The 50493-nt window shown below is 41.2% G+C and overlaps 3 protein-coding genes across 3 annotated transcripts; 2 read left to right on the top strand and 1 right to left on the bottom strand.

Annotated features, from left to right (window-relative positions):
* The first annotated feature begins 856 nt into the window (after nt 1–856).
* Nucleotides 857–5170, top strand: rex1bd (required for excision 1-B domain containing). Its single transcript, XM_075484328.1, has 5 exons — nt 857–1001; nt 1455–1537; nt 2625–2829; nt 4415–4503; nt 4660–5170. Exons 1-5 carry the CDS (start codon nt 999–1001, stop codon nt 4730–4732), a joined length of 453 nt encoding a protein of 150 aa, XP_075340443.1. The 5' UTR covers nt 857–998; the 3' UTR covers nt 4733–5170.
* Nucleotides 5171–6614: 1444 nt separating this feature from the next.
* crlf1b (cytokine receptor-like factor 1b) lies at nt 6615–15871 on the bottom strand. Its single transcript, XM_075484537.1, has 7 exons — nt 15814–15871; nt 14312–14590; nt 12780–12909; nt 12458–12630; nt 9910–10067; nt 9048–9216; nt 6615–6826 (listed from the first exon to the last, which is right to left on the bottom strand). Exons 1-7 carry the CDS (start codon nt 15869–15871, stop codon nt 6615–6617), a joined length of 1179 nt encoding a protein of 392 aa, XP_075340652.1.
* Nucleotides 15872–18623: 2752 nt separating this feature from the next.
* Nucleotides 18624–31793, top strand: tmem59l (transmembrane protein 59-like). Its single transcript, XM_075485180.1, has 8 exons — nt 18624–18923; nt 20167–20272; nt 20936–21030; nt 21262–21414; nt 28328–28433; nt 28589–28703; nt 29156–29273; nt 30088–31793. Exons 1-8 carry the CDS (start codon nt 18759–18761, stop codon nt 30244–30246), a joined length of 1017 nt encoding a protein of 338 aa, XP_075341295.1. The 5' UTR covers nt 18624–18758; the 3' UTR covers nt 30247–31793.
* Nucleotides 31794–50493: the final 18700 nt, after the last annotated feature.

Raw genomic sequence — 50493 nt, 5'->3', positions numbered from 1 at the left:
CTCATATAGTTTTTTTTTAAAGTCATTGATATTTTTTCCATATTGGAGAGCATATATTTGTCCTTATGTAATTAAGGTTTGCTTGCTTACTTACGAAACTAGCCTACTTGATTCTGCTTTAAAGTACCTAGTCGAGAGGGTCAGCTCAGTCCTGGACTGCCCTCTGGACTCCAAAGTGGGTGAGAGGAGGTTGTTGGCAAGGCTAAAATCCCACGTGGACATCGCCTCTCACCACTTCCTCAGCAGCTCTCTCTGCTTCACCCAATGCAAGACAGTGCGCTTCAACAGGTCCTTCATCCAAGCTGCTGTCAGACCATCATCCTTTACAGCCATTAGAGGCACATTGAGGTGTATCCATAGACTGCCTGGATGTATTTGTTTTGTTACGCCTGACTGTATATGGTCAAAATATGTATCATCCTCAAATAGCATCACCCTATATCTCTGTATAAATATTTATCTGTAGGCTACATTTACCCTGTGCAATGCACATTTTTTCATCTATATATTATTTTGTGCAGTAACCTGCTGTGTATCCGGATATCTCTGCACCCGAATACAATTTTCTTTTAAACCAGACATCTTACTTAATTCGTTGCTTGGTTTCTTCCACCAATGCTCTCTTCACATCGGACTACTTAAACTTAATTAGCTTTTTTTTTTTTTTTTTTTTTTTACCTCGCGGAAACCTACCGATGACTACTGCTGTTAAAAAGTCAATATCCCGGACGCGGGATCAATAAAGTCTTAAGTCTTACTTTATCTTATCGACTGTTTCTTTCACTGCGATTTGCTAGTTTGCTAGTCTCGTACTGGTACTTTTAAATTGAAGGCCACTTTTTACGCAGTGCTGTGTCGTCATTTCTGGTTTGGGGAGCAGCTGCTGATTCACAGACGGAAAGTGAGGAACGTGCTGTGTTTAACAGATTTAAACATGCTGGTATAAACTCATATTACTCCATGACAAATTAAAAAACAGGGGTTTCTAGCTGGCTACCATGGTGAGTATGTGAAATATTATACCACAGTTTTACGTGGCAGAGTCTCTTATCTAATACTTTGAAGTGTGCTAAGCTAATTCAAGCTAACGACAACTATGCTATGAGGCTGAGGTTTTTAATTTAGTAAAAGCAGGAGTCTTACCAAAGCGTTTATTGCATCATTTGTTCGGCACCAGTTATAATCAGAGTCTACCATTAGTCAAAGTGGTGCTAGTCATTTTGTTATCACTTTCAGCCTCATAAATTAATAATTTACACTGTTCTGTGTTTAATAAAGTGACATCTTATGATAAAACGAAATGATTGGAATCTGCAAAAGTATGTACATTTTAACAACAGTTTACTCCTATTTTTAAAATAGTTATCTAAGTTGGATAACAGGCTGATTATCACCGTGATAAAACACCACTGTGTTTTGTGTTGACTTTGTTCTCCTTTGCTTCCCTCGTCCAGGTCCCTTCAGACTTTAAGTCTCTGATCCAGAGGTTTTATCACCTTCAGTCCGAGCGGATTGAGACGTATCGGCTCTTCGAAGAGTAAGTTTGGATCTCAAACTAATAGTTGCCACGCTGCTGTTAACTTCGTGCTAGAGTGCACACACTCAAATTAAATAGAATACAAGGCTCTATGAGTCATGTCATTTTTTTTTTATTTTCCAAGAACATTTAAAACCTCTGAAATTGAGTGCTGCACAAAGTAAAGCTGTACAATAATGACAGTAATATGTAATGATTGCAATGGATTCAAACAATTGAAACGAGACTTATTATTGCAGAATGCATGAAAACGGCAGGTTTTGAGTGAGTTTGTGGGTGGAGAAACACAACCAGTGCAGATACACTGGTAGAAGTCAGCAGCTTCCGTTCAGTTTTTCTTTATGTGGAAAAAATGCAGAGCAGGCTCAGCTGATTCCGATTTTGAGAGGGTGGCACAAGGAAATGATTAATGGTCTTGTTCAGATTGCCAGCCCAAATCCTTTGAAAAGTCGTATTTGAATTTTCGCAAACGGATCCAAACCACGCAGCGCCACAGGTGCGTGACAGCGCTGGTGTTCCAGTGTCTGAAATTGGTATTTCAAAGTGTGTTTTGTATCACTTAGAATTGTAACCCTCAACAATGACATTAAATCCGGAGCATCAAACTGAATCCATACTTCTGCCAGTATAGCCCCGGAGGACGACCAGGATTACAGTCTGTAGACAGAAATTTGGCAGCAGTCTTCTGAAAAGACGGAGCAGAAGGTAATCCGCTGTTGGACATGGCTGCATGGCACCACGTCTTCCATGGAGCCATGGGAGGGGACTTTAAGTTTCTGACAGACCCTTAATGCCATTGTCATGCTGGTGCATAATCTAGAGCTAGTTGCCTGCTTTTGCTCTGAATCAAGACGAGCGCCAAAAAAGCTTGACTGGGCTACTACCAACTTCAGAAATGAGATGCAATGATTAATACAGTATGAGCAGGATCAGGGAGATGCTTCTCTGCATTTCACATAACAATGGGCCTGTAAAACTGTTGAAAAGCTTGCTTGTTCTCAAAACAGTACAGAGTTTTCTCTCTTCTTTTTTTTTTTTTTTTTTTCTCCTTTTAATTCTTATTGTTTGGCTCCTGAATGCCTTCCAGGGGACACGAGGCCTACTTGAGGACAGGGCCCCATTATGACTTTGACCACTACAAGCAGCTGGTCCATGAGATAACGCAGGCCTTCAGCGGCATTTCCAAGGAGGTGCTGGAGATCAAGGGGAGGCTGCACAACGAGTTTGACCGACCAGACCTTTCTGAGCACATTGAAAAGCTACAGAGCAAAGAGAAGCAGAAACTTGAACTGGTAAGTAAACACTTTGTTTTGTTTCTCTTGTGTCCAGAATACAGCGGTGCACGAGACAATGAAAGTGTGCACAGTGCTTTGCAAAAGTCTGTTGCCCCAGCTTGATTTCTTCATATATTGAAAGGAAAACGGGGTAGTGATTTATTGAAACATTTGCAAACAAAAATGGAAATCCACCTTATGATGCAAAAACAGAGTTTGTACAGTTCTAACAGAGTATTTGGTATGAGCACCTTTATTCTTTTGGGGAGGATTAATTACTCTATAAGACCTGTTGCTTCTGATTTCCAGACAGTTCTTGTGTCATTTTGGCATACCTCAGCCTTTTCTCCCTGTTTCCCTTTGTTAAAAATGGCTTCTTAACAGCCACCCTTCCATGGAGACCTTTCCAGGTCCAGATGCATCTCTCAGGTCCTGTGAGGTCCTCTGTCTTAAGGGTTTCATTTTCAAAAACTGTCCACCTGCTGTAGGAATTTTTTTTATTTTATTTTTTTTAAGACCTGCCACTTCTTCTTTTGTCCCCCACACGTCACGTTTCCTCGAGTTTTTAAAGGACACTCTGCACACCATGCTGAGAATGATCTTTTGGTGCATAAATATAGTTTTATTCCGGTTAGACTAACACGTTTACAGGCATCAACATAAGGTTTGAGTTAGACAAACACAACAATTTTTTTTTTTTTCTCCAGTGTCATGTTAATGTACTTACTGGTTATTATATGTATTATATATTATTATATAATCCTATATATATCAAAATGTGTTTTTAAGCTTTGACACAATGTTTTTCAGGTTGTAAGATGACGGATTTGGTGCTCGGACCTGCTCAGACACATTTATTTCCCTCAACAACTTTTACTATTTATACCGATTGTCCTGTTTGTAGGTGTAAATCATTTAATACACGTTCATCAGAGACTTGGTGCAGAAAAACTAAAGAGATGGTTGCGTGGCACACAACTTATATTTTGATTTGATGCTGGAGGAAAAAATCGTAAAATTGCAACAAAGAAAAAAGGAAGCGCGTCACATTCAGCTCTAATTATGCTCCAAGGATACACTGCACCTGCCATAACTAAATGAAGATGCCTCAGTCTTCTGTCTTTTGGAAGATGCGCTCTGCGCCTTGTGTGAAGTTCACTCTTTTTAACATTTGTTACAGCTTCACTGTTTTACCACAGGGCGGCAGAGTTCTTATGAAAGGATATTTTTCATTATTGTTCACCAGCTGAAAACAAAGTCCACCGAATTAAAGCTATAAATGTGTAAAATGCAAATCACTAGTGGAGGGAATTTGTGCGCAGTACCTCTCGTGGGAGCTGTTTGGAGCTTTGGGTCCAGATGGAACAGCAAATACTGCTGTTAGTGTACGACTGGTACATTGTTACTTATACAGTTCTCTTTTATTTCAGTCGCTGCCCCTGTACTTCTCACATTTTGTACATCTGTTCCACAGAAGTGATGCTTCGAGTTTTACTTTCCCGTGTTCTATACACTTTCTTCCGTTGATGCTATAAATCTCATATTATCCACCTTTTGTAATGGGAAGTTTGCATAAATCCTATCTGATGTGCCTTCTGAACAGACAGCCAAGCTGCAGTTAGCCAGGCAGCAGGCTCAGGATCACCCAGAGGAGGAAGGCTGTGAAGAAAAGATCCAGGATATCAAGCACGAGTAAGAGCACTTACTACCACCCCACTTGTATAATATCAACCTGCTTCTCTGAACTGATGAATGAGACAATTTTTTTTTCCCCGTCAAAAGAAAGCCGCGGCACAATTCAGCACTTTAGTTGCCAATTGTATGTGTTTGTGTCCTCTCTTTGTTCAGGATCATCAAGAGCAATGAGGCTCTGAGTGAGATCATGCAGGACTTTAAGTATGATTCAGAGGAATGTGATTGACGGCCGATTCCCAGAACATCTGTACCAGTCCTCTCACATCATGAGACCGCGTGGAGGTGACGGGTCAACTCCGCCGTGCTGCAACTTCCATCTTGGACTCCTCAGCTGCTCTTATTGATCCGCCTCGGGCTCCACCCTGTTCACTGCTGCAGTCTTATTCTACCCACGGGGCCTCTCACAATCTGGCTCTGTGTGTTTCAGTGTCACGTGTTTGTTTTACTGCACTGGTTAGCAAAAAAAAAAAAAAAAAGGGAGAAAATCTTCTTGTGCTGTGATTAAAATATGTAAATACAATAAGAAAATTGAATGGGCTTATCCAGCTGCCTTTGTTTATTTGATGAATTCTATTTTTTAAATAAAAAAAAAGACTCTTTACAAGATGAGTTTTGCTTTTAACTACAAACCAATTTACACAGTAAAGGAAAATAAATGATGATGCTCAACATTCTCAGTCGCTGTTACAGAAATATCAGCAGTGTCACTGTTTTGAGCAAAATGTCTGTTCGGTTATGACGACGAGGCATTCTTTCGTGTTTTTGATTTGCAGATACAACCAGCACTTCGCCAGTATGTCTTCCGGGACATTTTGATGCATTGTGATAATTGATGATGCCGCAGATTCATTTACGAGTAACAAAACTTTTCGGCAATAAACTGTGAAAAGACTTGCTTGAGAGCAAGTGGTTGTTAGATAAGTTTAAAAGTTTGAGCCCTTAAAATATATATATTTCAGAATATTTTGCAGTAACTGTGGGCCTAAATATTTTTTTTTGCCATTGCAAACAGATCCAACGGGCAGGTTTTGAATGTGGAAGCAGCAGAGAAAGGCTGCATTGTCTGGAGTTATCTCCCACTCAGGCCCTTTAAAACTCAAGTGAAGCCTTTATGACCGAACGCTGCAGAGTCCTCTGGGCGGGGACTTGAACCTCTCACACAGCTGGGACCCTGTGGACTAGTTGTCTGTCAGTGTCTCTTGATGTTGCTCATGAATTAAACACCACAGTGGTGCCAAGCCCCTGTGCTATAAATTATTGTCTTGTCGAATCTGAAAAGACAAAAGCAGATGGTTCTTAGCTGGGATGATTCAACGTTAAAAACACTAATCACCACAACCGGTCTGTCTGGCTGCCACTTTTTTCTCTCATTCTGTCTCTGCATCATCTCTTTCTTATTCTCCGTGTAGCTCTTCCAGCCCCCATGCTACCTTGCTCTCAAGATAATCAATGGGAACCTGTCACGCTTTGTGAACAAAGACATTACTCAGGCGACAGCTTTTGCCCTGAAAAGCGGTAAAAATCTGAAGTGTGCTGAGCTAATTGAGTCAGGTAGACTGAAGGTTTCGGAGGGTTCAAGGACTGAGCAGCAGAGGATGTGGCTGAGGGGCATGAACTCTTCCCAAAGTTGCATAAGGAAACACATGATCCTGAGGCTTTTTGCGTGCCATTTGGCCTGAGTTATTTTTGTGAAAGGGGATCTTCATGCCAAGGAAAAACAAAAGGAGCACATTACAGCGGGCTGTTAATGACATTTACATGTTTATGTCTCTTTGTTGTGGCCATCAACTGAAGATCAGAAGTCCACTCATTAAAATATGTAATAAAATCAGACTGCTTGACGGAGAGCATATCCGCTTTTATGCTCCCACTTCTGGGCCTGTAAAGTTTAAACCGCACATTTTACCTGATCATAAAGCGCCGACTGAAACTCCACAGAGCTCAGTTCAAGAGAAATTGTCCCCCTTTGTTTTGACCAAAAAAAAAAAAAAAAAATGCTGACCATATGGCAAAACAAAGACAAGGTCAGAAATTCAGCTCAGGATACTGATGGAGCAGCGGTCTGTGTGTGTGTGTGTGTGTGTGTGTGAGGGCAGCTCAGCAGAGACTCAGATAAAAGAGAGATTCTGCTTACCGACCTTGGTGCGCTTTTTGTGCGATTTCTGCAGCCACACCCTCCACTGATCGTATAGTTTGATTGACATGCCACTGCAGCCGTATGCATGTTTGCGGACCCAGCCGAAGAACTGCTTGAGTTCCCCCCGCAGGGTGGAGTTGGGCTCACCGGGCGTAGGATCACAAGAGGCTCTTTGAGGCCGCTCTGTGAGGAGGAAGAGGAAAGAGATGATGACAGTGGTTAGAGATGAGAGGAGGGGAGGCAGGATCGGAGATAAGCATCAAGGTTATAGATAGGACACGAGTGTGTGCAGATTCTACACAGACTGATGATGAACTGAAATGTCAGGATGTAACCGACATGTTTGCATTGTTTGACATTTTTCAAGTGAATTTTTGCTGTTATGGAAATATTTCTATTCTAACTCTTAATTCACAGTAACTTTTCACCCATTAGTTTCTTTTTGCCAAGAGAGACATAAACGAGTGACAAAACGGTTTTCATTTTGCTATGATGAAAAACTCAAATAAATGTAACAAATGTAACATTTTGGCAATAACTTCTTGGTCTTACTGGAAGCCATCCTTGCCAACACTTTCCTCTTAACTTCCCCTCGCAGATTCTCAGTAGGACGGGCCTGGATGCTGGCTGGGCTGCTCCATGTCTGGGTTGTCGCCTTCTATTTCTTTTGCTTTGTTTGGTTTTAGCCATTAAGCTCAATGGCTCTCGTCAATTACTTTCTGAAAGATTCTAACTGCCAATACAGGCGTCATCAGCATCACATGATCTTTCCTATGTCACTTTACTCCAAACTCACCTTCACAGAGATCTTCAGACAGGTCAGACACAGTTACAGGGAGTTATGGGAGAGGGTTGGGTTAAAAATGCCACAGAACACTGCTTGAATAGAAAGAATAATAAACAGGTACAAAGGTACCAGAGCGAGCCACTCACCTAAACTAATGAACCCGGCAAAGAGGGTATTAATCTGAGATTCAATAAATGCATGAAAGATTTGCAACGCAGAAAACACCCAACATTTAGATAAATAGATAAAGAAAGAAAACCTGTCACAGATTCTCCAAACATGAGACAGAAGGTTCTCTGTTCAGATTACACAATCATTTTATGCACAGGCCATCGCTGAAAAATGCTTTGTGATGCAAACATTTCCAACACACCCATGAGATTTCAGCTGTAACTGCAAATAAAGCGGCTCACCACCTATCTTCCCAGGGTAGGCTGCGTTATGACATGTAAATTAACCTGCAAACCTCGACGAGGCCCTGTACAGGTTTAATATCAGCATTAGCATTTTCATTTGTTAGCGTATGGAGTGATGGTAACATTTGGGCTGTTGGATTTTTATTTGTCCAATGAATATTTTCCGCATGAAATATCCAAAACATCAAATCTTTTACGATAGAACGGACATCACGTTTTTTTTTTTTCTCTCAATATCAGTCTCTATCAAAACTTGCTTTCAAACGATATCATAAAGCTCTGTTGAAACATTAAAAGTAATCCGATATCTTAAATTGAGGAAGCCACTAAAGTTTCTCGGCAACACCACGGTGGGTCCTGCATTTATGATGATTTATGCTGCAGAAATGATGTAAACTGTAAAGTGGGCAACGGTTTCTTTGGAACAGACTTGCTTCTCGGTGTAATGTCTTTAACTGTGGAGGTGACATGCCATATTTGGCTTCCTCTGGAGATTGTTGTCCTCTGCCACAATCAATTCTTCATGGCAAACGACAGAGCCCGATAACGACTTCCTGCCTCTGGAGAGTAAATACCGCAAAACCTGTGTAACTCATTATCTGCTCCTCCTGCTCCCAAACCTGCTTCCACTCAAGCTTTACAGGCCTTGTGTGTGCCACAGACTGACAACCAGCTTTTTTAACTTGATCAATCTTTGAAGCAGACGACAAAAATCTATCAAATGTCCCCCTTGGTCTCTGCAGTTCCCTCTAATCCTCTGCTTGAAGATCTCTATCAAGGTATCAGGCCTATTGATGTTTAGTTTCCTCCGGCTCACATGCGGTTTGGATCTCTCTGTGCAGGATGTTGAATCGTGGATAAGGGACATTGTTTTCTGGCTTTAATTGGCAATGAAAGGTTGATTATTAGAAAGGAATGACTGGTCAAGCTTTGTGGGCATCACATATGTTTGGGTAGCGTTTAAAGGCAATTCAAGTCATGTAACAGCCCCAGAAAAGAAAGACTGGGTATTCCTTTGAATAGTTGTCAGCTTTATTTGGCCTATCCAAAGAACACAAAAACAATTCAGTTTGTATTTGTCTTTCTTTAAAATCCTTGCAGCTATTCTCTAAATCTCAGTGAGCGCAAATCCAAACGCATGGGTCTTACTTTGAGAGGTGTTACAAGGATGTTATGGTCCTGTGATTTGTAAAGTACATACTACCGCTTGGCGTGGAGGCAGCAGTCGGGTGGCTCCAGTCACTCCAGATGCCGGGTTTCCTGGAGCCAAAGATCCCCACTGGGCTGCACCTCACCTGGACAAAATAGACAGTCCCAGGTTTGAGGCCTGCCAGCCGACACGACGTCAGATTTCCAACATCATCCACGAGCTGAGAGAAGGAGCAAAACGACACGTAACAGAGAAGTCACGAATCATAAAGCACAGCGACTTCAGATGAACAGACATTTGCTGGAAATGTTTAAAAATGAATTTCAACACACAAGGTTTAGATATTTCCATAAAACATTAACATCAAATTCATTTTGTGGAAAGAGGTTCCAAAAATTTTTTGCACAGTTCCATATAAATGATTCTGTGTGTAGCACAGATTAAATGCATATTACTTGATATAAATACTTTTGCTGACTTTGTTCCACCATCATCTTGGACGTTATTCGCTAAATCCTCCTATTCAAATAAATAATCCAGTCCACAATCCACCGACATGCTCCTTGTATGTACACTGTTAAGAAATAATAAGATGCTTTGGGTCAAAAATATCAAAGAGGCCATTTGAAAGACTAGCAGTTTCAGAAAGCTAAAAGCTCTTAGGGATCAAAGCCAGGTACCTAAATGTACCAGCCATAAATCCTAAGGGTCAAGGCTTTTATGCAAGAGAAAGATTTGATTGGAATGAAGGCAAAAGCAGGAAAGAGGTTTTTGTTTATTGTTTGACAGATTTGCCAAAACTGCAGCTTAAACCGCCGCCACAGAGGTTTTACAGCTACAGAGGTAGCGTGTGTGTGTGTGTGTGTGTGTGTGTGTGTGTGTCGGCAACCTTGCGTGCTGGTGTTTGGACCACCTTCCAGTCAGCTCTGTCTTCTAGTCTGTAGCGTATCTGATATTTGGCCAGAAACAGAATGTCCTTGAGCTCGGGGGGGCTGGCCCAGCGGACTGTCAGCTGGTCCTCGAAGTCGCCAACACGACTCACCTGCACGTTGGCAGGAGGGTCGGTCGTCACTGCATGGACAAGGACAAGCATTAAAAAGCTGCTTAATATTTGACCTACAGTATATAGAAGTCTGCGGGACAACTGAGGAGAGATTAATCCCACAGGGAATATGACACAGGGGGCAGGCAAATACAATATCATATAATTTTCCTTAAATGCTTCGAACATACAAGTTTGCCTTCCTGATAAACCAACTTCTGCTTTCTGAAAACACTGAAAAAAATAAAGAGGTCATGCAAAAGACAGGGATTTATACAGTCATCTGAATCTTCCAGCAATGATAGAAAGTGTATAAATCCCTTGTCATATTGTGTTTTTTGAGGATCATCTTCCACTGTTCAGGTGGCTGATAGACTTGGGTTCAGGTCAGTCTGTACTTCCTGTGAGAGCATGCTGTACCTCAGTCGTCATTAAATGAAACATCCACCTACTGCTATAAAGCGGCTCAAGCGCTCTGAATGAGAGAAACACGGAGGGGAAGATTAAAGGGATAGTTGAATGATAGACAAAGGAAGGACCTTATTAAATGTCTCGTAAAAGTGCATCCTGTTAACCTCCGGCTTGACACATCCGTCGCTGCCTTCACTGCTGACATGCAACACTGCTTATCAGGTGACGCACCTTCCGTGTTTCAGTCAGGAAAGAGGGACATTAATACAGAAAAATGACTCTCCGAGCTACAGTTTCTGCTTGTGTTGCAGTGTGATGCATCATATATAAGTCATGGTACAGCCTTATAACACTCACAGCCTCCAAACGATCTGTTATTTAACAGGGATTTATCAAAGAGAGAGGACGTTCAGTTACGGGTTAACAATGCTTTCACTAAGTGGCGTTCACCAGAGGCCATGAGGCTTCACTGACACATGTGGGCGGGACAAATTGCAATGTATAGCTGGCTTTTTTCAAACGTCAACGACTAAAATTTGAGAAACCCGAGAAGCCATTAATGGAGAAGCATCTACTGTGCGGGTACATTTTTACAACAAAACAAATGTTAGAGAGCAGCGCCCTAAAACCAAGAAGGGAGGAGGAAATAGCAGAGGAAAAATGAAGAATAAGAAAACGTTTGGCTCTTTACAATTAAAAAAAAAAAGTATCCCACAATGTTTCAATTGGACCTTTTTTTTTTGTATTCAAAAGAAGAAAAAAAAAAGCTAAATGTTGTGGGATGCCATGAGGGATATATCCATGAAACTACTGAAGGTTGTTCTCATTTACAATTGTAATCTAAATTACTGAGCAGCTTTAAATGTTCAAAACGACTATAAATGCATGTTGCAAATTTATCACTATACTGGGACTTCGGTTTGGAACGTTTCACCAAGATTTCTGTCAGATACTGACACCCAATATATACCCAATATACCCAATAATACAGGTCAAAATACACAATTTTGCTCATTAAAGAATTCTACCACAAAAATAAAGACATTCAGGAAACATTTCCTCTGCACTAATACCTACAAACTATCAAGTATCATAATATGTGCAGAAATAATGCAGAAATGTTCACATTTCTAAAATAGATCAATGAAATTCTTGCTTCATAAAGGCTAAATAGATGCATTTCAACAATCATCTTCAAATATGGATGGAAAAATAAGAAAATGTACCCGGTAAATATCACAGTGAAACTTTTCTTCTCCAGTCAATTTTGAGAAAATTGTCATTTACAAAAAACATAAAATTCCATGTATGTGCTGATTCGCTCAGATGTGAAGAGAAGACATTTTTGAATAAAATCCAAAACGTTTATTTCACACTTTGATCTTTCCTCAGCTTCACTGGAAGACTTCAATATGGTTTTTGGCTGTAGTACCTCACCATATCATATACAAACCCCTATTTCACCATAACTGCAAAAGATATTCCAAATTGAAGCTGACTTCTTTTCCCCCAAACATGCTCACTAAATTTGATTTAATTCAAATTCTATCTTTGCTTTTCCATATGTAAGTATGAGGTCGTGTCTGTTTTGGGGCAGATTCTGTGACAGTTTATGTCTCTAAACTTTGTCTATTCGATATTTACGACGTGAGCAAATATTCATTAGAGAATTACTCATTTATATGTTCAAACATGAAATTTCAAAACACCTGAAATACAGGATAATTATTGTTAGAAATCAACTCTAAATGAGCAGCTCGTTTTCACCATTAAATTACATAAAGATGTTCAATTTTACATGTCTTCAATCTATCCTTCAGAAATACACCAAACTGTGCTCTTTACAATACGTTTCTAAGTATAAATTTTGAACGTGCTCAATAATTCAGACGTAGAAATTCAGACCATTTGTCAAAGTGGCCGTAAGCTAACGATTTCTCCATCATGTCGATTTACCTTTCACCAGAAAAAAGAAGTTCATTGGTAAATCTGAGATGTTCTTACGTACCCACATCGAGGATGTCCAGGGAGGTGACGTCTGAGGTAGCAGAGCCCAGCTGATTGGTGGCCTCCACCCAGATCTCATATGGGGTAAAGAGGGCAATGTTGCTGGGGATGTAGCAGGAGTAATCCTGCTTCACTGTGCTGTAATTTTCACACTCCTTTTCACTCCCGTGCCACCTGAACACAAAAGCAGACAGACGAGTTTTAAAAGCTTTCACTCAAACACCCAAAAAAATAGCCTCCGAATGCAGAATGTGTCGCAGGAGATAAACTGTATGCATCGCAGACATTTTCATGCTACATGTCGTCTGGGAGGTGGCGCTCACCTCAGTTTATACTTGAGGGTGTATTTGGTTTGGATGTGGGTCTCACCCTTCCCACCCAGGCTCCACTTGCAGCTCAAATCCTTGGTGTTGTGGGACCAACATGTTAAATTGACTGGTTTTTCTGGAGGCACTGGAGAAAAGATTACTTAAAACATGGGAGGACTTATCCAAACTAATGCGAAACCAATAAGCAAAATGTAATTTTCAACTGAGACACGTTCATTTTGGACATTTAAAAGAGGAGAAATGGCACAGTTTAAAGTCTGTCCGTCAGAAAATTAAACGTGAAGATATTAACTGCGTCAAAAAAAATCTACCACCTAATTTTAGGGCTGTGTATTCAGTCAGTTTTTCTCTGCTGAAAAGACTGCCTTCATTAAATCTTACATTTGGATTTAGATTTTAAATTTTTTTTCTTTCTAATTTACCGATTTCCAGATTTGGACTTATCCTGTACGGTGGCCTCTGTGAAAAGGTGAGTAGTGGAATACTTTCAATCCAAAAGGACTAAAGTTCACAACTAAATATTTTTTTAACACGTCTTAAGCAAGATTAGTAAGTAAAACTTTGTTCAATTTAAGAGTGACCAACAAAAAATAGAAAAAATTCAGCCACATTAAGAGGTTTGGATGACTTGTCAGAGGTTTATTTTCGGCACCACTCGAGCTGCTTTTGCCTAAGATTAAGAGCTTTGGCTTTGGTTTGGATAAATTCCTCATTAGGATAAACTCCAGTTCCATAGACCACACAGTGCATCATCCAGCTGAGTCTTTAAGATAAATTGTAAATAAGTTTGTCAAAAGCATTTATCAAAACTTTAATAACCAATGATCCATTCATGCTCTTTCTTTAACATAGTAAATATACTTTACGTATATATCTTTTCAATAGCTTTTTAGCCACTATGAGTCAAGGTGTTTTTGATTTTAAAAAGAAAATCTTAAAAGAACATAATGAAAATAAAATGTCCCCAACTGATACCAGTAAAGTCTGGAAGTATCCGTCACACTATCTGTGAAAAAAAGTGAAAGATGGCAAGAGGACAGCTTCTACACGATGACGATGATCCTAAAAAATACACCTCAAAATCCACAATAGACCACCCCAAGAGACGTAAGTTAAAAGTTAAAAGTTATCCACAGTCCCCCTATCTGAACATGACTGAAAATCTGTGGGTAGACTTCGAGAGAGCAACAAGTGCAAGACAACTGAATAATCTCACAGGAGAAGAAGACTTTTACAGGAAGAATGGATGAAAAATCCTCAAACAAGAACTGAGAGACTGTTTAACTCAACAGAAAAAGTACTAGAAGCTGAGATACTTTCCAAAGATAACTTTTCATTGGCAGATGCAGAAAGTAATGACTGTTGATTCTGCTAAATTAATATTTAGCACATGCTGTTGATGTTAAAAGCTCATCCTGCACGTACACTGATCGGTGCATCATACGTCCTCTTTTCTACTTTTTTTCATCAAACGATATACACATTAACACCTCAAAACAGGATAAAAATGATGAGGCTCCACATACTTCCCACGTAGAGACAAGAACCAGCCAGGATGCTTCCATCTGCTCCGTGACACACCAGGTTGTCTCCAGACTGCTGCCAGGATCCATTGAGGCTGTGAAGGGTGACGCTCAGAACGCTGGAGGACACCATGCTGTAGGTACTGCTAGACAGACGCAGCCCGTTCAGGGTCCAGTACAATGTGCTGGCGTGGAGGCTGAGCTCAGAGCTGAGTGTGCACGTGGCTGTCAGACTGGAGCCAATGCGCAGAACGGGATCCTGGGGGGCTATCACGGCGATATCTGGGTGATTGACACACAGAAGACAGCTTTTTAAGAAGAGCTGGTTTAAAAATGGTACATTCTCCTCAAAGCATGCTTTACTTACCTTTTTTTTTTTTAATTATTGTTGATAGCTTGCAAAAATGTTCATGTTTTCATAGGATTTTATTGTTAATACTTCTGTCTTTCAAATGCATCTCAAATTTAACATATCTTTTCCTGCTGTTCTTGAAAAACTTCACATTCTCGAGAGCTGGAAAATCCAGGAAGTTTGCAGGGACTTCCAGCTCCCTGTAAAAGCTGTGAACCGCACAGCGCCTGAGGTGGAACTGCATCTTTTTTAAGAACAAGTCATTAGAGCCAAAATTTCAGGCTAACCATATGAAAATTGTTTGTGTGTGTATCAGTGTTTTTGTCTCAGGGAGCGCAGCAGCAGCACGGCACCACAACAAAGCAGCAGCTAAGCACATATTTATGACCCCATAATGAAGTGGATTTATGAAGCCTCAGTAGGAGAACTCAGAAAGGTCACCCCGGTTTGTCAATAAAATCCTTGAATGTTTTTCCATGCTGCGACCCCTCTGAGGCAAAAAGTTTGCCCTAATGATTGATGCCCATGAAAATCCCTTCGCTGTGTCTTCAGACTTGTACACATTACAGTATTTGGGGTTTTATTGGCCACGCTACAGGTGGGTGGCAGGTCAACTCTCCAACATGTCTCATCGTACTTTTTCCAACCTCCGCAGATTTAGCAGCATTTAATGTGAAAAAGTATTGTGTATTGGTGAGTAATTTGGATCGTAAGTATGAAAAATACAGAGGTCATTTCTTGGTCCTATGATAATAAATCTGCATTCTGACAACTTCAGACGTTTTCCATGCAACAGTGCTCATGAACGCTATTCAAATTGATCTCACCAGATACTTCACAACCACCTCTAACAGGCCTTGTTCTTTATGTAGTTCACCATGAGGTACAAAGTCACTCCTAAAGATTACATATAGATTTATTTGAGTCTGAAATTACACAGTTAGGCTATAATTCATTGTGTTTTAAAGGATAAAAGTTGACTACAGTGTGAAATACCCTATTTTTCCTCTCAATATTGTCAGCGAGGCCTCTTTAAGAATTTGACATCATATTAAGAACAACTGTGCGCATCACATCCTCTGCTGTCCACAGCAACAGAAACAGGGTGAAGTACAGAAGGTTGTCCATCAGTCTGTTAAAGTTATGTACTTACGTGTCAAGGAGAACAGCACAGGTGGGACAAGGAGGAGCAAAAACATGAAGACAAACATAGTTTTTGATCTTGTTTTCCTTCTTTTTCCTATTGCTGTCCTTTTATAGTTTCCAAATTGGACAGCAGACACAGAGACGTAAAGCTGAAGGACCTCCGAAGCTTCACAGATTCTAACAAATGTTGAAGCTTCCGTGAAAGAGCGAGCTGGCTGCAGGCGGTCTGAGGAAACACGAGTTTCACCTCGTTGTGATTCCAGTGAGTCTCTGCAGCAGCTACAACTCTCAGGTTCATACTGTTTTGCTCCTCCCTTGTTTTCCCACACAGTCACAAGTCATTAGTGTTCCCCAGCTGGTCCCCTCCCAAATACACACACACACACACACACAGAACACACCCACGCCCACAAAGCAAGACACACTTCGGGCACAACATTTTATTCTCTGTGCTTTCGGGATTCTTAACCGAAGGTAAGCTGCTTTAAATGTAGTGATGACACATTTGATAAAACCTGCAGGATCAATGCAATTACAGGCCCACTGTTTACAAAAAGTGTATTTTCTACCCAAATAGATGCTCCATGCATAGTCTGAATTGAATCAAGTTGTGCTCTGTTAGTGCTTCACAACTTGTGAACCATTTAAAGTTTTCCATATTTGTAATCAATCTGAATGAGCACATCATTAGATTACAGTACCAGTCGATAAAGAGAGGCCATTTATGAAAATGAGACAAAATGTCATTGATTTATTAAGGAAAATGAGTCTATTTGTAAAAAGCAAACGTGTTGAAACATTAGTTCTGAGTTAATTTTGTCAGCTTCAAATAAACATTTAAGGTAACGGTTGATCATCCTGCACATCAGCTTTAGGGAGTTTAAGTTAATTCCTTCGTACAGTACAGCTCTCACTCTGAGATGTTGGTGGATTTTCCCCACATGAACCTCTTGGTCCAGGTCCTTCCAAGTCATTTCTATTGGATTCAGTGCAGGATTTTGACTCTATCATTCCAAAGCATGAACTTTGTGTTGCTTTAATCATTCTCTGGCGAACAGCTGGAGTTTTTAGGGTCGTTGTCTAGCTGCATGACCCATTTTTGGTTGAGATTTAGTTCCTAGGCAGATGCCTTGAGAAATCCCTTTAGAATTTACTGTTAAGATTCAGAAATTGTTGTTCCAACAATTGTAATATGCTGTCCTGACCACAGATTCAGCCGAACAGGCCCCAACCATGATACTACCACCACTGTGTGTGAAGGTCCTACCCTCGTATGGAGGGATTTCCTTTCTCCATTTTCTCATGGTGAGACACGACAGGCAAAATGTGTTTAAATCACCATGGAACTTTCCCACGATATAATTTACATTTATACGTATAAACAGATAAATCATCTAATTAAGTATTTTCTAATTTAGGCTGAAAGAAGACTGTTGCTTGAAAAATATGTTGTTATGTACCACAAGACACTTTAAACCAACATATTTTACTGTCTCATTGATGCACTTTGTACTTTTCTAACCCTCTGGCTTGTCCACATGACGATGGCAGCAAGGCAGCACTGTTCTTTTAGGTGAGAATCTTCTCTTGTTATGGACACCAATGTTTGGGGTATTTCTGATGACACGTGAAAAATCAATTGCATTCAGTGTTAGAGGGGCCATTAGTTACACAGAGGTTACACTGTGCTCCTGTGGGACACTTTGTGCTTGGTTGGCCGTTCCTGGGGAGCATAACAATGGCCTTGAATATCCACTTTTTGAAAACAGTTTGTCAGACCGTGAACTGGTGGAGACTCTCTGTAGAGAGGGATTCTGTCATCTTTTCCAGTCTGATCGGCATCAGAAACCTTTTCGAATATCATTAAAAAACCTCCGCATGAGGATAACAAACGTGTTGTGAGGATCACACCTCTGCAAATCCTTGTTCCTCAAATGTAATGCAATGCCCACACACTCACACCTAGCTGTCATTTTACTGATTGAAAACACATGATTTCACCTTCAAATCAACCCTAGTCCTTCAGACTTTCATTTTGCCACTCATATGTAGATTTTCCTCACCAGAGAAATTACTGCTTGAAATATTGTTGTTACATTTATATAATTGGGTTAGATGTTCTCTGAGGACTGTAAAAATCTGTTTTGGGTCAAGTTTAGTCGGAAACGTTGAGATTTCTTAGAAACTTGAAAGCACCAAGATGGTTTCATTTGACTTGAGTATTTTCATTGGGCTAGCACAACAATACTTTTTCTTTATAGGTTACTACCTTCTTCTCTTTTCTTGAATTTTTGTTTAGTTTGTTTACAGTAGTAAAACCGTGAATCCTGTAGTTTTACAGAAGTAAAAAAATCTGACCATTCTAAGAAAGACTAAATTATCCCACGAGATGGTTTCAATATAATGTGCACATTATACCATCATGTTAAATAATCACTTTTTAAACATTTGCTGACCTTTTAAGCACAGAATACACTCCGAGCTCACTCTAAATGAAGTTTTCACAAGGTTATTTTCCCTCTGGATCATTTTTTCTCCTCTGCTGAAGCCCACACTTGTTTCAGCAGGATCTTTACACCATCTGATAATTGTAACTTTAATAATTCATGGGCTGTCAGTGCTGCAACAAACGGCCCATCTGCCCGCGCCGCGCAGCACATCTGCCACCCGCAGTTTGGCCTTTTTCAACTGTCTCCCAACATTTTTATGAAAGACATCAGTGCCAAAGTCTGCTCTGCAGTGAAGGCTCCTCTGCAGGTTGAGTTCGAAGAGGAGAAGGCGCGTGCGTGATGATGATGATGCGCGTGACGCACGCCTTGAGAAGAGGCAGATCAGCCGAGCGGCAGACAGGACCTGAGTTGAGGCAGCAGCATCCGCACCAGCAGCGCCACCACAAAGGGAGCGCAGTGCAGGTTGAAGCTCGACTCTCCGCTCCTCTCTTCAGGGTTTCAGATGCTCCGGTTCGGCGGCAGGATGTGCGGCTTCTCGGCCTTGCTCTCGGTGCTCCTTGCCGGGCTCGTAGCGGCGTCCTCGGATCTCTTTGACAACCAACTGGGCGACATCAATTACTGCAAAAAGCAGTGCCAGCTTACCATCAAAAACAAAAGCCCCGCTAAAGTAAGTTATTCCTTTTTGCTGGAAGGTAGGCTGGTTTTTTTTTTGTTGTTGTTGCAGAAAACGCATTATTGGACGTCGTCATGCTGCTGTAGCTTATCACCAACTAAATAAAAATGTTCGCAGTCGTTTGTTTTTTGGCATGAATAAGAGTCGGTTTTGAGGTAAACGTTTTAAAAATAAACATGTTAGGATTCGTGCGTAACGACGCGCTGGTTTCGATTTTTCGCTGCATCTCCTTGGACGCTACGGCGCACAATTAGGCCGAAAAGATGCAGCTCATTTTGGTCTGCACCTCAAGGGCTAGCCCGAGATGTGAGCTGCGTTCCAGCTTGTCCAGGGGTGTACCTGCTGAACACTGCGCCAGTGATTGGCATTTTCTCAGTTTGCAGGCGTAATGGAGGATCAAGAGGAGCAGTGAGACTCTTTCTGAAACGTTTAATGACGGTTTACGCGACATCCTCCCGCTCAGACAAGGCCAGACTGGAGCAGAACTGGAGATAATGGTTGAACATGTCTGTGACTTTCTGTGGTTTAGAGCGTTGCCTAGTTTTGCAGTCTCGGGTTTCTTTTATTGCCAGCACCTCCTCCTGCCCCCCCTCCTCCCCCTCCTCTGCTGCCTTCAGGTGTGGTTCAGACATCCCGCAAGGCAGCAGGAGCAGAACTGCAAAGCGGATCTCAGTCCCCTGCTTGACTGTGATAGAAAACAAGGAGCTTCTGTATATATGTCGAGTTTTTGGGCTGAACGTGGTAAACGAAACACACCCGAAATGTAATGGCAATCACCTCGTGGTTTTGGGTTGAACGTCCCATTCTTAGCTTTGCTGCTTGTGTACCATCAACGAAACGCAGAGGAGATGATGAAAAGACCGCAATAAAGCGTCCGTGGTGGCGGTCAGGCAGCCTCTTTGTCTCTCCGGCTCTCATCAGAGGGCGCTGTTTTCCTGTTTTGCAAAGAAATTGAGACATGATGTAAGGAAGCAAAGTCATGTGCGTCCTCCTTTTCCCACCACCACAGTTCAAAACAACTTGCTCATTATCGTCGGTTTTATTTGACAGGGGCAAAAAGCCTCTTTGTAACCGTTTGTGACAGGCCGTAATATGACAGCTGCACCGTGTTATTAAGATATGCCATGACCCATCTATGTCATATTTACAAACAAGGTTATGGGGAGTTTATCCAAGACTTCTGAAGACATCTCTAATTTTGTACCCCCCTTCTCCCCTCTCTCTGGCTGGCTGGTAGGACTCCATAATGAATGCCTGTCACCGCGGCTGTCGCCTCTACTCCATCTGTCAGTTTGTCAATGGAAACGCGGGCTTTAATACCAGCAGGGAGGAGTGCCAGGGAGGTGAGTCAGTCTGTCTGTTGGACTGTTTGTTTCAATGAGTTTTGCGGAATTACACTTCAAAGCGGAAGCTGCTGAGGCATTGGGACACTATTAAATTGTTGTGGTAAAATAAAATGAAAGGGATTTTATTTTTGTGGATGAAAGGTTTTCTTGACAAAAGCAATTTGCAGCTCCATCAGATTATATTCGCAGGGGCTTCCAGGACCAAAGGAGACTGACATCAAAGTGCTGAACACCTCAGCTCCGGTAAAGATTGCAGTGTTTCCTGAAAGCAGGCAGGCTCAGTGGGTATTTTCTGGGCGTTAGACGCTATTTGCCCTGTTTGAACTGCTATATTGGAAATCAATGATGTGATTTGCCTTCCAGACAGCAGGTGCCCATTTGGCCCTCCGTTTCAATAACGACAATGTGGATTGAATTGGCTCTGCAGGGGACAGCAGATGCAGCATCTCCCTAGCAACTTCATCTTTTGCCCATATCCGTTTTTCTTTTTTCCATTCTGTCTTTAACCAAGCTAGCTGTAGAGCCCCACGCTTTACTCTCTTTCATGCTCATTCTTTCTCTTTTTATTCCTTCAACTGAACTGCCTCTTCTCCACCTTTTTTCTCCTCACTTTTTTTTTTATGTAAAGCTTCACAACTGTCCCCCTCTCTGTCTCTGTAGCCTGCCAAGAGGCATACATGAAGCTGCTGGAGCAGGAGGCCTGCTGCACCGGCTGTGCCAGCCAACCTTCTGAACCTGAGATCAAGAGGAGGAAGGTGAGGAAAGCCACTCTGCGCTCCATGAATTCACACACAAGCATAAACACACACACGCACACACTTCTGCAAACATCCAAAAGGTGAATGATGCTATAAGGCAAATTATGACACAAAGATGGTTTAAATATTGATTTTTTAGTAACACCAGCGTGTGCACATGCAGGAGCGCGTCCAAACACAAGTCAGTGCTTTCACGTGCAATAGCATGAGCGGCTCTCTATTTTGCAGCTGAGGGCCATGACTCTGCGCCCAAAACCCCCGTCTGTGATGGAGGCTGTATCCAGCTGGTGCAATGACATTGTCAGCTCTGCGCAGAGCTTCATCTCCTCCACCTGGACCTTCTACCTGCAGGCTGACGATGGCAAGGTCGTGGTTTTCCAGGTAAGACCCAACCAAGGCTGGATCCACATTTCTATGGTTTCATTTTGAAACAGAATTTTAAAACTATTATGTCTGATTTGAAACAATTTTACCGAAACAGTCGTTTCTAACTCGGTGAATATGATGTGCTTTTAACATAAGCAGAAGATGATTAACATAAAAAAATAAAAAAAACACAGACATCAAAGGGAGGAAAACGGCACATATCATGGTAAAGTATTTGGCCAGCATGGCTACTGGAACAGCTTCAATGCACCTTTACATTTGATTCTTCAAATATTTGGATCTCTGTTGGAGGAAGGGGTATTTTGTCTTTTCATGATGGAGTGGAGAGCACTTACTAACATGTCGGTCTAAAGATATCACATGTAACAAAAAAAAAAAAAAAGGTGACTGTGAAGCCATCAACATATCATTCACACGCATCAAATTATTCATTGACTCATCTTGTCCTGTGGGGTGCAATCATGAGATAGATCCCCTCAGAGGATCTTTGTGTTGATTTTCTTTAAGGGGACAAGGGAACCTAAACTATGCTGGAACGTCTTTGTCAACTACAAACAACAAATAATGAAATGTTAAACTTGTCAGACACTGTTCTGAAAGGCTTTCACGAAAAGGAAAGTTTTAAGAGGGGATTTGAAAGTAGCTGGAGACTTGGTGCCCGAGTTCAGTGGGCAGAGAGTTCCATTATGCGGGAGCTCTAATAGCTCAAGCCTGAGATGTGGGAATAATCAGCAGGGTTCTCTTTGTGGGATCTCACTGTTCTGGAGTGCACATACCTGGTCAATAAGTCTGAAATGTATTTAGAGGCCAGGTCGTTAAAGGCTTTCAAAGTGAACAGCATGGTTTTAAAATCTATACAAAATTTTACCAGGGAGCACAGGAGGAGATGTGTCCAGGCCTCTTTGTTCCAGTAACATTTGTGGCTGTAATGGTTTGCACCAACTGGATACGATAGAGGAAACTCTGTCTGAAACCATAGTGTGGTGCTGACTGGGCAATGGTAGATAAAACCACACAGAACCGTTTAGCAATTTACCAGTTTAAAGTAAAATATTCCTCCTAGAATCCCAACTGTACTTATGATAGAATTTGACAGACTTTAAAGGTTAGCACCAATAGATCTGATGGCATTAAGGAGACTAAACAGAATGAGCTCCAATTTATTAACACTGAATAAGGTTCGGCTATGACATCAGAAAAATAAGTTGTGAGAGTTACTCTAGCAGTGCAAACAACTCCACCGTCCCATAAGGATGCTCTCTGAGAACTGCGTTGCAGACAGCAGCAGCATTTCAGAGAGAGAGAGAGAGAGAGAAAGGTCCACTCATTGGTCCATTAAGAATCATATGCTCTGCAAGATTGTCTGCATTTAAGGCTTTTATTGTATTTTGTTAGCTCATGTCATCTCATCAATCTGAGTATTGCTCTTTGGATACAAGTTCCCTATTGAAAAATGTCCCTCATAGGTGATTTTATCTAGCATAATCCTAACCAATAAAACCTACCGTGATTTTTACACATCATTTGTTTTTAATTGGGGGTTAAAAGCAAGCCAGCAGACCCCGATAGATTGTTTGATGGGGTAACGTCTGCTTCCTGTGTAAAATTGTGAAATATCATCTTGACTATATGGTGCTCTGGAGCTTGGGCCCGTGCCAAAGGATATCAATGCCCATTTCAGAGTCGGTGCATCTGTGCAGGTTGAGTGAGCAAGGGCACACAGCGGGTGGGGAAGATGTGGCTGAATGCTGGGAACGACAAATTCTTTTTATTTTTCCTTTTTTTTTTCTACACCACTTTAATTGTTTAAAGATGTCCTCTTAAATTATGTCACATTCCTCACTGCCGTGAATTTTTGATAACCATGGAAGGGCCAACTGTGGTGAACCACCCTGCAAGATTCAAGAGAATAGATTGCTAAAAATAAATGTTTGGATGTGACAAACAGACATTTAGAAGTCAATTCTGGAAGTTGAGAAGATGGACTTGAAGAGGGTGACACATAACGGTGGTATACAGCTATAAAGTTTAGCTGAAAGGCTGTTGGAGTGGGAAATGGCTGATCATTTTAGCACAGATCCAGAACTTGTTCCCATTGGCAGCTTTTTGTGATCTTTCATGAGCTACGTCGCCTATTTCACAGAAAAATGTACACATTTATCCTGTTATGTAAACTCTTCACATTTTTTAGTGTTGAAAAGTAAATAGACTGTAGGTTAATGTAGATTTTCCAGAAAGTGAGGCTTTTTGGATGTTTTTAGGAATATTTAGCAAAAGTCAACACCAAAAACCACCTATACATTAAAGTTATAAAAAGATTTGATCACTTTAGCCATCAGGCTACCCACTCATATCCTCCAAAGTCAAAACCTGACCCAAAACCTTTATCTACGTCAAGGGTTTTTCTGTTTGGATAAGTGACTTTGATGGCAATTTTAGCAACATAATTAAAGGGTTCAGTAGGAAATGATAGTATTTATGCACCCAAACCTATACACAACCACTTCTGTATGAAAGAAAAGTCTCTTATATGAGGAAATTCACTGTTGGGTATAAAAATCTGTGTGAAACTGTGCTGTAATGTTCCACATCATACAGTGCAATGCATCAAGCTAAAAACATGAAATTAGAAACATTTCTTCTGGACGTGGTGATGGATGTTTGCTCTTTTGTGGTAGTGACATGCAGACTGTGGCAGCGAGGGGGAGCCAGCCTCAGCGGGGCTGTGAGGAGAGTGTCAGGCCTGTGTTTAGTGGGAAGCTGGCAAGCCGCCACCAACTTGACAGATTGACTCACTGAGTGTTAAAACAACAGAAAAAGTCCAACTAACTTGAGGGACAGCAGCGGGGGGGGGGACTTGCCAGCACTGGCTGAAATACAAATTGCACGGATATCCAAAAAGAGCTGACAGTCCACATGCATCCATCTCTTTGGGTGATGTAATGTTTTGAAAATAAATGTGCTTCTTCAAGCATCTTTAAAACAAGTTGGAGGGTACCAGTGATCAGTCGGTGGCAGTAGTTTATGGGGATGGTGTGAGTCACTTACTTTTAGGTCACAATTGAGAACCTTATTGAGGGTAAAACCTGTAATTTTAAAGGAAAACCTTCTCATCTTGGTCCATTACATGACTCCATGACGGTGTCTGCAGCAAAAGTGAATAGATTAAAGATTTCTAACAGCTCCTGCACAGCAAATTGACCTTTGTGCACAGCCTAATGTAAGAGATATCTATGTATATATACCTATGACCTATATGTATATCTTATTTAAAGGAATTGATGGAAGGGCACCACCAGGAGTGGAGCCTGTGGCTTAATTTGACTCAACACGGGAAAACTCGCCCGGACACGGAAAGGATTGACAGATTGATTGTTGGTGATTACATCAGGGATTCTCCAATAAATTAATTAAAAAGGAGACATATTCTTCCCCTTTTTCACAAGTTGACTCGATTATACTGAGGCCTTAATAAAACGTCTGTGACATGCTTTGGTCAAAATAACGATACAGTACAGCAACTCCTTTCTCATCCATTAATTTTACATTTCTGTTCCATTTGGCCATTTTAGGGCATGGAGTGATCCACTCTGCCACTCTCTTCCTCAAGATCGGCCTCTTTTGAGATCTGTAGTACTTAATAACCCCAGGAGCACGTTATTATGGTGTGAGAGTGCAGACCGCTCACCCAACTGATAGAAAAATACTTAACTGCCAATTTTTTTTTCTCAAATACTTACCACTAGCCTTGCCTGCAGTTCATCCATGGACAGCTGGTAGGAAACTGGTACCACTTTTAGATACTTCTCATCACAATTCATGTGTTGAACTGGCCCAAGTTGTTAAAACATGCCCCGCTGAATTCAACATCTCTCCATTTCTGTGTTTTGTTTACATTTTTTGCAGCTAACTTTAAGAACTGTGTTCGTTTGGTTGCTACTGAAGCTGTAATGGTGGTGCAATCAGTGAAAAATGGGGAAATTGGGGAATTGGGGAACCGTTCGTACGCACAGATTTGTTCTCAAATCGTCCGTACGAGTGATTTAAGAGAATTTGCGCATTCACCAATCTTTTCGTATTTTATGTTTTCTTTGAGGTACGAACAGAATTTACGAGTGATCCAGACCTGTCGTAGGAGTTTCGTAAAATAGTTCGCTGTTATTCAAATCAAGTTTGCTTGACTAATGGATTATATATTTAATTACTTTGAAGAAAACATAAATAAATATACATTATACCCCATAATTATGCTGACATTATTTTGTTTGACTTAAATTGTACACTAATTGAAGGTTCATTTGAATCTGTAACGGGAAGCGCAGCGGCTGTCTTGCTACTTTTGGATGCCTTAGTGCGTCAGGCTCTTGGAAGAGACCGTGTGGAGACAGACGAATGGCTGATATCGCGATTAAGATTTCCAAGGACTGTGCTGCTACAAATATGCAGCTTGCTAGAGCCACGACTCCAGAGAAAAACACGCCAATCAAACCCAATTCCACCACACGTCCTCACCACCCTTGGATTTTTGGCCACTGGAACCTTTCAGAGGGAGATTGGGGACTGATCGGGTGTGTCCCAGTCCTCTGTGAGTCGTGCGCTCTTCTTGGTCATCAAAACTCTCATCAGTTTATCACCCATGGTACATCAAATTCCCATACACCGCTGTCCAACAAGTACAAATTAAGAGGGACTTTCATCCCGTGGCTGGACTGCCAAACATAATTGGAGCACGAGACACATACGCATCAAAGCACCCGTGCTGTCGTGGAGCGCACTGAGCTGAAGCCCAGGTGGGTGTGTCTCGATACCTCGTTCATGGCGCAATATTGCCATGAACGAGGGTCTCCACCTGAACCAGCCCAGGCACACCAGAAGGTGTGGTGCCAGAAGACACCCCTCATGGACCACCCCATCAAAGTGCCATCATGAGGCAACAACTGATTGCACGGCTTTAGTTGCAGTCATCGAGCGCCTGCCCAGGGCGAGACGTTTTTTTTAAGCCATTTTGATATCAAACCATTTATTTCTTTATTTCGGTGACACGGTATTAACAGCACTCGTAATTGCTTCCCATTTCTTGGCTTTAGCAGGTCCCGTAATTCCACTGCTGACACTGGTAAAAATGACAGATTTTCCTTTCTGGATCTCTGGAAGCAGAACTTCAGTCTCAGAGCCCCTAAAGTTGTTCTTTTTGCGCCTTGATGTCATTCTCATGACTCAACACTTCCTGGCACAGGAGAGAGGAAGCACAGCCTTATGTGGTATCATTTTGGGCGTGGAGTATGCAAATCTACTATCCTCGTGCACGTGAACTTAGATACGCACGAGTGTGATTCATCATTTATGCAGGTCGTTTACACACTTTTTCTGAAGTTAAGAGCGTTTGTTGAATCTGACGTGCCGTGTTCGTACGAGACCTTCTTACGAAAAAAGTGAGAGAAATTTAGAATAAAAATACGAAAATGTTCTTGCATGAGGCCCATTGGCTTTAAAAAAAAATTAAGACAAAAAATAGCTATTCTATGTCAGCTCTCCTTGATAGGGAAATATAAGTTCAAAAGTTTTAACCAAGGCACTGATATTATTGGCAATTTTTATTTTTTTTTAAGTGAACTACAGTATAAAACTAATGGTGAGGTTTGGTGTTAACAACAAAACGAGAAGCTGTTAAAGCTGGCCAGAGATGACAAGAAAATGGACGGAAGACCCTGTAAAGTGACACAAGTTTCCCTGCAAATCTGAACGACTCACCAAATTAAACATTTTTTTAAATATAAGGGGTCCAAAACAAAATGTCAGGGTTGTGCTTTTTTTGTTAGTTCATAGTGACTTCCCACAACCAAATATAGCCTATAATGTTGCCTGGTTAGCTTTGGTTTAGTTTGGCTAAAAAGATGGTTCAAATGTCAAATCTGATGGAGACACGAGAGGTTATTAAAGATGCAAACGTAATGAAGCTCACAAACGGTTTAACAGGGACATTGTGTGAGATCAGTTCATTGAAGAGCTGGTGTGCTGTAATCAGATTCGATAACAACCCATTTTATTTATTTACTTTTTATTTGTTCAGTCTGAAAGTTGGATCATTTCAGTCTGCAGCACATGAGAATTCAACACCCTCACATCTACTCTCTCTACATTTTACACTGATGCTACATCTGGTTTCAATGCATTCAGTCAGTTCTCACTCTGGGTAATAAGCTCAGCTGTGTCATAACTTTTTCATTTAGTGGATTTAAGGTGTTTTGGGAAGCAAACTAACCAACCATAGCTCTCATAAAGTACAAAATGAAACCGAGAGGAACCCACATTCCAGCATCATATTGAATGACATTGCAAGAAATTTCAAAGCCACGTAAGTACCAGAATCAATGAATACTTGGGAGGATGACGCTACTGCAATGGGATATGCTTCACTCTTCGAAAATAGGTGCGAGTGTGTGTTGTTTTTGCTGACTGCAGCTGCTGTTGTTGTGGAAGGAGGGTCAGCAGTGGGGGGGGGGGGGGGGAAATCCTATTTTAATTAGTTCTCTGGATGAACCAGAAACACTGCACATATTTTACACACAGTGATGACAGGCTCTGTGATTGGTTGTTATCAGCTGGATATCTTGTTTTAAATAAGTCCAGTAAGTGATGGTTGATATGAAAAAATACCGTGGCACTATTTAAAGTCTGGGATCAGAAATCCAACCGATACAATGGGTGATACAAAAGGCTTAAAATGCATTAATATTAAATGTCCCTTGAGTGGTGTGCTGAAAAAGTTGTTTTTCTTTTTGCTTGCTTTTTAAAAAGAAATTAACTTAAATACTATTTAATGGGGGGGTGGGAATGACTGAAATGTGACCCCCAACTTAGAAATTGACACTTTCTTAAAGTTTTTTTTTTTTTTACTGCTCCTCAGAGCCAGCCAGAGATGGAGTACACTGTGCCTGAGCTGCAGGCTCCTCGATCCAACGTAGCGGACAAACCCTGGCCTCAAGTCCACTCTCACACCCAGAGACCCCACGGTTAGAGTTTGCCCATTTGCAAAATCAGATTTATTATGTCACGCATTGCTTGACTTGTACAGCATCCTACTGCAATATTCCATCACTGTGCTCCTGATCAAATTTGCATTGAAATGATTTGTAACTTTATTTAATTTTTTCCACCCATGTGGCAGGTGTGAGGGGACATGGCGACAAAGGAGCCACCAAAGCTGCAGGCAAAGGGAAGCACCCCATCCAGCACACAGAGGATCCCACAGCTGAGCACGACTTCCTGGGCTGCATGTCAAGGTCAGCAACCATTTGAGAAAATCAAAGCATTAAATGACTCTAGCAGAGTGTTGGTCATAATGTAAACTTATATTACTGCCAACCATTTTCTAAAAGGAAAATGTCTTGGCAGATGAAATCTAATTTATCGCCATGAAAATAAGATGGATGTGGACATGATTATGACTGAGATTATCCTCCTCCTTTTTTTTTTTTTTTTGTCTCATGAAACCAAATTCAGTTTTACACCTTAGTCTGAGCAGTAGAAAAAAAAAAGGAAATAAATCTACTTTTGCGCGAATTGTTTAAGACATGCAAATACACCAGATATTTTTGGCACGCTCATCAGTTATAATAATAACTATTATAACAATGATAATAATACAAGATGGTGGCTTTATTGCAACATTTCCAGCTCTCCTCATTCTGACTCCAGTTCCCCTCTGTTCCCCTCCTGGTCTTTTGTTCTCCAGACGTTCGGGCCTCCCACGGTGGATTTTAGCTGCTTGTCTCTTCCTGTCCATCATGGTCATGCTGTGGCTCAGCTGTGCCAGCCTCGTCACCGCACCGGAGCAGCATATCAAGACGCAGGTACACATTCAGGATAAAATGACTCCGTTTCGTCTCCTGCTGTACTTGCCTGCTCTGTGTGGGGAATTGCACCTGTGGTTTCTGATTGTTTTTATCCTGGATGTGCACCCATATGGAGCACTCCAAAATGACACCAATCCATACCTGAACAGGAAAAAACGTTTTCAATCTGAACACGGCAGTGATTCTCAAGAGGCAGATAATATCCGATTCTTATCTGCTTTTCCAATCCACAGCAGCTAGAATGCTGTATTATGTTTTTTTTTCCTTTCAGGGGATTTAATCCCCTCGCAGCCTTCTGAGGTGTATTTTATCTGCAATCATTTCAGTCACCTGCTCTGTCAAATATTTGTTAAGCCGTATGTTATTTTTGTGATAACCTTGTTTAAAGCTTATCCTACCAAGCTGTAGCTAAATAACCACACGCGTCTTCTGCTGTGGTGAATTTCTTAACGGTTACTGTATTTCGCAATAGTCTAAGGTTAATTTATGGGTTGCGCAACAGAAATCGTCATCAGCTCATCAACAGATCATCATCAGATCCCTTAAAAAATATTACACAGAAAATCACTGAAGCTGTCTACTCCCATCAATCCTCATCAAAGACTCTTGGTTACCAGGGCAACAGATGTGCACTTCTGCCTCTTTCTAAGAGGTCTAAGAAGGGATTTTTGAATAACCACAGTTCACAAAGTTACGACCGAAAGTGTCTATGAAACCATGTGAAACTTGAAATGTTTGCAAAGTTGAGGTGACGTATTGTCAGTTTGTGTAAATGACCATGTGCCATTGTTTTTTTTGTTTTTTTTCTCAGCTGAGTATTAATGGAGATAAAGAGTTTCTGGAGCATGTCCACAAGGTCAACCCATACCATCTGAGTCCAATGATCGCTGTCACCATGAAGCAATCGGAGGAGATTCAAGAAGCAGGGCCGCTGCCGGTCAAAGTTGACCTCAACAAAACGTGTGTCTAGTAAAGAGGAATTGAAGAGCTGCCGTTACCCTTGGTAACCGTGTCTAAACTATGTGGCGAGTCGGTGACACAAACGCATCACGCCCCTCAATCAGTCATCAGAATTTTTACAAATTCCAAAAAAGCATGGCACCCTTCTGTCATTTTTAGATGTTCAACATCTTTTGAATTAGTTGCACATGTCAGGCAAGTCATTTCCTTGTACAGTTCAGATTTCTGCAAGTACATCCTCGGCTCGTCATTAATGATCCGCCTGCTCGTTGCTTATTGATTAGCCGTTGTCACAGAGCCACACACCAGACAAGCAGAGATGATAGATTACAGCTGAGAGCTCTCCTGTCATTTTTTTTTTTTTTCTTTTTTCACGTCTGCTTTGAACAGATGCTGAGACTCATGTTAGATTTAATTTTCCTCGTTCTCACAGTGAGTTAGGTTAGAGTTAATTAAAGCAGCTCAGTCGGAGCGCAGAGATAAAAGAAGTCAGAGAAAGGAAAGGGAAATGAATGATTGGAGAGCAAAATACTTGACGGCGCAGTAGGAAACAAATACTCTAACTCATAGTTTATGATATGTTTTACATAATCAGTGTTATGAGTTCTTTGGAAGTAATGCCCACACAAATGGCCCAGAAATTGAAAGCGATCTTCTTTTTGACGGAGTTCTCAGGTGAGTAATCCTCAACAGAGAAACAAAAACTAAATTAGCGTCTCTTGTAATCTAATTCCTGTGTGTTTGCATGTATCTGACGCTGCACTCGTTCATCTGTGGAGAACATATTCAAACAACTGGAACTGGGCGTGCTGTTTGAGAATGAGCGAAGCTAAAACCCTTACATGGAGGGAGACATGCTGGAGGAAGTTGCACCTATTGCTATTATATTGTTATTATGATTATGAACATTATCTTATGGCTCTTATATCACTTAGAGTTTGTAGCTGTTACATGTGCCATGTGCTTTCTAATAGCTGACTATTTTGTATGTCCTAGGAGCACATACTGAAGGATAACCCCTGTAATAATGTGTAATGCAAAGCTTTTAACATAGACCTTTTGTTATTGGACTAAGTTGCACAGTCTTAGAGAAGATCTTCTGTTTTCCTCTCAGTGCTTTTGGTGTCCTGTAATGCTCTCTTTTAACCCAGGCTATGTAGACGATAAACCGCGCATGCAAGTGATTTTTAAAAAAAAAATTTAAATTTTTAATTATGTTTTTTTTTTTAGTTTTGATAGTTAATCCCAACCGCACACCATGCCAGTATGGCACAGCTCTACTATAGACTTGTGATTTTTCTTTTTTTGATCTGTTCAAATGTTCAGTAAACATTGAATAGAATGTGTATTGATGAATGATAGCATCGTCATGATTTACAGGGAGGATTCTTGATTTAAAAGCCATCCAATCAATATATGTACTGGTTCAAGCTGAGGGTATCTCTAAAAGGGCGATGACGTACATTTCAAACTGTATTCTTTCCTTTTTATCTGTTTATTTTCAGTTAAATGATACGTACAACATGATGAAATAAAGTGTTTCCATTGTAAATAAGAGATGCAAGTGCTGATTTGTTTCCTTTTTTATCAGTTAAAGAAATATTTAGAATATACAGCTGATTCATATGGTACAGCATAGACTTTAGTGTGTTGGTGCGCGTGTGTGCACGTGAAACCTGCTTGTTTGAGAATAAAGACAATATATATGAACTTAAAGTTTGAATGGACACCAAAAGATTAATTCAAAATAGGCTACAAGAGTTGTACATGGAGAAGAATACAGATGCCATAACTGGGGAAGTAACTACATAAACACCAATATTGGACTGCTGAACATGTTACAAAAATGTGAGTAAAGACATGCTGCTTTCACAGCTTCCTCTCTTGCACAAAAGCTTTCCACGAGAATCTGGGCTCTGGCTGCAAAGATTTGCTGCTGGACTGGCACACAAAGACCCAGCTTCTAGTTCATCCAGGTGGAGTTTAATGGGGTGGAAACCAGGGCTCTGAGCAAGCAAATGAAAGTTCATCTGCCTCGGGCTGAAGCAAAGCAAAGCAGTTTCTATTGACTTTGTCATATGTAAAGGGCTATTGCTTAAAACATAGGGCAATCTTGCATCAACTTAAAGCGCCACTGTTTAAAATGTGACTGTACGTTGCAACAATACAATCGCCTGTCTTTGGAACGCCTTCATTCAATCACAATTTGACTTTAAATTAAATGAAACTCATTTAGCTCCAAAAACTACAATCAGCACTATCGATTTAAAAGGGCGTAAAAAGTCATTTAAGTCTCACCAGTGAGATGTTTCTCTCCCGAATTCTTTCTCCAACAGTTTGTCAAAATGACATCCTTTTGTGCAGTAAGTTATTTAATCCACTGGATGGCAGCAAAGTTTAAGACGTTCAATGAGGGGTTTATTATAGCCCTGTATTCTGTGTGGTAAACTGGCCCCTGTTTACAGCTCAGCTACACCTTAAGAAGAAATATTTTGTGATATTCAGTGTTTATGCGTCAGAGGAAAGAGTCTTTATTCCATTCTTATCGGTGAACTCTCATTAGAAACTACATTAACAGTTTCTAAATGTGATGAAAGAAATGAACAAAAAAAAACAAAAAAAAACCACAACAGATGATGATCAAGTGAGCACAAAAAAGCAGCCTTTTTTTTAATTTACCCCATTGGGGGATGAATAAAGTATTTTTCTATTCTATTTCTATTCTATTCTTTTCTTTCTGGTTTTTGGCTGCAGGAGACAAAAATGTGCAATGAAGCTCTTGGGCAGTTTGAGAAATCTACAGATACTAAATCTTCCAGTGCTTCTAATGCACTCTAGATTAAAAACCTAACCTGATATTTATGCATGGAGTAAAGAAAAAAGGGGAGACAGATGGAACTTTGCGTAGGCTCTTCTGTCTCAATATCAAAAACAGAGCAGATACAATGAATTCATAATCAAACACCACAAAACAAGGCCAGCACAACAGAGCTTCCAGTGCATGTGTCCAATTAGCATAGCATGCTGGTTGGCTGTGTGAAAGACAGACAGACAGAAGCAAATATAAAAACATGCCTCAGCTGTGACACATAATCAAAGAGTAGAAGCTTCTCCACGAGAGGGTGTTCCATTACATTACTCCATGATGTTTTGACAGAAAACAATTAAAAGCAGGTGGCGGTGTTGTTGCTGCTGCTGGTCACCATGCGAAGGCAGTACTCTCCATTAACACGGGTAGTGCTTTTTTTACGCATATACACATATATATGTATATTTCTAAAAGTCAAGACTGAAAGAAACTGGCACTACAAAAGATTCTGGAGCAAGATCATTCAGGTGCTTTTGGGTTGTTTCGTCCCAGCAGGTCAACTTGTCAAATTGTTGTGTGGGCAGAAAGTGCAAATCTGTGTTTTTAGCTTCCTATTCAGACAAGGATTAGAGCTCTGGTTTGTATGCCATACATTCAGACACTTTAGGTAAGGAGAGGAAAATTGGCCGCTGTAGCACCACTTCAGTAACTTGACCAGGCCGGCCTTCGATCCATGTGCGCTGAATGGGTCTGCCAGCGATGGGATCCCATTCATAACAAAGTGGAGTGAGAAACATTAAGAGGAGGAGGGCTCTCTTGTGTGCGAGTCTCTTGATGTATTTGAAACAGATCTCATTTTCATGAGCAGCAATGGTGGACGCTGTACAAGAAAAATAAAGGAAATGATGTACTTTTCACACTGGCGTGTTGACTCATTTAATGCAAACAGGCAGTGTTGTCTGACCCTCTCTCTGTCTCCCACAATCAGTCGCTCTCTGTTGACGCAGGGAAAGATAAACAGAGATTTTATAGTCTTTGCAGCCTCCGGCTCAGACAACACACGTCACAAAAGCTGACATTTATGACCTGATGAGAGCTGCGACTGTACTTTGAACACACAGTGTAGATTACCATTAAGTGATTCTGGGTCTAGGTTTTCCTGACCAAGGAAGAGTCATCTCTTTCCTCTCTGTTTGATAACCTTCCCCTCTGCATGTTCCCTCTGGCCAAACAAGGCTAAATAATTGCCATGAGAGTGCCAACTGGTCCGCAAACAAACATCCAGCAATCTGGACCCCAACACTTCAGCTGCCACTCCGCTAATCACCCTCAGGGGGCGCTTTGGAACCAGGTTTGAGCGCCGGTGGCCCCATTATTACAATTTAATGGTTTGTGTGAGTGAAGAGGCAATGTTCCTCTCTAGCTCTCCCTCCCAGCAGCAGAAAGCTGTGTGCTGCTCTTATCTGGCCAGACCTGCTGCAGGAGCCAACCTGCAGTGCATTAAACAAGCCACCGCCGCTGACACACACAAACAGGCGAAAGCACGCAGAGCAGCGCGCGCCCGCGCCCGCGCGCGTGTGTGTCTGCAAGTGAGTATGGAAATGAACAGAATAATGAGAGAGGAGTCAGAGACAGTTAAGGAAAGGAGATGGAGAGTTCATCAGGGGGACTGATTGGACGGTCCATTGTAGTGTATATTTGTGAATAATTTATCTCACATATTACACTCAGAGAAAATGCCTCACCCTGCAAGGAAGTGACCGGGAGATGAGAAGTTATATAAAGCTGCTCTAATAGCAGGAGAAATGCTTTTAATGGGTATGTGCAAATTGGCCCTTAAAATATTAATATTATAGACGCCTCAAATTTAACCAACATTTTAAGTTAGCAGATTTACTTCCAAATAAAGACAGAAATATAACTGCCCCCCACCACCACTATATTTTTCTTCCCAACAGTTTTTGCGTTTTAGGTAGTTAACTACAGTATCTCTCCGACAATATCTCGAATTGTAGATGTTGGCAGAGCCAGAGGACATGATGTTTATTTTTATTTATTTTTTATTTAAAAAGAAAGTAAAATAAAGGAGGTAGCTGTGCATGAAACTTGTCAACTGTGCAGCCGTCTGAGTCATAGCAAGTGTGTGTGACAAGTGTCAAAATGAATGTGATTCTGTGTCAGATCGGCTTCGGCATGGTGGGAAGTTTTGTGTATTTTCTTTGTTTCACACGCACACGTCTACGTGCACACACACGCTCGGGGGAGAGATAGGCAGATGGAAGCATCAAGACATCCACCAGCAGCGGACTTTGTTGGAGCACCAACTTTATTTCACGTCATAAGCCTCCGCTGCGCCTAAAACAAAGATTCGACCAAAGCTGTGACATTATGTCAAATCAGAATTCCGAGCACATTTTTTCTCTCTTCCTCCCTCCCTCCCTCCTTTAGTCTTTTACAGCCGTAGTAGTCATGCAAGTGCACATGAGGAGACAGACATGTACATACAGCACGGATGCTACCCGGACTATTAAACCGCAAGCTGCCCGACACGCCACTCTCTCCAAACTAAGCGTACTGGCATGAGCAGCCGGTTTCAAGCTGCCCTCTCTGTGAATTGATTCTACTATGAGCCTACACGTATCTCTGCTCCCGGGCGCGGGGGTGTACGGCAACAAAGGCAGAGTCCAGTCCACGTCAGTGCCTCTTCTGACCCGAACCCGTGGAAAGACGCCACCTAACACCAATGTGCGATTGTGTTTGCGTCGCTGGAATAAAATACAAGGTCACTCTCAGGTGAATTTTGCGGTGTCTGTTGGCTTACGCCACCCCCGCGCCGCAGAATGGAGCATTCCACAATTTATTCCAGGGAAAGACTGACAGTTTTTTGGGTCATGAAGCAGCTGTTCGAGTCAGCAGCCTGTCCCCCCTCCGCTGGAATAAGAAATTAGTCCATTTTAAAGTAAATAACTAAAGCCTGTGGTCGATAAGGAGGAATTATAGAATAGTGTGCAGGCTCAGTTTAACAACGAGAGAGCTCCCAAAACAGTGGAATCCTATAAGTATGATTTTTCCTCCGCCTCTATCAAATTATTAAACACATTGGTGCAGGAGTTAAGGAGTTATTATTAACGCGAGAGTATGGGAGACTGTGTACCGTAAGCAATTTATCGAGGAATTACATTTGCAAGGCAGTCCTGTGTGGTAGGATAATCATGGCAGCATGTCTGACGGAGCTGAAGAGACGTGATGCAAATGTACATGTAATAATGCCAAACAAATTTTTGGTGTTTGAATTCAATTTCAGGCCTCTGAGGGTCATGTTGAATATTTCCAAGTGTAGATTCCACGTTGTCAAAACTGATTGGCAATTTTAGTTTTGATGATGCCGTCATCACAAGCTCCACTGGTGTCTGTTATTGGCCCATTTAGGAGTTTGACAGTAATTTAATGTGCGACAGGAGTCTATGCACCGCCTTTGTACACCGCCTGACCGTTTACTATGTTCCCAAAGTTATTTTTCTGCACTCTTTACTCACTCTCTTAAGTCCCTTATGCATTTGACCTTTCACGGCAGGTGGTGTGCAAGACTTTCTGTGTAATTAATTCCTCTGGCTTAAAACAAATACCACCCAGCACCTTGAATCTGTTATTTGAACATATTCCAGAAATTAAAGAGCATCGCTTAGAGGCACTTAGTTATGTAACATCCAAGTATTGTGCCTTCCTATATATATATAAATTCCATGAGCCTTCTGTATCAGATTATCTATGAGCATCCTGGTTGTTTCATGTAATTTCTGTACGGACGGAATTTATCCTACATCATGCACATTTTCTGTAAAATCCCTCTGGATATGGTTATTAGAGTATTTTTTGCATTTACTTAAACGTCTGTCTCAAGTAACAATTATTCAAAGTTCACATATGAAACAAATGCAGAGAGACTAAATTGAGGGGGAAACGACATCGTTGTATGAAATAAAGTTCAAAAACGGATAATATATAGGTCTATATATTGTTCAAAGCCGTGGAGGGATTGATGGACACGAACAAAAGTACTGTCAACAGCATTAATGGTGCCGTCTTTATGTGATGATTAATAGAAGGTGGTGTCTGCATGAGATGACACAAACTTTCAAAAAGCATATCTGCCTCTCCTTGATGCCATCAACCCCTGCTGTGGGGTAAATGTATTTAATTTCCCCCCTTAATCTGAGTTGTACAATACACTGGAGTAAAGTCTGATGTTATACAGCAGCTGAAATACCTACAGGTAAATATGATGATGTCCTCTTGCAAGTTTTTTACTACGAGTCCACTTTACGCACTTATTTCTTCATTTAAAAATCATTTAAACAATTCTTCTGTTTTATGTTCACTTGTCTTTTCCACCTGAGCCATTAGACATACTATGTCTGTATTTTTCCCCTGTGCCACTATCCATCTGTCCTCCGCACCCCCCAACACCCTCTCTCCTGTCTTCCGAGAGCCACTAGTCATCCACCAGCAAAGCGTCCCTCCTCTGGTCATAATTGAGATCATATGTTGAAGCCAGCGCTGAAACCCAACACGGGACGTCCACATCAAATAAAACCTGCTGTCAGCAGCGGGGCCTGGCTCTGCCAAGCCGAGTGAAACCATATCTGCGTCGGTCTCACCAACACACCGTAAAATGGGAGACCAGAAGACATACAGACAGACAGACCACACCTCTCTGGGAGACATTCCTTTCTCCCCTCTGCAGCACTGCAGTTTCTGTCACACATGGGCTGAGGTGTTCTCAAGTCTCTGAGGTGAAGTTTGCAACCTTTTTCCACTTTTTGAAACTGTCAGTCACTCTCTTCTGAGTGACTGACAGTGCAGACTCATGACTTGACACGAGTGATATGTGGGGTTGCATGTCAGTTCACTACGTATTACTCAAACATGTTAACACTGTGTCTGCAGTTAGGTCATCCTTGTGGCATTCTCATTTGTCAATTGGTTGCAATACATTCCCTGCATGAATACATCGATTTTCGGGGCTGCACATGGAGCTGTTTACCCGGGTTTGCTTAGCTGACTCGAGAAATTTCCTCATCTTCAGCCAGTTAACGAAACAACACAGAATCCCAGTTGTACAAGCATAGTTGGAACATTGAGTTGTATCACACTGTGCCACAATCTTGGTTTTCTCAACCCATGTGACTGAACTACCGGACACTGACCTGCAAAAAGGAAAACGAAACAAAAACACATAAAAAAAGGAATGCAGATATGGCAGGTCATCTAGGTATGTATTGGATATAGTTACCTTTCATCTGATTGAGCTGTTACCATTTCATTAAAGGTGTTTGATTTTCCTGCAGGAAAACATACTTTTAAAACCCATTAACCAGAGCAGCAGCTCAAGTATAGGCCAGCGCCAGTTTGTTTCCATATTTGGGATGGCATTCAGTTGTTTTCCATTTGAATGTTGAACATACACAGGCCTCTGTAAATTTGGTTCAGTATCACTTTTTGATCCAAGGACTTACCTCCACCTTCACAATATCCACTGGGCTCCAAGAATGTAAATCAGACTTTTGCGCAAAATCTAACATCTAAACTGATGCCAAACTGGTAAAAACAAATAGTTGCATGACTCTAACCTGTAGAAATTAGTAGGTAAATGTTTTGGACTTAGAATTTTGGAGGTCGGCTTTAATGTGTGGTAATTCCTTTGTGGCATTACAAACACGTGGTGTGTTGCCTACCACCCACAGTACACAGCAGTCGCAGCAACATCATCCTTTCTGAACAGATACAACTGAGATGGAATTGCCCCTCGAGTCTTCATGTCTGAGCAGTGGCGATAGAGATCCAGACTAAGAGCTGTAAGATGGATGGAGCTCTGGCAGTGACGGTACAGCTGCTGGGGGAAGGTGGAAGCCGGAGTGTCCTGTTGTTCGTCAAGTAGTCGAGAGATCAGATGCTATCGGGCCAGGAGGTGTCTGCTGCGCTCTACAGCCTGAGCACTGCACACAGCAGCGAGTTTACGTAAAGGATAAACAGTGACCCTGGGGTTGTAATCCACTAGCAGGCCAAGCAGGAGCTGTGTGGATTACTGAAGGCTAACCGTAGCCTCTCCACTTGTTTTACACCTCGAGAGGATCCTAATTGAGCTAAATCTCATTATTTAAGGCTGACTGTGGAGACAGTAATCAGAGTGGGTAGTGTGTCTTTAAACAGATCAGTCAGGAGCTGGATCTGTTGATGCAAGAGTGCGTGCACACATACACGCACACATGCATACATACATGCACAGGGCTTCAGTTTGCTCTCTGAAGGCTTAGAGATGGGATGGAAAGTGTTCGGTGGTCATCAGAGGCTCCAGCAGGCTCATCTTCACTGTGTTGCAGAAGTGAGTGACAAGTGCGTGGTTAATGTAGACAAACCATATAAATGCAGGAGAAATTACCATCACTGTCGATAACATATTCAATTATTAATAAAACAATAGTTAACAGGATATTTTCCTTCACTTCACTTCCTTCGATTTAATGAATCCAACTGATGTAGATCCCAAATATTCAGTGCTAGAAGCTACCTAGACCAGCAATTTCCCTTATTATTAAAAGGTAAGGATCGTTGATTTGATGATATGAAGATATTAGGTTTCATTGCTGACTGATATGAGAATTATGAATGGTGACAGAGGGCAAGAGCTGACCCTGTGTGGAGCTACAGTGCTCCACTGATAGACAAAAGAAAGTCCAAGACTAGTCCACATAAATGTCACGCTTTCTGGACTGCTAATGAAAAAAAGAATAGGACTCACAACAAAAGCTGCATTAGAGGAGCAAGAGAATGAGAAATTAAGCAAGCTAGAAAGCAAAAGGAAGAGGAGGAAGAGGACAAAAGAGGAGTATGTTATTATATTTCAGACAAAAAGGAAAAAAGATATCAGATGGAATGGCGATGGCAACATCTTGCAAAGATTTTGAGATGGTTGCCGTGAGGTGATATGGAGCTGAGCGAAAGAGAGAGAAAAAAAAATGTAGTAGAGGGAGAGGGTTTGGGAGTTTAGAAACCTCTCAGCCATATGCATTTCTGTGTCTGCAATATACATGCAAATGGTGGCATGCATGAGTGATAGGAAAGCCATGAGCAGAGCTAGTTTCTCAGTCACATTACCCTGAATGATGCTAAGCTCCTGCCTACCTCACGCGCAAAACACACAGAGCTGCAAATGACACTGGACATTTAACCCTTTGCCTAAGAAGCAGTTTTTCCCATCAGTCTTTTTCAAGTGGACAAAAATATGATTCCCAGCAATCCTCCATCTTTGCAAAGCCCAATTCGTATGCATGACAACAAAAACGTGAAGTCAGGCCTCATGCTTACGGAATTAATTCAAGATCCAGTTAGATTTATAAGTAAATTGATCAAATTAAATAAGAAAAGAGGATTTGGAGCTGTGGAGACACTGCAAAACAGACAGATGTGTCCTGATGCCTGTAGCTGGGGGACTTGGCTTAGATGTTGGTGTAAAGCACATACAGTACAAAAGAGCTCCAATGTTATATAGAAAACCTAAGAAGCCACAAAACCTGTTTACAGTTGCTGACCAGAAAGATTATGTTTAAAAATTTGACAGTGAGGGGGTTGACACTATTTTAGGGTTAACATTGGTATTATGTGAAGGTTAACGTGAGGATTGGGAATAGGGAATGCATTTGTCACTTCGGGTCCTACAAAATAGTTTACTTTGGCACCTGTGATTTTACCACCATTTTAGTGGGATGCAGTGCAAAATCTGAAAGGAAAAAGAATGCAATGATTGGTCAATCTCACATTTTAATATAAATAAAAGTAAAAGTAAGTGGTACTAAACAACGAACAACTGGAAAGACATGCTGCAACTACTCAGCTCAATTAGCAACAGGTAATTTCAGAGTTATAACATAACATTGTGAAGATTTTGAATATTCCATCATCTACAGTACATAATATCATGAAAAGATTTAGAGAATCTGGTAACATCTCTGTGTACCCGTGACATACTGATGCTGAAAATCAACATGGGTTGCCTGTGATCCGCATTTAAAACAGGTGTGATTCTGGGCTCAGGAACACTGGGACAACATTCCTCTCTTAAAGGTCCAGCAACTGCTCTCCTCAGTTTCTAGATGTTTACAGAATTGTTGAAAGAGAGGGTGCTACAAAGTGGTAAACATGGCTGTGTTCAAACTTTGTAGCTGCCATCAAACTCATAATGAGCCAGTATTTTTGTGAAATTTCTGACTTTCAACTGATTTCATTTGACATGTTTTTTTACGCTATAATGTGAATTAAATATTGGTAAATTAGATTTGCAAATCAGTGCATTCTGTTTTATTTACATTTTACACATCATCCGAACTATTTTTGAATTGGGATTATATAATGTAGAATTTTATGGGTTTGTTTAGTGAAGTTTAGTCAGACAAGCAGCATTAATGGCAAATAGGGCTATTTAAACTGTAAAATGAAGAGCTGACTAAATGACTAATTCTGACGGCATTCATGATCCTTAAGAAATAAATTCCTCACACTTTGTTGATCTTCTCACTTTTTCTTTTGTCCTATAACAAGTATGAATTTCTAATCTCGCATGAATTGAAAGATGGTATCCGAGGGATGAATTTCATGATGATTTAGTGCAACAATCAGGTCAAATTTGACGTTTTTCCATTTTCTGATTTGTAACCTCACAAGCCATTTTTAATCGTACATCACACAGTTGGAAAAAATATGCAAATGCAAGCACTGCCTATTACAAAGATAACGCCAAAAGATATTTCTGGTGTCTGTTCATATCCCAAACACCAACAAGAAATCAAGGTTATGGAAAAGGCACTTTGTAGATAATGTATTTTCAGCATTTGTTGCTGTATCACAAGTTGCACTGGGTGTTTGGAAAATGCTGTGTAGTGGTGTGAGACGCAACCTGTGATGTATAAGGACGGACTGAGTGTTACTCATGGGAGTGTGTCTGAGCATTGCTTCATAAGCTAAGGGATATTGTAGTGGGAGTTTAAGAGGGTGGAGAAGCGAGGAGAAAGGGGAGCCTGTGTAAACGTTTGTTGGATGGCAGGAGCCATAAAAGCATCGATGTATGTCACACTCTGAGTTTTTAAGAGCAAAGGTGTACGTCTAAGGTTCCTTTGTGCATGCTGTCCCTGAGAAAATCTGGGTGTGTCAGTGGTCCCACTGTATAGTTTTCACTGAACATTATTTCCTGTTGTAGGAGGCAGCAGAGACATGTATTGTTTCTCTTTGTTTGTATATGTGTTTTGGATGTACAGATCACTGTGAGAGGAGCTGACAGCAGCCTCTTTTCTCCTCTTCTCTCCTGCAGTAATCAGCATGAGTGGAGGCCCGGGCTTCTCCACCTCTCCCTGCTTGTGGTTTGTTCACATACCGTCTCAGACGAACGGGTAGGAATGTGTGTGTGTGTGTGTGTGTGTGTGTGTGTGTGAAAGCATTTCTATGTGTCTTTCTCAAGTGTCTTCGTGAGGTGAGCGTGCGTGCTCTGAAACTTACAGACAGTGTGCACGGTGAATGTTGGTGCACCTTTGTGTGTGTATGTCTCACATCAATGCATTTTGTGTGTGTTGAGTGTGTGTGTGTGAGAAAGAGAGATTTGGTGCGTTTGCGTGTCAGAGCAGGGGGTGGGGGTTGAAGAGGCCCTGAAAGGGAGAAGACAGAAAACCTGATGGTAGTTAGTTGGCCTTTTCCCTGCAGTAAACAGCACTATACGCAGGAATCCAAAGCAGCCTTTTGTGAAGTCTGTGCACATTGTATAGAGATGATGAACATTTTAATCAAACCGTCCTGAAGTGGGAATGGCTGAATGTTAATCCTGGAAGTGCTTTTATTATGTTTTCTGGTGAAAAATAGATCTGAATTTTCGTAAAGGCTTCCATTGGCAACGGTTGTATCTGAAGAAATACAACCAAGGAGGAGTTTTCTGTTTTGTCTTTGTCCAGCAGAAAGTAAACCAGAAACACACGCCTGTGAGTGGAGCTGTTTTGCTGTCAGACTTGGCCACAAGAGGACAGAGGGAAGCATTGAAACATCGCTGTTTATACTTCACCCCAGACAGTCTGTGGACTTGGTGAGCCTCTCAACTGTTTCCCAGAAACTGAAACAGAAGAACACACACACACACCCACACATATTAATCCTGATCTGCACATAAAGTCATCTCTCAGCATGTGATGCCAAACAGGTGATGAACATGCAAACAACCTTCTCTTTCTAACACACACACACACACACACACACACACACACACACACACACACACACACACACACACAAACACACACACACACACTCCTACTATCAAGTTCATTAATGAACTGCAGCTCCTGAACGAGGCACAACGCCGGGCTCATATTACACAGGCTTGGCATGATCCCTCAGCTGATATAATCACAACGTGATGAGAGGTTGTGATGACACATGAACAGAGAATATTTGGTGCCTCTCCAAAATATGTCACTGTTACGATAACCCACTGAACATGTTAGGATGACTTTGCAGTCGTGGCAAAAACCTTTAGCATATTTCAGTTGCATCTCTTCTATTTAATGCTAAGTTCTACACGTTGATTAACAACAAGAAAGGCAGTCTGGGCTGTAGTCTATGATGTCATTGCAAAACACTTCCTGGCACTGGTCCATTACCTGTGACTAGGCCAACAGTGACTAGACGACACAGTGATTTTCCAGAGATGTGTTATGTCATCTACGACCCTTGATGAGATCAACACAACTTGGCAGTAAAGGTTCAAACAACTGGGTTCTTCTGTGTGTTAATCCTGTTTAACACGATGCATGATAAATTATTGACCATTGCAGAGCCCTTTGTTATGAGCTTCAGCTGATTCACTTCTCACAAGCAAGGAATATTTAGACGAGTTTTAGAAAAAGCTTCCTGCTTCTTTTTTATATTCCACTGACTACAGTCTGATATTAAGTCTCTGTAAGTGTTGGTGAGACCAGATTCTTATGCTCTAGTTTCAAAACCCTACTCTCTATCAGCGTGACAAAATGAACTAATGTCTACACATGAATGTGTGTATTTGGTGTTCCCACCCAACATATTACAATCTGCTGCACAGTCCTCACTGAACTCAGTGTAGATTTCCCAGTGTGTTGTTAAGCTGTCACTGGACAAACTCCTGGGATCTTGATAACATCCCAGATTTACATATTTTCTCCACATGCCAGTAGCTTTTAGGGAGAGTTTTTCATGTTCAGTCATGTTCAAGGTGGCTTCTCCTTCAAAGATTTGCATATATTAAACAGCATTAAAGTTTATCAGTAGAGTTTTGATGCAGTAGAAAAGCAACTTGTCACTTTCCAAATGGAGAGGCAGAGAGTCACATGGACAGTGAGTAGGTGGAGCTGTAGATGGGAGCCCAAGACAACGACAGAACTCGAAAGGGTTATACCTCTCTGCACCCTCCACTGACCTTGCAATGATTATGCTGGTCTTAAGGTGATGCACGGCTTAATTGTCTTAATCATTCTTACATGTGAGGGTGTGGCTGAAAGGCATATCTGATTGGGCTTGTTGGGGGTTTTACCCCTCTTGATGCTGGAGTGCACGGGGCTCACTCAACTTTAATTTGAGTTACTTTGTTCTTTACATCTCTTTTTAAACCCTAGAGCAAGTCTCCAGTTTATGTTGTTTTCTTTGAGCCATGTTAGTCATCAACTAAGGAAGTTATACAGTTCGGCTGTTGCTAACACATTTGCTCATTTTGAAGCCCATATTTATACCTAATTCAGGGTCGAGACCAAGAATGTTTTTAAAAAAATCAAACTTGCTTGACTTATGCCGTCATTCTTCTCTTATCTGTGATTTTTTTTGGTTTAGTTCACAGTCTGCAGGTAAACAATAGACACACAGTATTCCGCATCTTGTTTGATGATCTCACACTGTGCCGAGCTACATTTAGCTCAGACAGTTTGTTTTACACAGCCCCCAGCAATGGGACACCTGTAGGGGACCGTCCTCTTCCCAAAAACCACCCCATGGGTTGTTTGTTCATGCAGTCCATTATGACCTATGTTATCCAGCCTCCAGCAAGTAAAGTATCAAAATGGTGTCCATTGATTTGACAAATGAATAATAGAATGAATATATTCTAGCCCTAACCATGATGCTTTATTGAGTCAAACCAAGTCGTTTTGATGTCAAACCTTTCCAAATAATGTTATTACCTACATCCAACCAGAAACTGAAAAAAAAGTTTAAGTAAAGCGTTATTGTGTCAGTGACTGAACGTAACCTTAGTTAAAAACAGCTTTCGTACCAGGGTGATAAACTCCAGTCACATGGCTAAAAACGATGTGTGTAATGGCACCATCCACTCCTCTTCCTTCCTCATTAAGAGGACTTTGTGGTTTGCCAAAGGAAGCACTTTTTAGTGAAGTTTCCTCTGACGTAGAAATACTCATTTTAGTTGTATTTCTCTCCTCATGACTCAAGGGGAAATAGTTCAAAGGAAGCCCATATGGGTCCCATTTAAAGGTACGAACAAATGATCTATTTGGAGGTTAATTGAAAGAATGGTTAGTTGACTGGTGACCTGTCCAGGGTGTATATGTATGTATGTATGAATCTGAATGAATATGTTTTTGATTCACCCTGACCCTCCACACCTCCATCCAGCGGAATTCATTCACTTACACAGCTTTATTCCTAAGTAAAAAGGATCGTAGAAAATGCTTCCATCTCTCTGTCTCTCATCTCTTTGAGCTCATCCTAAGCCACCGCCCAGTCTAATTCCAGCCTGTATCTCAGTGCTGGGGGGAAAAAAGGAAAACGCAGTCATAAACACGGCAGATTAGGTCAGAGCTGGTTTCATAACCACTCTATGACCTCTTGCTTTCCCTCTCTTTAGATTTCTCCCTCCCCTCGGTTTCTCTTTTTCTCTTCCCTGTACCCCGCTGTCCTCTGTCTCTCCCTCCTGCACCCTCTCCTTCTCATCTCTCTGCTCCCCACTTTCTGCAGACCAATCTGTCTTCTATTTGGCTTTGCTGTTTTTTCCAATCTTCCCTATGCGCCGCTCTCTTTTTATGTGCTCTATCTTCACACTCTTTCGCCCACTTTATAAGGTCCCGCTGTACCTCGAAAACTTCACAAGTCCCTTACTCCTTATATTCCTCTTTTTCCTTTTCTCAGTCTTTTCTTTTAATTTTTTCCTCGCATTGCTCTCACTGAATCATTTTTATTTTTTTGCAGCCATCCTAGTCACCACCTCTCAGCAGCCTGGTGTCTGAAAATGGTAAAGACACATTTCTATAACAGCATCTAGAGCCAAGACAGTGTACACATGACTGCCAACAAGCATTCTTGTGCGACGTCGTGGTGTAAGAATGACGAAACTAGAAATTAAATGCTCCTCTGTGAGCTGTGGGTTAACTGTAAATCACGCATATGATCTTCTTGTTTGGAGTCTGTTCTTTTCAATTTGGACCTTTTTGTCTTTCATCAATAAAAAAGTAACATTAATCCCCGTAACAACTACTGTTTTTTTGTCGGCAAAGATGCAAATTTCATTACCTTCACAAGTGCACGATCATTGCACTCTGCTAATATTGACACAGTAGATACGCCTTCAACCCAGTCTTAAACGAACACCTATTGTAGGTATGTTTTTTAACGTGTCCAAAATGTAGTATTTGCCACAACAAATGCACAGAAAGTTTAAGATGTTAACTATTTAAATTGCCTGTCGCCAGGGAATGTGACGCGAACCTTTAACTCTGTATTCATTGATGTCTAAAACTAACCATATTCTGTCCTGACCCTATCCGTAACTACAACAAAATAAAGAATTGATAAGTTATTGGATAGTATTGGGTTAGTAGATCCACAAACGTGGTTCTCTTGTGTGGCAAGCTGATGTTGTAACCCACCCCCCTCCTGCACCCTTATGATGCTGCAATTATGCTCACCACATTGGTCATTATGCAAGCAAAATTGTGACATCAACACAGCGCCATAACCATTTAAAAAAGCACTTGAGGCACGTTGGACTCACTGTAGTCCTCATCCTAAGCAGGAGATGTCATTACTGAGAAAATGACACACGCAGCACAAAAGCAAAAACACTTGAAGAAGGGCACGTTATTAATACAAAAATGTAACAACGCAGTTTTGACTTTTATGTTTTACGTTTAAGCAGCATTTGATGTTTTTGTAACCCATGTTGGATTTTGAAAGGTCATATAGATGCAGATAGAGATATACCTGCTTGCAGTGAGCAACAAGTTACAAATACTGGGAGATGCAGGACCAGCAGAAATGACACGTGCATCAGCCATTGTAACGTCAACTTTGGCACATGCCATTTATGGAGAAGTTGAAAATGGAAAGTATAATGAGCCCACAAGTTTAGTTAAACATGTCAATGTTCAATATTGCAGTTTCACATAATACAAAGTGTAATCATTTAACAATTTGCTAAAGAAAACAATAGACATTGATGTTTTTTTAGACCCTTGAAAATGTGTAATTTTGCAAATTTATTAGCATGTGACAGTTTCACATAATACAAATTGGGGATATGTTAAGAATTAAGTTGTTAAGGCAGGTGTATAATTTTTTGGTAGCCCAGAAAGTTAAATGAAGTTAAAGTGAAATGTCTACATTGGTCATTCATGAAATGTGTCAGGATTTGGTCTGGAGCTGGAACCAATTACCTGCACACCTGCAATCAATGGAGCCTCGTCTACACCTACTCACTTCACCCATAAAGTCCTGGTTCAGCCCTCCACTCGTCGCCAGTGGTATTGTGCCTTGATTCTGGTCTTTTCTGCAGTGTTTTCGTTGCATGTTACTGATCTTTATTTCCCTGTCTTCAGCTCCTGGTCCCAGCTACTCACCTACTCTGCCGTGGTCTCCCTGGAATCCTTCTTCTACTCCACCAAGCTGCCAGCCTCCCTCACAGCAGATCTGTCCCTGTTTTCTCCTGGATTCCCCACCTACTGGTTACTGGCCCATCTCCATTGTCCTATTTTAAAAGAAATACAATTCACGAGGAGGCTCCTGTCATCTTTTGGAGATGTGGCAGCCTAAAACCCTTTTAAGAAAGAAAAAGCTTGATGCTGCAAGCGTGTAGCCCGGACCTTATGGCAGGCTAAGATTGTTTTGCCAAAACAAGCAATGTGTCATGGTCTGAGATTTGGCTTCTTGGTTTACTTTTTGCCTGTCCTTGCTTCCTGTTTTATTTTGTAATATTTACCCCATGTGTATTGTGTTATTTACTTCCCATGTCAGACCTGGTTCCTTTCACTGATTACCTCACCTGCTGTTAATTTGTAATTTACTCCTCAGTATATTTACTCGTGTATTTCTGTTGTTTTCTGTCATCTGCCAGTCTTTTTGCCAGTTCATCTGTTGTTCCTTTCTTTTTTACATTCTCCTTGTAGTTTTTCCAATCTAATTCACTGCGTGGCTTCATCTCCTTCCTCCAGCAGTCCTGCATTAGGGTCTACTTTTGCCAATTTCTGACACAAAGTTTAACGCCTCATTCTCACAAAATGGTTTTGGTGCCAAAATCTATCCAACATCTTCTGGAAGTGTGCGGCAACTCCACCACATCCTCTCAGTTTCCACTTACTGACTCTACCATGCAAAGCAGATAAATGTTTTCATGAAAGGTACTTAAATGCAGTGAGACTGGACTCCAGTTTATAATTTTCTTTGCTGTGAGATTGTTTTATTTTTTTGAGCTACATCACTGGAGCAAAGTAGTGGTAACAGCTATAATTATAAACTGTGTTGTATCACCATCTCAGTAACTCAAGCACTGTTTACGTTATGTAGATCCTTTTTGACGTGTGCATTGGCATCTACACTGCATGAAGGGTCTATTGATCAAGTTAAATAGTGGGAAATGTAAGTTTCAGGACTTTATTTTGATGCTTGATTCTAGCCACTTAGTGGTTTGTCCATCAATGTTAACAATCAAATGGGTTTAAAGATATCCTCGCTACACAGAAAAATTAAAGTGAAAAAGCAGTCTCTCTTAGAGAGGGAGGGATGTTATATTGTTCAAATATTAGGGTAACAACAGAAACCCTCTGACAGTCACTCTTAAAGGTATTCAAGTCTAACCTAAAAAAAAAGATATTTACGCCACATCACCGCTGTATAAAATAGTTATTGACAGTGCATATAGCTACAAGCTGCGTTAATATCCACGATATAACTCTCTCTCCAGTTGCTATGAATTTTTTTTTTAGGTTCAACTTGTTTTAGATGGTGAAAATTCATGCTTCTGCTGGCCCTGTTCTGAGTAGCTTTTAGCTTTAGCTTTACCCACCAGGAAAGCTGCTGCTTCCTCAGACTATCCACTGCAGGTAAGACACAGACAACTCATGAAGCCCCTCACACAACGGCACAAAAAAAGTAAAAATAATAGCTCTTTAACTCTATTTAAAGGGGGCGTGGTGGAGCCTATCCTAGCTGTCATCGGGCGAGAGGCAGGGCACACCATGGACAGGTTGCCAGTCCATCACAGAGCTACATAGAGACAAACGAGACACACAACCATGCACACTTACTCCTATGGACAATTTAGAGTCACCAATTAACCTGACATGCATGTTTTTGGACGGTGGGAGGAAGCCGGAGTTCCCGGAGAGAGGTCCACACATACATGGGAAGAACATGTAAACTCCACGCAGAAAAGGCCCCAACTGAGAATCAAACATGGAACCCTCTTGCTGTGAGGTAATGGTGCTAACCACCACACCACCGTGCAGCCCCTCAATTTGAAAACCATTTATGTATTATGTATTAATACCAAATATGGTTTCTTATTGTCATTCTTTCAGTCACTCCTGTCCACTTCAGACCTCACACTAATCTAACCGAGAGTCTATCATTTTTTCCCCGAAAAATTTAAAAAAAGAAAGTCCAATCAAACATTTGTAATCCCAGGAGAATCTCAGAATTTGAGAGAAAGGAATGAGAGATGAAACCATACAGCCAATCTTAAACCGGGATAAGACAGGTCAAATAATGTATACGAATAATGTATTTTTATGTTCAAAAGGATAACCAATATAGAGAAGAATGCTTACGATCACATGTTTTGTATTATCAATAAGATAAAATGAAAAAATCTCAATCTATAATTGGACCAAAGTAGCATGTTTTCATCACTAGGACAAATGCAGAGCAGAATTCTCATGTGAATGATTTGTATTGCAGAAACTCTGTTTTAGTAATGGATCTCAATGATTTATTGGCCATAAAATTCATTGATCATAGCTTTCCAGAAACATGTAATGTAACTCAGCTGAAAGCAAACAGCGTGGCCGCTGGGCGCGTTTGCGGCCAAATATTCTGTAATCTGTTGTGGTAATTTAATTAGCCAGGAAAGAATGTGATTAATCAAATCAATTAGATTGCACT

The sequence above is a fragment of the Odontesthes bonariensis genome, chromosome 15, assembly GCF_027942865.1.
Source record: "Odontesthes bonariensis isolate fOdoBon6 chromosome 15, fOdoBon6.hap1, whole genome shotgun sequence".
NCBI classification, from domain to species: Eukaryota; Metazoa; Chordata; class Actinopteri; order Atheriniformes; family Atherinopsidae; genus Odontesthes; species Odontesthes bonariensis.
Note: the sequence above shows the minus strand (reverse complement) of the source record. Positions and strands in the feature narration are given on the sequence as shown.

Excerpts from the sequence above, each read along its gene's own strand:
- rex1bd (XM_075484328.1), top strand. Across the intron at positions 1,538-2,624 it reads ACGTATCGGCTCTTCGAAGA|GGGACACGAGGCCTACTTGA; the intron begins GTAAGTTTGGAT and ends AATGCCTTCCAG. Across the intron at positions 2,830-4,414 it reads AGAAGCAGAAACTTGAACTG|ACAGCCAAGCTGCAGTTAGC; the intron begins GTAAGTAAACAC and ends CCTTCTGAACAG.
- crlf1b (XM_075484537.1), bottom strand. The coding sequence starts at position 15,871 with ATGTTTGTCTTCATGTTTTTGCTCCTCCTTGTCCCACCTGTGCTGTTC. Across the intron at positions 12,631-12,779 it reads ACCCTCAAGTATAAACTGAG|GTGGCACGGGAGTGAAAAGG; the intron begins GTGAGCGCCACC and ends TTTTGTGTTCAG. Across the intron at positions 10,068-12,457 it reads CCTGGACATCCTCGATGTGG|TGACGACCGACCCTCCTGCC; the intron begins GTACGTAAGAAC and ends TTGTCCATGCAG.
- tmem59l (XM_075485180.1), top strand. The coding sequence starts at position 18,759 with ATGCTCCGGTTCGGCGGCAGGATGTGCGGCTTCTCGGCCTTGCTCTCG. Across the intron at positions 18,924-20,166 it reads AAAACAAAAGCCCCGCTAAA|GACTCCATAATGAATGCCTG; the intron begins GTAAGTTATTCC and ends GCTGGCTGGTAG. Across the intron at positions 28,434-28,588 it reads TCACACCCAGAGACCCCACG|GTGTGAGGGGACATGGCGAC; the intron begins GTTAGAGTTTGC and ends CCCATGTGGCAG.